Here is a 60,948-nt window from a genome sequence, read left to right as displayed (position 1 = left end):
CCATCCTATTGGAGATTGCCGGATAGTAATAGCGGTCTGATTGGTGGAGTGGCGGAGGGGGGGTGGGAGAGCGGGCTGAAAGGACCCATCCTATTGGAGATTGACGGGTAGGAACCGCCGTCTGATTGGTGGAGTGGAGTGGGTGGGAGCGTGCTGAACTGACATATCCTATTGGTGGATTGGTGACGTAAGGCGGGTAGCATCAGCGGTCTGATTGGTCAAGTGGTAGGGGGGGCTGGGAGCGGGCTGAACGGACGCATTCTATTGGTAGGGCGCTGACGTAAGCCGGGTAGCAACAGGGGTCTGATTGGCGGAGCGGAGGCGAGGGGGAGGGAGGTGTTGATTTTCGAAATAAAGGCGGCGGGTGGAGCTGGCGGCCTCGGCGCTTCCGGCTTGATGAGGCGGCGCCGGCCGTGGGGTCCGCGGACGATCAGGACAGTAGTAGTAGTAGTGGTGGTGGTCAGCGAACGCGGGCCCCGCTGAAGCCCGCCTTTTATTAGAAAAACAACCCTCCTCGACTTTACTCGCCGCCGCCGCCGCCGCCATTTTAATCCCTCACCTTTTTATTTATTGGCCGAGTTTTATTTGTTTGTTTTTGTGGCCATGAGCGGAGTCGGTGCCGGGCCCGGGCCCCCCGCTCCCGGCTCGGCCTCGGCCTCGGCGGGTCTCGACAAGGAGGTGACGGCGGTCGCCAGGCCCGGCGGCTGCGGCAGCGCCAGCGCCAGCGCCAGCGGTTGCTTCGCCGCTCTGCACAAGGCCAGGCCGTGCAAAGCGCTCTTCTCCGGGGCCGCGCTAGGCGCCATCGGCATCGCCTCGTCCCGCCAAGCGCCCGTGCTCAGCCCCGTTACCAACCTGGCCCTCAACATGGTCAACCTGCTCGGCCTGGGCAGGTGAGGTGCAGGCCGGAGGGGGGTGGAGGGGAGACAGGTGGAGGGGAGAGAGGTGGAGGGTGTGTGAGGGGAGAGTGTGTGAGGGGAGAGAGGGTGAGGGGAGAGAGGTGGAGCAGAGTGAGGGGGAGAGGTGGAGCAGGGTGTGAGGGGAGAGAGGTGGAAGGTGTGGGGGGAGAGAAGTAGAGGGTGTGGGGGGAGAGAGGTGGAGAGTGTGTGAGGGGAGAGTGGGTGAGGGGAGAGAGGTGGAGCAGGGTGTGAGGGGAGAGAGGTGGAAGGTGTGGGGAGAGAGAAGTAGAGGGTGTGGGGGGAGAGAGGTGGAGAGTGTGTGAGGGGAGAGTGTGTGAGGGGAGAGTGTGTGAGGGGAGAGTGGGTGAGGGGAGAGTGGGTGAGGGGAGAGTGGGTGAGGGGAGAGTGGGTGAGGGGAGAGTGGGTGAGGGGAGAGTGGGTGAGGGGAGAGTGGGTGAGGGGAGAGTGGGTGAGGGGAGAGAGGTGGAGCAGGGTGTGAGGGGGAGAGGTGGAGCAGGGTGTGAGGGGAGAGAGGTGGAAGGTGTGGGGGGAGAGAAGTAGAGGGTGTGGGGGGAGAGAGGTGGAGAGTGGGTGAGGGGAGAGTGGGTGAGGGGAGAGAGGTGGAGCAGAGTGAGGTGGAGCAGAGTGAGGGGAGAGAGGTGGAGCAGAGTGTGAGGGGAGAGAGGTGGAGCAGAGTGTGAGGGGAGAGAGGTGGAGCAGAGTGAGGGGGGAGCGGAGGTGGAGCAGGGTGTGAGGGAGAGGTGGAGCAGGGTGTGAGGGGAGAGGTGGAGCAGGGTGTGAGGGGAGAGGTGGAAGGTGTGAGGGGAGAGAGGTGGAGGGGGAGAGAGGTGGAGGGTGTGGGGGGAGAGAGGTGGAGGGTGTGGGGGGAGAGAGGTGGAGGGTGTGAGGGGAGAGAGGTGGAGGGTGAGGGGAAAGAGGTAGAGGGTGTGAGGTGGAGCAGGGGGTGAGGGGGGAGAGGTGGAGCAGGGGGTGAGGGGAGAGGTGAGAGGTGGAGGGTGTGAGGGGATAGAGGTGGAGGGTGTGAGGGGGTAGAGGTGGTGCAGAGTGAGGTGTGAGGGGAGAGGTGGAGGGTGTGAGGGGAGAGAGGTGGAGGATGTGAGGAGAGGTGGAGGGTGTGGGGGGGGAGAGAGGTGGAGGATGTGGGGAGAGAGGTGGAGGGTGTGAGGAGAGAGGTGGAGGGTGTGAGGGGAGAGAGGTGGAGGGTGTGAGGGGAGAGAGGTGGAGGGTGTGACTATGAATAAAAAAGTTGTAATTTTAAATAGAAATAAAAATTGAGTATAATTTGAGAAGCTTGAATAATATCTCTTCCCATTTTGTAAATCCTGAATTAAGCTACTTTATTTTTTTCTGTGTTGCATTCCCTATAGTGATACCCCGAAACGCAGAACAAATGGGACCCCGCTACTGATTAAGACGCTCTCCTCTGATTCTGATGCAGGTAGGTGTGAGGAGGGAGGTATTGCTCAGAATAATACTTTGTTTCTAGTTCAATTCCTTGGGTTTAGCCATAAATTATTGGAGCAAATGGCTGTAGGTTGTTTGTCTTGTTAAAGAGCAGGTTTGGGAAATGCAATCATTCTTTTTTCAGATTCTCTCCTGTTTGTTAATCCTCTAACGTTTGGGTGGCTATTTTTTCCAAGGTCAAATCAATTGCGTTTGGGGCAGGTGCTAACTGTCTGGGATTTTCATTTGCTAAAGAAACTTAACAATCAGTAATATTTCTGTTAAAAAGAGTTTGGTTTCCTGTAGAGTGTCAATGGGGAAACAAGTATGCGTGCTACTGTGCAAACCAATCCAGAGCTGTGGTAGGCCGAGTTGATAATCCTCTTCCTCACCGAATGGCATGAACTGCTGTAGGTTTGCATTTCCTGGTGTGGCCGTGAAGGTAAAGGGGATGAGGTGATGATTTTAAATGCCCCAACAGCCATGCAGAAAAATTGTAATATGCCACTGGGAAATCCATCAGTGGTGTTAGTTTTGTTGTCATGTGTACTGAGGCACAGTGAAAAGCTTTTTTTTTCCTGCTCTCCAAACAGATCAGATATACTATACGTATTCATTCGAGTCAAAAGTGATGGATAGAGCAACGGGAAAGATGCAGTGTGTAGAATAAAGTTCTACGCATTGTAGCACATTAATTCCATAGACAAAGTCCAATGTCCATAATGGGGTAGAGGTGAATCAGACAGTGCCCTAGCTTATGAAAGGACTATTCAGAAGCCTGGTAAACCAAGGGGAAGAAGCTGTTCTTGTGTACTTTCAAGCTTCTACACTTGCTCAATGGGAGCAGGGAGAAAATGAAATGACTGGGGTGCGACAAGTCTTTGATTATGTTGGCTGCTTTACCGGGGCAGCATGGTACAGATGGGGTCATAGAAACATAGAAAATATGTGCAGGAGGAGGCCATTTGGCCCTTTGAACCAGCACCGCCCATTGTGATTATGGCTGATCATCCACAATCAGTAACCCGTGCCTGCCTTCTCCCCATATCCCTTGATTCTGCTAGCCCCTAGAGCTCTATCTAACTCTCTTTTAAATTCATCCTGTGAATTGGCCTCCACTGCCTTCTGTGGCAGAGATTTCCACAAATTCACAACTCTCTGGGTGAAAAAGTTTCTTCTCGTCTCAGATTTAAATGGCCTCCCCTTTAGTCTAAGACTGTGGCCCCTGGTTCTGGACTCCCCCAACATTGGGGACATTTTTCCTGCATTTAGCTTGTCCAGTCCTTTTTATAATTTTATGTCTCTATAAGATCCCCTCTCCTAAACTCCAGTGAATACAAGCCTAGTCTTTACAATCTTTCTTCATATGATAGTCCCGCCATCCCAGGGATCAATCAGTGGGAATCAATGGTGGGATGTTTGGCCGGTGTGATGGTCTGGGCTACATCTTAAATTCCCTCGGTGCAGTTTGAAGGCAGGTAACTCTACTCTACTTGAGTCCCGCCATCCCAGCAGCATGTAGAATTTGGAAAATTGAAGGGGAGTCCATTACAGGTTTGCCATTTCCTTCGATCTGATCTATTTTCACGGTGCATTATATCATGAAAGCTGGTCAAGGATGCCTGATACTCCTCTCTCCTGCCTTGTCGGAGACCATACAAGCTCTGAATCCTGAACCAATAGCCTTTCACACCCACTTCTGACGGGGTGCCATGTACTCTTAAACCTACCTCATTCAGTTAATCCCTTCAACTTTAAATTTTTCTGTACTACTTCAGATTGTGCTACAATTTTGCTGTTTTGCACTGTTTGTCATAGTCATGGCCCATATCTCTCTAAACTACCCCTATCCAAGTACCATTCTGAATGTTTCTAAATGTTGATACGGTGGCTGTGTCAAATACCACCTCTGGCAGCTTGTTCCATATACCTATTACCCTCTGTGGAAACAGTGACCTCAAGTTCCTATAAAATCTTTCTCCTCTCGCCTTAAACATATGTACCCTGCTTCTTGCTCCCCCTATTCTTGGGAAAAGACACTGCATTTACTCTATTTCCTTCATGTTCTTGTACACCTCTATAAGATCACCCCTATCTTCCTGTGCTCCAAGGAATAAAGTTCTGACTTGCCCAACCCCTCCCTATAGCTTAGGCTCTTGCCCTGAACATCCTCGTAAATCTTTGCACTCCAGCTAAACAACATCCAACCCATAGCAGGGTGACTTCATGTGAATCAGGAATTTCATTTCTCCCTGGTTTATAAACTAATAAGCATCTGGAACAAATGAGATGAATAAATAGATTTTTCAACTGGAATTTTGGGCCACATATGTGAGGAAAGATGTGCTGGAGAGGGTCCAGAGGAGGTTTACGAGAATGATCCCAGGAATGAGTGGGTTAACATGTGATGAGCATTTGACAGCATTAGGCCTCTACTTGGTGGAGTTTAGAAGGATGGGGGGGGGGAAACGGACCTCATTGAAACTTACTGAATAGTTACTAATAAGGCCTGTATAGATTGGATGTGGAGAGGATGTTTTCACTAGTGAGAGAGTCTAGCACTGGAGGTCATAGCCTCAGAATTAAAGGACGTTCCTTCAGGAAGAAGGCTGTGGATGCATTGGATATTTTTAAGGCAGAGATAGCTAGATTCTTGATTGGTACGGGTGTCAGGGGTTATGGGGAGAAGACAGGTGAATGGCGTTTAGAGGGAAAGATAGATCAGCCATGATTAAATGGCAGAGTAGGTGACGGGTTGAATGGCCTAATTCTGCTCCTATCACGTATGAACATGATTTTGCAGCCTTCTGAATACCCAAACTGACAGTTAGGCATCAATGTAATTGCTCTAATTAAAAGAAACAGTTGTGACGGTTTAAGTTTGACTGTAATGGAAAGTTGTATGTTGCACCCCCAATCTTGCTCAAGAATGACACAGTGGCGCAGCAGTAGAGTTGTCCCTCACAGCGCTGGAGACCCGGGTTCGATCCTGATCACGGTTGCCTTCTTTGCGGTGTTTGTATCTTCTCCCTATGACAGTGGGCTTCCTCCCACATTCTAAAGATGTATAGATGGAATTATCTGCCTCAGAAGGCAGTGGAGGCCAATTCTCTGGATGCTTTCAAGAAAGAGTTAGATAGAGCTCTTAATGATAGCGGAGTCAGGGATATGGGGAGAAGGCAGGAATAGGGTACTAATTGTGCATGATCAGCCATGATCACTGGCTCAAAGGGCTGAATGGCCTACTCGTGCACCTATTGTCTATTTGTAGGTTAATTGGGTTTGTAAATTGCCCCAAATGTATAGGATCCAAAGTGGGTTAACAGAATTGTCGTGTGGGTGATCGATGGTCGGCGTGGGCTGAAGGGCTGTTTCCACACTATCTCTAAACTCCAAAACTTGATTCTACAAGGATCAAAAGAATTAGACGGTAGAGATTGCAACTGTGGTCTCGGGTGAATGTACAAGTAGCTTATGAGCTGTTATTCAGCTGTTAACTTGCTCCCAAGAGTATGGGACATGAGCTGCAATCAATGGTGTGCACTATCCTGAATAATTTACTTCCTCTTTTTACAGTAACTTTGCTGTCATTCTTTAGTTTTGCCTGATTAATACGCTCAAAAAGGCAATTTTTTAAAGGGGATTCAGTAAAGATGCAAACTAATTTTGGGTTGAGACAGATGGCTTGGGGACAAATCTTTGGCATTGTAAAGGCCTATCGCATTTGATCTTTGCTTGTATTCAAGGGAAGGCTTTTATTAAACTGTGTAATAACAAAGAACTGCAGGTGCTAGTTTACCAAAGTGCTGGAGTGACTCAGCAGGCCAGGCAGAATCCCTGGACAACATGGGTCTGATGGTTTCCGACCTGTTCTTCAGAGATGCTGCCCGACCCGAGTTATTTCTATCCAAATGCACCGTTATTACCTCTTTAATAATTGACTCCAGCATTGGAAAATGATCACCAATGTGTCCACTATTTCTAGAGCCACCTCCCTGAGGACCTTGGGATGCAGACCATCAGGCCCAGGGGAATTATCATCCTTCAGTCCTATTAGTCTACCCAATACTATTTCTCGCCTAATGAAAATTTCTCTACCCCCCTAGATCCTCTATCCTTCAGTACATCTGGGAGATTGTTTGTGTCTTCCTTAGTGAAGACAGATCCGAAGTACCTGTTCAACTCTTTTGCCATTTCCTTGTTACTCATAATAATTTCACCCTTGTCTGCCTTCAAGGGACCCACATTTGACTTTGCTACTCTTTTTCTCTTAACATATCTAAAGAAGCTTTTACTGTCCTTTATATTCTTGGCCAGCTTCCCCTTGTACTTCATCTTTTCAGCCCGTATTGCCTGTTTTGTTACCTTCTGTTGTCCTATGAAAGTTTCCCAATCCTCTGGCTTCCGGCTACTCTTTGCTGTGTTGTACATCTTTTCTTTTAGTTTTATTCATCTTTTCTTTTAGTTTTATTCCATCCCTAAACTTCCCTTGTCAGCCACGGTTGCCTCCTACTCCCCTTAGAATCTTTCTTCCTTTTTGGAATGAAATGATCCTGCATCTTCCGTATTATGCCCAGAAATTCCTGCCATTGCTGTTCCACCGTCAATCCTGCTAGGATCCCTTTCCAGTTGACCTTGGCCAGCTCCTCTCTCATGCCTTCATAGACCCCTATGTTCAACTGCAACACTGCCACTTCTGATTTAACCTTCTCCTTCTCAAATTGCAGATTAAAACTAATCATATGATTATTAATTTGCCATGGAAATTAATATCCATTACCAACTCAGCCAAACTTGCCAAAGAAGTTGTGGAAATTTAAGATAGACACAAAATGCTGAAATAACTCAGTGGGTCAGGCAGCATCTCTGGAGAAAAGGAATAGGTGACGTTTTGGGTCAAGACCCTTCTTCAGAATTGTGATTGTCCTTGGAGTCTTCTAAAATGTCCGAACATGAAGGCTGATGCGTACCTGTCAAAGGGCCAATTGTTCAATTGTGCTTTTATTGTCACATGTACCTACATACAGGGATGTTCCTTTTTACATCCGAATAAGTAAAAATCTTGCTATGTACGGGCATAATCATGCTTGAGTACGAGTGGAAATAATCAATTACATTGCAGTGGTACAGTGGAGTTCCTGCCTCAGTGCCAGAGACCCAGATTTGATCCTGACTACGGGTGCTGCCTTCATGGAGTTTGTGCGTTCTCCCTGTGACCACTTGGGTTTCATCCAGGTGCCCCGGTTTCCTTCCACACTCCAAAGATGTGCTGGTTTGTAGGTTAATCGGCTTCGGTATTGTAAATTGTCCCTTGTGTGGGGATGGTCAGAGGGTTATAAGTAAGAGAGCAGAATTAGGCCATTTGGCCCATCAAGTGCTCCGCCATTCAATCAAGGCTGATATATTTCTCCATCCTGACCCCATTCTCCTGCCTTCTCCCCATAAACCCCTAACACCCAGATGGTGCTAGTGAAGGATGATCGCTGTTCGGCAAGGACTCGGTCGGCTATTTCTGCACTGTATTTCTAAAGTCTAAAGACCATCGAAATAGTATATGAGTCACTATGTTTCTGCTGCAATCTTGTTTGATTCTAGTCTAAAGTTATTAAAAATGCCGGATCTTGCCTTGGCAATAAAGGCCCCTTTATCCTTGGATCAACATCTCACTGTAAATACAAAGGGAATGACTGCTCTTTGATGCTTGTCTACACAGGGCTTTGTATGGATTCACCAAGCCCGATGGATGAAAAGGAAATCGATGAAACGTAAGACACCTATATAACGCCAGTGATTATTGTGTGCTCAGACTTTACAATTTTGAATATGTATAATTCCGGTGAAGATGTTGCTTTATAACTCCAGTTGCATCCTGTGAGTGTTTGTGTGCGTGCGAGACTGAGTTGCTAATGGATGTTGCTGCTTTCAATCGTGGCTTGGGCCTAAATTCCACTAAATTAAAGACCTGTCCTCTCGTGGGCCGTCAGCATTTGTCAGTATCATATATCATATCATATATATACAGCCGGAAACAGGCCTTTTCGGCCCACCAAGTCCGTGCCGCCCAGCGATCCCCATACATTAACACTATCCTACACCCACTAGGGACAATTTTTACATTTTACCCAGCCAATTAACCTACATACCTGTACGTCTTTGGAGTGTGGGAGGAAACCGAAGATCTCGGAGAAAACCCACGCAGGTCACGGGGAGAACGTACAAACTCCTTACAGTGCAGCACCCGTAGTCAGGATCGAACCTGAGTCTCTGGCGCTGCATTCGCTGTAAAGCAGCAACTCTACCGCTGCGCTACCGTGCTGACTGTGCTGCTATTTCTATTCCCTATTCTGACCTTTGTCTGTGGTCTCTTGTACTGATATAATGAGGTCCTGAGCAAGCTTGAACAACAGAAGAAAAGATACAAAACCACTGACTCAGTCTGAAGAAGGGTCTCGACCCGAAACGTCGCCCATTCCTTCTCTCCTGAGATGCTGCCTGACCTGCTGAGTTACTCCAGCATTTTATGAATAAACTCGCACAACTATCTTGACTACACCTCTTCCCATTCTACTTCCTGTAAAGACTCTATCCCCTACTCCCAATTCCTCCGTCTACACTGCATCTGCGCCCAAGATGAGGTGTTCCATACCAGGACATCTGAGATGTCTTCATTCTTTAGGAAATGAGGGTTCCCTTCTATCATAGATGAGGCCCTCACTTGTGCCTTCTCGGTACCCCGCTGCTCTGCCCTTGCTCCCCCCCTCCGAGTCGTAGCAGGTACAGAGTCCCCTTAATCCTTGCCTTTCACCCCATCAGCCGTTGCATACACCATATAATCCTCCGAAATTTCTGCCACCTCCAACGGGATCCCACCAGTATTCACATTTTACCATCTCCATCCCTTTCCACTTTCCGCAGAGACCGTTCCCTCCGCAACACCCTGGTTAACTCATCCCTTCCCACCCAAACCACCCTCTCCCCAGGTACCTTCACCTGCAACCACTGGAGATGCAACACCTGTCCCTATACCTCCTCCCATGACACTGTCTAGGGACCGACAGTCCTTTCAGGTTAGGCAGAGGTTCACTTGCACGTCCTCCAACCTCATCTACTGTATCTGTTGTTTCAGATGTGGACTCGTACATCGGCGAGACCAAACGTAGACTGGGCGATCGTTTCGCTGAACACCTTCGCTCAGTCCGCTGTACTTACCTGATCTCCCGGTTGCTAAACACTTTAATTCTCCTTCCCATTCCCACACAGACCTTTCTGCCCTCAATTCTCTAACTTCAGGTAGCCCTGGCATTCCCCCTCTCTATCCCTCTCCCACTCAAGTTGCACTAGTTTACCATTTTCACCTAACAACCAGTTAACAATGGCCTGTTTCCTTTATTACTTGTTTGCATATCTTTCATTCATTGTTCTTTATCGCCTATACATCATCTACATTATCTACATCGCTTATATCTCTCGTTTCCCTTATCCCTAACCAGTCTGAAGAAAGGTCTCGACCTAAAATGTCACCCATTCCTCCTCTCCAGAAATGCTATCTGTCCCACTGAGTTACTCCAGCTTTTTGTGTCTATCTTCTGTTTAAACAAGCATCTGCATGCAGTTCCTTCCTGCACAGAAAATATACTGTGCTGGATTAATACAGTGGCATCTCTGGAAGACATGGATCAGCGACGTTTTGGGTCAGAACCCTCCTTCAAACTGATTGTAGTTGGGAGAAAGGTGGAACTGCTAGGTGGATCTGGGGGGGGGGGGTTGATTGCTTAACTGGTGCACAAAGGCCAGAGATGAAAAGACAAAGTGAGGTAAGGTGTGAGGAGGGGAAGGGAAGAATTGGATGTGCATCCAGGTCTGGTACAAGGAAAGGGGAGGGTGGAGGAAGAGAAGGTGTTCTGGAGCCTGGTATGATTTGACCACAGCATAGGTTCTCTGTGATTTGGGATATCCTGGTGACCCGATTAGCACTGTCATTTTCGGGGAGGTAAGGGTTGCTATGGATAAAGATCTATTATACTTTGTCACGGAAGCTGCCAATAACAGTTTGGTCTTTTTAATTGTCTATTGGATTAGTTGATAACAGCTGCGGCCACATATGTCTTAACCAAGGATGTCTTAAAATCTAGTCTGTGTTTTTGGGTAACAGCTGTGCCACATATCTCCCTGAAATGTCTATGGATTTGAAGCTTTTATTGGCGAGTTTCTTTTTACCAAGTAGTGCCTTGCTAGCCAAACCACACTTGAAAGAAGCCGGTAAATCTTGGCAGGGGCTCATAAACCTGTCATGTGGGGTTTGGGTACAATTGTCCAGTCCAAAGGAGATCATTGATTGCAGCGACCTTTGCTTCGAGAAGCTTTGTCCTCAGTTATGCATGAAATGCTGGACGTTAACAGAATGACCTGTTGGGTGCAACCTGTAATTGCCTTCTGTTCCGACTTTACTGTCCAGCCTTTAAATACTCGTGCCATGGAAAAAATGTTGCAGCCCTCTGCAGATGCATAGCACACCGCTGCTTTGTTTCCCCTCTGAAGTCGTGCACAACGCTGACTTGGAAATGCACAATCGTTCCTTCATATCTGGGTTTAAATTCTGTCATGCTCTCCAGAAGCACTGCGTGTCTTCATTGGAAAGGCTGCAGCTGTTCAAAGTGGCAACTGACTACCACCTCCTTGGGGGAACATAGACTCTAATACTGGACTATACTGAAAAATAAGGACTATAATACTCAATTCAAAAAATGACTGCTTTATTTATTTTTTTTAATCATTGTTTTCTCTTAAAATTCTTAGCAATCTGCAGTAGCTGCAATTGTTGCTTGTGGGGAATCTAGCATTGAGTGGCAACGGCAATCGTGTGCTATTTGGGTTTTTGTGACTCCAAACTTAAATTGCCTGAGAAACTGTTCAATATTCTGCAGCTCAAATCTCTTCACCCTCCCATAGCAGTTTGCTTGAACTCGAGGTATCGCTGTTCCTTTTGTTCAGATGCCTCCCATCGTTCTAGCTATTCTGCTTTTTAAGCTTATTCTCCATTTTATCCAGATCCCTTTGTTGTGGCCTTTGTGAATTTGGTTACTTAATGCAATGGAATCGACATGGATGTGTTGCACTAACACTACTTTGGAATGTGTCTATTTGTGAACTTTACATTTCAATTGCTATATAATATAACTGTTTTAAAAGCCAGCCTCTTGTTTGCAGTAACATGGGGGGGGGGGGGGGGGGTGGGGGTATGTACAGTTAGTTCCCTGCCTAAAGACCAGGCAAAACATGTTTGGAATTTGCACTTCACTGAACATTTTGCAAAATGTCAGAATCCTTCAAGTCTAGAAGTCTAGTATCTTCAGTGTTAATGGAGTAAACTTCTAAGACCTCCAGTTAATTGTGGGTGGGCGCTACTCCATCTGATAATTCACCGACTAACCTGCTGGGTAGGGTAAGTAGCATGTGTCGAGGAAAGAGCCTGCCCTTTCTGCCTGACCAGCTCCGCTCTGTGTTTGCTTTGTTATGCCACGCTTGTGTCTTCCTGATTGTGGCAATGATTAAATGGCGACAGCTGTGGGGTCTCTGGGTTGCATACGGTGACTGGGACAACTCTCAGTGGCGGACAAAGGGCTGCATTTGCATACAGGTGGTATGCAGGGAGTTGGGAGTCCATCACTATGGAGATGGTAATGGCAATGTTGAACCCTTTCTGAGCTTTGGACGCTTGGAGTCCTTTGTATTACTTTCTGCACAGACTGCCTGTGTTTATGGCGGCACTTTAGGACTCGCATGCTGTTTGTGGGGCAGATGTGATATCGTTTAACAATTGTGCTCAAGGTACAGCATTGAATGTACATTCTGCACCCAGCCAGCATAGTATTTTATCCAGCAACAGTAATGTGGGCTGGTAAAGACGACCAATTACTCCTCTGGTCAGTGTAATCCTAAAATTGTATACGTTCCCAATTATCTGCAAGGATATCTGTAATTTAAGTAGTTAAACCACAGATCTCATTGCCTTTAGCTCTTCCTGGAGCCTTCAAACACTAGCTTCAATTTGGGTATTTGTACTGGGATTAGGGATGCCTGCCACTCTATCGTCTGCACTTCTGACTGACAAATACTTGCTTTTCCAATTCATTTTCTTTCTTTCAATCTCTTTGGTGTTAGTCATTAAATTTTGATTTCTTGTCCTACTACAGGTTTGAAAGAGCAGTATTGGAATCTTGTAAAGTAGTCAAGTAAGTCTATCCATGCCGGTTGACTTTTCTGGTTTTGATTTGCATGCACCCGTCCATTTAATGCATCTTTAAACAACCTGAAGAAGGGTCCTGGCCTGAAATGTCTCCTATTGGTGTTCTCCAGATAAATTGTTTGACCTGCTGAATTACTCCAGCACAGTCTTTCTTCTGTGAATCCGCATCTGCAGTTTTTTCGTATCCACTTTAAATACCACCTACTCTCTGGTGACGTGATCTTTCTTGTTCTGCTTGATTATTTTAATAGCCCATTTGAATTGTGGCGTTTATCTAAAAAAGCTGTTAACTTACCTGACATTTGAGCAGGAGTTCTGTGATAATATTTAATTTATTTTCTCCTTGTCTCCTATTTAACCCTTTTTCCTATTTGGTCATTAAACATTGAGCAGAATATTCAAACCACTTCTATCCACCCACCACCCTTTTTTTTAATTAAAAAAAGTTACCCGTCTGGTTCCTATTAAATCTTTCCTCCCTTGCCTAAACCTATGTCATCTGGTTCTCGTGTTCCCCTACTCTGGGCAAGAGACTCTGTGTGTTTGTCCGATCTATTCCTCATATGACTTTGTACCTTGAGTCATTTGAGCATGTATTCAAGAGTGGAACATTACTAATCTCGTGGTGAGAGACAGAACCCAAGTGGCTTCTTGCCTATTCTGACAGTGCTTTTTGAACAATAACAGATCTTCATTTCCTGTTTTTCAGCAAGGGCCCCATAAGACGAATGAACTCCCTTCCGGTGAGTCACCTCTGTGGTTTTTAGTACCGTAGTGCAGGCCTAGGTTTCCTGATATTTTAAGGGATTGATATCTTTCTGAGCTGCATAATATTAGCATTGAGATGGAGGCTCCCATTATATTTTGCGCTTGCACTGCATCTTGGTGTGTTGGCGGGTGACACATTCATGAGCTGGTCATGCTGTAGTCTAGTGGTCAATAAAACAATTCAAGGTGCCTTCATTTTTCAGTGGTAGGTGCCTGGGACATGCTGCCAGGGGTGTTAGTGTAAGCAGATAAGATTGAGGCTTTTAGATAGGCACATGGGTATGGAGGGAATAGAGAGGTGGTTCACATGCAGGCAGAGGAGATTAGCTTAATGGCGTCATGTTTGGCACAGACCTTGTCTGTCAAAGTCTGTTCTTGTGCTGTACTTTGTGCTCGTTAGTTTATCGTCTCGCAATCGTGAGGAAGCTTAATGCCCAGATGACTTCCGAGCAGTAATTCGCTGACCCTAACACCATGTGTTTAGGTCACCATGTTACGGGAAAGGTGTTCTCAAGCTGGAAAGGGTGCAGAGAAGGTTTACGAGGATGTTGCCAGGAGATGAGGGCCTGAGCTACAGGAGTGGTTGAGCAGGCAAGGATTCTATTCCTTGCATGAGGGGTGATCTTATAGAGGTGTACAAAATCATGAGGGTAATAGGTCTGGTAGATGCACAGCCTCTTGCTCAGAGTAGGGGAATTGAGAACCGGAGGTCATGAGTTTAAGGTGAGGGGGGGGAAAGATTTAATCGGTGCCCGAGTGGTAACTTTTTTTACAGAAAGGTTGTGGGTGTATGGAACGCGTACCGGAGGAGTTGAGCAGGTATTATAGCAATGTTTAAGAAACATTTGGACTGATACATGGATAGGACGGGTTTAGAGGGGTATGGTCCAAACGCAGGTGAGACTAGTGTAGATGGTTGACGTAGACAGGCTGAGCCGAAGGGCGTGATTCCACACTGTATGACTCTGACCATTATTATTTCTGATGCTTGGTATATATTTGTGGAGTCATTAACTTTGCTGAAAAGAATGCCTCCTGAATGCAGCTTTATCCAGGGCGTGACAAAGGTTCTTGGATAGTATTGAAGGTTTGGTAAATTTTAGACCAATTGTGTTGCATTGGCCGAGAACAATAAGTCTTGAGTTCCCTGGCCCTCAACACTGCATTGTTGAACAGAAAAAGCAGTTGCCCCGAGTCAGTCAACCATCCAGCTGCAGATTTGGTGAGTGTCAGTTTTGAAAGGAAGCTGATATAGTAGGCTGAACAAGTTGTACTTGATTACTAGGTCTTGTAGAATTCATCATTCAGTGTGGTGACCTAGCCAAGAGGAATGATTTAAGAGACCCAGGGGGCAACGTTTTCAGAGGGTGGTACGTTTCATTAATACGAGCTGCCAGAGGAAGTGGTTGAGGCAGCTACTATAATATTTTGAAAGACACTTCACGGGCGGCCCAGTGGTAGAGTTGCTGTACTACAGAACCAGAGACCCCCGCTCGATCCTAACTATGGGTGTTGTCGTTATGGAGTTTGTACATTCTTCCTGTGATCATGTGGGTTTTCTGCAGGTGCTCCGGTTTCTTCCCACACTCCAAAGATGTACAGGTTTGGAGGTTTATTGGCTGGTAAAATGATAAATTATAGCAAGTGTGTAGGATAGTGCTAGTGTACAGGGTGATCGCTGGTCGGCGCAGACTCGGTGAGCCAAAGGGCCTGTTTCCACGCTGTAACCCGTCTAAATGTCTATAGGTAAAAAAGTAGTAAAGGTTTAGAGGGATATGGATTAAATGCAAACAAATGGAATGAGCGTAGATGGGGCATTGTGGTCGGCATTGGGCTAATGGGCCTGTTTCTGGGCTGCATGACTGTTTTGGATGTAGTGCACTGAGATCAGTGCCAATGCTTAACAATTAGTGTCATTTTGAGCTGGCTCTTTGAAGCTAGACTTGTGTGGTCTTTGTGCATCAATTCTTCAGCTGTGTAGAGTCAGAACAATGACTTGCCACTGAGCCATCTGTTTTTTATCTTACAGATCAATCTTCTGGGATCAAGTCCTGCACTAAAGCCCATCCAGCGACACTCTCCAGATTCTGAAGTGTTTTTCCAAGAAGATGGCAGTCTCCGCTCGAGTAAAGGAAACAAAGAAAATGTAAGTGCATCTGTACATCAAAGAAGTCTGGGCTCGATTCGGGTGGGAAAATCAGTTGAGACATATCTTTAGTCTGCTGCTAAATACCTGGAACATTTGGAACTTGCAAATTGAACCATCGTATCTTCACCATTCCTGTAAACCATTTTGGTAACTACTTTTGATTTTAACCAACCGGCTCACACATTGGCCTCAATGTTGAGTTAGGTTAATTGGCTTTGGTAAAATTGTAAATTGCCTCTTGGGTGTGAGGGAGTGCTAATGTGTGGGAATTGCTGCTTGGTGGGCTGAACGGCCTGTTTCTGCACTATTGAGTCCAAAGCCATTCAATCATGGCTTCCTGTGGTGTTGGTTTCCCTTCTCTCTGGGTTGCTTCCACATCCCCCAAGTGTGTGTGTGTGTGTTAGTAGGTTAATTGGCCACTGTTAACTGCACACATTGTGTAGATGTGTGCTGACAATCTGGTAATGCTGGAGAATAAAATTGGGCTAATGTAAAATTGGGCTCTTGATGGTCAGTGCAGAATTGGCGAGTTGTAGGCTCTGATTAGTGCTATGGCTCTGGCTCCAAATCCTAATCTGTTCATTTCCATTGAAATCTGCCCTTTTCTGAGTTTATTTCCACCTTGGGAGTGATCAATATATTTTTTTTGTGGCTGTTCTAAATCTTGATGTTTCCCAGGTGCTGCTCTCATGAAACTTGTTCCTCCATTCCGGGTCCGGTAGAGCTATCATCTCTCGATCAGAAAAATGCTGATCGTGAAAATATTTTGAGCAAACATCGGAACCTCTGGTGCAAATCTCTGCAAACTTGCTCATTCTTTCCACCGCTGGGCAGCCTATACAATGGCACCAGCAATGCAGCTATGCACTCCATATTTCTTAACCCAAAATGGATCTGGCCTGGGTTGTTCCTTGACATCCTCTTTCCAGAACTGCAATAGTCTCCTTGATATTATCACTTGCATATGTTTTGATCACTTGAATTCACAGGTTATTAAATGGGTATATATACCCATAGAATCCATCTGTTGTGGGACGATGTAGAGCTAATGTACAGGTCCTTGATGGTCAGCGTGGACTTTAGGGCCGAAGGGCCTGTTTCCACGCTCTATCTCTAAACTAAAGCTAAATCATGTGTACTTTTTTTATAGCCATTGGTCTCGGCATACAGCAGTAGAATTGGTGCCTTGCAGCACCAGAGACCCAGGTTTGATCCTGATTATGGGTGCTGCCCATATGGAAGATAGACACAAAATGCGGGAGTAACCCGGTGGGTCAGACAGCATCTCTGGAGAAAAGGAATAGGTGATCACTGGTCAGTGCGGACGCGGAGTGTCGAAGGGCCTGTTTCCACGCTGTACCTCTAAACTAAACGCATAGAGTTGTTGCACTTCATTTGCTGTGGTCTCGTCCTCCATTTACCCATTTTATCACCGTTCCACCCTCCCATCCCTTGCATTCTATGGAGTGACCATCTCGAGCAGATAGACTGCAGTGACCTGTTGCTCAAACTTCAAAGCCTGACTGCAGACTGAGTCTCGTTTGTTTGCTTTTTGCCTCTTCGCAGGAAATATTTGAATTCAAAAAGCCAGGTCGGCCAGTTTCTAGAAACCGACTCTTTGGTGGAAGCAGACAAGATCAGCGACCCAGTTCTGCACCTGCATTGATGGCAAGTAATTTAGTGCCCTGTGAATTTAAGACTGTTGAAAAGCAAAACATCCCAGGGTGTTTTATATTGAGCTTCTCCCCAAGCCTGCACATGTAAGGACTGCATTTGGTTGCTCTAGTGGCTATTTGTTGTATTTGCTCTAATCTAGAGACTTTGCACATGTGTCCCCCTGAGCTAGCTTCGCCTTTCAAAATAGTTGACAGCCCTTGAGCGCGACTCTTATTTTCTGCTGTGAGTCTAGTCTGCACACGGCAAGGCCATTGATGCAAAAAATCACTGCAGATGTTGGAATAATGAAATAAAAATAAAATGGGCAGCACAGTGGCGTAGCAGTGGAGCTGCTGTCGGCAAGCTGGCACAGCAGTGGAGTTGCTGCCTTACAGCTCCAGAAACTCTGGTATCGATCCTGACTACGGGTGCCGTCTGTACGGAGTTTGGACGTTCTCCCCGTTACCGATTGGGTTCTCTCCGGGTGCTCCGGTTTCCTCAGACCGTGGGGGCTTTCTCCGGTTTAGATTTTAGATTTAGAGATACAGCGCAGAAACAGGCCCTTCGGCCCACCGGGTCTGCGCCGACCAGTGATCCCTGCACACGGACACTATCCTACACCCACTAGGGACAATTTTTACATTTGCCCAGCCAATTAACCTACATACCTACAGACTCCGCAACAAAACAGGTCTCACAATTCACTCCCAAGCCTACAAAGACAACATACAGCACTATAAAGATGCCCTCTCCCGTGCCCACTCCACCTACTACTCTCAAATAATTCACTCTGGCTTCGGAAACCCAAAAACACTCTTCTCTACAATAAACAAACTCCTCAGCCCCCTGGACACCATCTCCCAATCATTCACAGTTGACAAATGCACCACTTTCCTTTCATTCTTCCAAAGCAAAATAGACAACATCTACAGCACCTTAACCACCAACGCACCTGCTCCCCCTCAAACCACCTGCCCCCCCTTATCCTGTCAGCCCCTGCCTCAGTTCTCCCCAATCTCCACCACCGACCTCTCTGACCTCTTCACAGGAATAAAAACTGCCACCTGCTCTCTGGACCCCATCCCCTCCAGCTTTGTCAAGGCCTGCCTTCCTGCTCTCTCTCCACTTATCACTGCAACAATAAACTCCTCCCTGTCCACTGGCATCGTCCCGCCATCCCTCAAAATCGCTGCTGTCACCCCCATTCTGAAAAAACCTGGTCTAAACCCTGACACCCCAAACAACTTCAGACCAATCTCCAACCTACCCTTTCTGTCCAAAGTTTTGGAACGTGCTGTAGCTTCCCAACTCAAATACCACCTCTCTACCAATAACCTGTATGAAACTTTCCAATCCGGATTCCGCTCAAACCACTGTACTGAAACTGCGCTCCTCAAAATCACAAACGACATTCTCCTCTCCTCCGACGCTGGCAACCTCAACATCCTCATCCTACTTGACCTCAGCGCCGCCTTTGACACCATAAATCACTCCATTCTCCTCACCCGACTTGAAACCTCCCTTAACATCACCGGCACAGCCCTATCCTGGTTCAAATCTTACCTCTCTGACAGACACCAGTTCATCTCCATTAACAACTGTAAATCCCCCACTGCTCCTCTCCCCCAAGGTGTCCCCCAAGGCTCAGTCCTTGGCCCCCTCCTCTTCATCCTCTACCTGTTCCCCCTTGGTCAATTAATCCGCCGTCATGGTCTCAACTTCCACTGCTTCGCCGATGATATCCAGCTCCTCATCTCCACCAAGTCAATCTCCCCCACCACACACTCTACACTGACAAACTGCATCACTGAAATAAAATCTTGGCTTCAATCAAACTTCCTCAAACTCAATTGCAACAAATCTGAAATCATCATCATTGGTCCAAAAACGCTCACCAAATCCACCCAAAACTTCATCCTCAACATTGATGGTCTCCCAGTATCCACCTCACCTCGCATCCGGAATCTTGAAATCATCCTTGATCAAACCCTCTCCTTCGACAAACACATCAAACACATCACAAAGACAGCCTTCTTCCACCTCAAAAACATTGCCCGTCTCCATCCATCCCTCCCCTCCACAGCTGCAGAAACCCTCATCCACGCCTTCATCACCTCCCGTCTGGACTACTGCAACAGCCTCCTCTATGGCGCACCCTCGAAAATCATCAATAAACTTCAATACATTCAAAACTCCGCTGCCCGTCTACTCACACACACACCTCGATCCGTGACCATATCACCCCCGTCCTTTATAAACTCCACTGGCTCCCCATCCCCCAGAGAATGCAGTACAAAATCTTCCTCATAACATACAAAGCCCTCCATAACCTGGCCCCATCCTACCTGACCGACCTCCTCCACAGGCACACTCCCACCTGCACCCTCCGCTCTGCCGCTGCCAATCTCCTATCCCCCCACATCCGGACCAAACTCAGATCCTGGGGGGACAGGGCTTTCTCCATCGCTGCTCCCACCCTATGGAACTCACTACCCCAAACCGTTAGAGACTCCTCCACACTCACCACATTCAAAACATCACTGAAGTCTCACCTGTTCAGTACTGCCTTCAACCACTGAAGGTCACCTCACCTTCTGTCTCCTTTCTCTGTTCATTTATTTATTTACTTATTTATCTATTTATTAATTTCCCTATGTTCTCAAAATCTCTGTAAAGCGTCTTTGAGTATATGAAAAGCGCTATATAAATAAAATGCATTATTATTATTATTATTATACCTGTACGTCTTTGGAGTGTGGGAGGAAACCGAAGATCTCGGAGAAAATCCACGCAGGTCACGGGGAGAACGTACAAACTCCGTACAGACGGCGCCCGTAGTCAGGATCGAACCTGGGTCTCCGGCGCTGCATTCGCTGTAAGGCAGCAACTCTACCGCTGCGCCACCGTGCTCCCACACTCCAAAAAAGTACAGGTTTGTAGGTTAATTGACTTCGATAAAAATTGTAAATTGTCCCTGGAGTGTAGGAAAGTGCTAGTGATCATAGGTCCGAGCGGACTTGGTGGGCCCGAGGCCCTGTTTCCGTGCTGTATCTCTAAAGTAAAGTATCTCTAAAATGCCAGACAGCAGCAGCAGTTCAGGCAGCATCTGTGCAAAGTGAACACTTAGCATTTCAGATCCAGGACCCTCCATGCGGTTCTAATCAAGGGTCTCAAAGGTGCCTGAAACTGCACAGGTGCTACCAGCTGGGTTGAATGATGCTTCAAGCATTTTCCCGGGCGCAGCTTCTCTTCAGTTCTCCTTTCAGCATTGTTGGGCTGCTCCACTCCTCTGTTGGTGTGCTCTTCTGTTTGTCAACCATTCCACCTTGCAGCACTTTCTCAGTCATCTCCTGCAGATGCAATGCCTGGCCTCTTCCCTCCCCACCATCCAGGCGGGCTGAAAATCCCCCCGTTTCACTTGCACTTCCAATACAGTACGCTACATTTGGTGTTGACAACATAGTCTCTGCATTGTAGGGACCAAACACCTACTCTAGTTGGTTGCAGTGGTGACCCTGGTTTCCTGTTTTCTGCTGCTTTAATTCTTCTGACCTTTTGCAATTTTGGAGGCCCAACCATGATTTGAGACATAGCACCTCAACTTCTGAGAACATTGCCACCTTAGTTTATCACTGAATTAAATAGTTGTACTCTGCAGTTTAAGGTGACTTGCTCTCTGCTTGCCTTGCAACGGGCTAATATTTGCACATTGCTTCTCTTCCTGTGAGCTTGTAATACAATGGTTTCACAGCTTCCATTACTTTGTTCTCTTTTTCCAACTATTTCCAATAACTGCAGATGCTGGAATCTTGAGTAAAATACACAATGTGGTAGTAACTCAGCTGGTTAGGCAGCATCTCTGGAGTGCCTGGCCTGGCGATGTTTCAGGTTGGGACCCTCCTTCAGTCTGAGTATGCATTTTGTTATTTGTTTCCAGCAAGCATCAATGTACAAAGTTCAATTTTCCTTCCTACTTTCCTATTGACTGACTTAGTACAAGTTGTGAGTTTATATAGTGCCATTTTAGTCCCTCATTGGGAGAGGAATATACGAGTCGAGGGGGGGTTTTAGTTATTTGGAAATCCAGTCACTAGTTTTGATTTTGAAGATGAGGAGTTGGGGGAAGTTTTGTCCTTGTTTCTAACTTGGTGAGTGATTCACGTAGCAGTTTAAATTGGGGAACCTGTTCATGGCATAATTGATGAAACGTTCTCACGCCTTCCTGAGACAATCAAAATCAATTATTTTCTAAGTGTTACAAATGTCTCACAACTTTTTGTCCATTATTCTAAATTTGTAGGAAAAGTAAAGGATTGAGTTGTTCTGTATTTTAAATCTATTTTCAGAATTATTTATCTCGTTCTCATAAATAACAATTTTTGTATCCAGGTTCCATCTCCTCTGGTTCCAACTTCCTGTTCCACTTGGAGAAGATGGATGGTTGATGTTTTGGATCGGGGGCCTTCCTGACCTGAAATGCCCACACCCGAAATGTCACCTGTCCATGTTCTCCAGGGATGCCGAGTTAAGCTAGCAAGTCTGTTTTTTGTAAACCTGCATCTGCAGTTCCTAGTTTCTACAGCTACTGCAGTGACTCAGTTCTACTTGAGTGACTCTGTGCTGAAGTAACTCAGCAACTTGGGCAGTATTCCCAGACACCATGGGTAGGTGATGTTTAGCACATCAACGTCCCCTATCCATGTTCTCCAAGTAGAACAGGAATGTACAGAACAACTAAATTATTTATTTTTTCTACAAATTTAGAGTAACGGGCAAAAAGTTGAGACATTCGTAACATTTAGAAAATAATTGATTGATCCACGTATCCATGATGCTGCCTGACCCGTTGAGTTACTCCAGTATTTTGTCTTTCCTTGATAAACCAGCATCTGCAGTTCCTTATTTCTATTACTTGAGTGACTATTATGTTCATAGAAACATAAAAAATAGGTGCAGGAGTAGGCCATTCGGCCCTTCGAGCCTGCACCGCCATTCAATATGATCATCCAACTCAGTATCCCGTACCTGCCTTCTCTCCATACCCTCGATCCCTTTAGCCACAAAGGCCACATCTAACTCCCTCTTAAATATAGCCAATGAACTGGCCTCAACTACCTTCTGTGGCAGAGAATTCCACAGATTCACCACTCTCTGTGTGAAAAAAAACGTTCTCATCTCGGCCCTAAAAGACTTCCCCCTTATCCTTAAACTGTGACCCAGTCCCTTTCCTCTTGTCAAGAGGTTGATTAAAAAAAATTGTTCTTCCTCTTCATTTGATTCAATGATGCTTTGTCACACGTACCCAGGTGCAATGACATTCATTGTTTTTGTATACAATCTGGTAAAATCATACAGCAGACTTGGCCTAGGCACTACACAGTCACCTGTTACTGCTGAAAGTATCTTGTTCGCCGTAAGTGGAACTGTTGTTGTTTGCGGATTTTGATCATCAGCCAGAGCTATGCGGGGGTTAAGACTGTTCTTTTTTTCCTGTAGCTCTTGTCTAATGTGGGCAGTGACTCTGATATTGACAGTCCCATCTCTCTGCGCCGATCCTCGCTGACCTCGTTTGGTGATGAAGAAGATGATGGATTTTTGGAGCTGCTTGATGAAGATGTTGAGGTAAAGACCATCAGTGGCTGGACCCGTACTTGTGTGCTAGTAATGTACTGTGAGCCTTTAGATATGCAGTTGGGTGCCTCAATATAAAGTAGCTAGGTTACAGGTATACAATCTAATGATGCGTCTTTGAATCCAGTTGTGTTGATTACATTTAGTTTTTGATTATCGGCTGAATATTCTTAACAAGTAATGAGCATCAAATTTTGCAACTGACTGGATCTGGTGCCTGCCATATTTGTTAATTTGCTTGACTGGTGAATTATGAGACTGGTGTTTGTCGTCAGCTCATGACCTTTCAGTCTTTCAAGAAAGCAAGACTTAAATGTACCCAGTTCCAATTTTGATCTGTTTTTGAAGCAAGCGTGATCTTGTCCCTTTTCTCTTGGCAGAATGAAACCGATGTGCCTTCCGGCATGGCGAGTTTGCTGAACGCCCCAATCGTGACCAGAGAAGAATTCCCACAGGCTGCGAGTCGGGTGAGTCTTGCAGAGCTGGTAACTCAAATGTTGTGATGCTTCGAAAGACGCGACTACTTTTGGGAGAAAATAAACTAATGCCGTTTTTGTTTCAAATACAAGGGCACGCCAAATAGACTGTCCCGTGATATCAACTTCAAGTCACCCGAGTCGGCCCTTGAAATAAGACCCATCCTGAAGCGACAGGATCGACCCAAAGACGAAGAGACGCCCGTGAAGAATAAGCGCAGGAGGAGCCTTGCTGGCACGACTGTGGGGGCTGCAGGTGAAGATAGAGCGGTAAGGAACCGATAACTGAGCTGTAGTGTGAATGGGCAATTTGAGTGCCTCTTGTTCAGTAGAAGTGAGGTATTTAAAGCTTGTATGCCTTTGTGGCTGGTGCAGTTGTTACTGTGAAGATCCAATTTGTGAATTGGTCATTTTGATCTTCATGAGTTCGAGACCCGAAGTCTTTGTCATTCAATCACCGCTGATCTATCTTTCCCTTTCTCCTGACACCCGTACCAATTAAGAATCGGTCGATCTGCACCGTATAACCTAATGACATGGCGTCCACAACCATCTGTGGCAATGAATTCCACAGATTCACCATCCTCTGGCTAAAGAAAAATAGTCGGATTTTCTCCATTACTTCTAATTCCAGCAAACATTTTTGGTGTCAGGGTGGCATAGTGGCTCAGCAGTACGTTGACTTGCTGCCCCATAGATCCTGGGTTCAGTCCTGATTGAGTGCTGTCTGCATGGAGCTTGTATGTTCTCCCTGTGACCACGTGGGTTTTCGCTGGGTGCTGCAGTTTCCTACCATATTCCAAAGTTGTGCATGTTTGTGATTTAATTGGCTTCTGTAAATTGCACCTGTGTTTACGGTAGGGCTAGTGTATGAGTGATCACTGGTCGTCACGGACTCGGTTGACTGAAGGGCCTGTTTCCACACTTTTTCTAAACAAAACAGCCCTTCAACTCACCAAGTCTGCAATGACCCTTGTGCACCTATTTACATGAACACCTCTTTGTTTTCATTCCTGTCAATGCCTATACCATGGAGGCAATTTACAGCAACTAACTAACCTACCAACCTGCACTACTTTGGGATGTGGGTGAAGACCAGAGTGCCCAGAGGAAGCCCCTGCATTCATGGTACTCTCCACACCATCAGGACCGCAAATTGGGATTGAGCTTGCATTGCTGAAATGGATGCAGCAGCTCTACTAGCTGTGCCACGCTGATGTCCCCACCTGAAGGATGTTACGTGGATCGTGCTTGGTCCAGCCTATCTCCAGATCTACATCTGCCCCATGGCTGCACCTGGAGTGATGAGAATTCTCTGGGTTTGCATGCAGAATCTGTGTTCTTTTTTCTTGCTGCTTCTTACTCATGAGTTGGTGACCATTTTCTCATTGCTATTACGGGATTAAACCTAGTTCATTCTTTAAATGTGAAATGGTCATTGTCAGGGTATTTGGGGAAAAGTACATTTGTCTGTTTAGAGCCAAATTGTTTTGTGATTTGGTTAGCTTGATCAGGTAAAAGGACACAAAGTGCTGGAGTAACTCAGTGGGTCAGGCAGCATCTCTAAACATCAGGCACCGACCTGAAATGTCATAGGTTCATGTCTTAGGAGCAGAATTATCCTGCAGCATTCTCCTGCCTTCCCCATGATCTTTGATGCCCTTCCAAATCAAGAATCCGTCAATCTTCGCATTAAAAATACACAATCTATCTACATTCTTCAGAGATGCTGCCTGACCTAAATTACTCCAGCATTTTGTCCTTTTTTTGGTATACTAGCATCTACATTTCCTTATTTCTACATCTTGATATAATGGTAACCTGGGCACTCTGTCAATTCCTAAGTTGACACTCTTATCTTTTCTAGAATCAGCGCACTCTATTGCGATCCAAGTCTTTCTGCGACACCAAAATTGAAAAAGTACTTGCAATTGATGACGGCAGACGCATGATTGGAGACTTCTCGAAGGTATCAAACTTGTTATTAATCTTCCTGTGTCCTGGTGTTTGAGTGCAGTAGGTAACGCCTGTGGTGCCTGTTGAATTGGGTGGCCTTCCCTGACTGTTGTTGCCGACCATGCTCAACGTACTTGCCTTGACTAAACTGACATAAGTCTTTCATCTGGTTCTGAGTATACTCTGAACTGATTTAATTTCGTCAATTTAGAGATACAGCATGGACACAGGCCCTTCGGCCCACCGTGTCCGCACCGACCAGCGATCGCCCTGTACGCTTGCACTATCCGTAGTGTGTAGGATAGTGTTGGTGTACGGGGTGATCACTGGCCAGCATGGACTCGGTGGGCCGAAGGTCCTGTTTCTGTGCTGTATCTCTAAAATCTTGAGATCCCTCGTTCTTCCAAGCTGTTGAGTATACCGTTCCCGCTTTACTAGAATGCTCCTCCATCCCAGGAGCCAGCCTGAATCTTAGTGCTTCTGGTATGGCAAATACATACTTTTGAGCAAGGAAGCTAAAACTCTAGGTGTGGTCTCACCAAGGCCTATACAATTGCAGCAGAACATCTTCTGCACTCAAATTACCATCCTAATTTGTTTCTCCTGCAAAGTCCCTTTGGTGACTTGTATAGATGTATTCAGTTCCTGGGAACATCAATCTGTCCCTTATACTTCCATTTTGTTCACCAGAGTACGGCTTTACGAATTAGTCTGGTCTATATGTGGCTAGTTCCCCTTTTTACAGTTAGTAATTTGTGGTTTACAAGTCATTCTGTTGCACTGAACCAACATGTATGCATGATTAGATTTGCTAATGCTATGTTAAATGTCAGTGAGCTTGTAGTGCAGCATTTGACATTTTGGACTGCCCTAAATGGTATGTTTTCTCAAGAATTTCAAACCACCAAATGTACTATTGCGATATCAATCTACTCAGCACCAAGCAGCATCTGTGAAGGCGGGAGGGAGACAAATGGTCAACATTTTGGGTTGAAAACCTGTATCGGGACTATTGCAGTTTTTGCTTTAGAAACTTTCAGGTTCAAATTTGCTTAAGCCTGCTGTGAATGGGGTAGTAGCATACAGTGTACATTACTGACTAGTGAAAGAATGTGAACAAAGGTAGTACCATTTCCTCATGCTTCAATGGTGCTAAGTAAATGCGCTGTGCTATTGCATTAGTTACGGATTGGTAGGCGCCCTTGAGTATTTTGGCCAAGTACACTAGTTGAGCTGCCGACTTCAGTGGACTTAAACTGATCAATGGTTTAAAGGAAATAAGCCCACTGACTCCCACAGCTATCTTGACTACACTTCTTCCCACCCTGTCTCCTGCAAAAAGTCTATCCCCTACTCCCAATTCCTCCGCCTACGCTGCATCTGCGCCCAGGATGAAGTGTTTCACACTCGGGTATCAGAGATATCCTCATTCTTTAGGAAACGGGGCTTCCCCTTTTCCATTATAGATGAGGCTCTCACAAGGGCCTCTTCTATATCCCGCAGCTCCGCTCTTGCTCCCCCTCTCCCCATTCGTAACAAGGATAGAGTCCCCCTTGTCCTCTCCTTCCACCCCATCAGCCAGCTTATACAACAAATCATCCTCCAACATTTCTGTCACCTCCAACGGGATCCCACTACTGGCCACACCTTCCCATCTCCTCCCCTTTCTGCTTGCCACAGACCATTCCCTCTGTAACTCCCTGGTCCACTCGTCCCTTCCTACCCAAACCACCCCTTCCCCAGGAACTTTCCCCTGCAACCGCACGAGATGCAACACCTGTCCCTTTACCTCCCCCCTCGACTCCATCCAAGGACCCAAACAGTCTTTCCAAGTGAGACAGAGGTTCACCTGCACCTCCTCCAACCTCATCTATTGTATCCGCTGTTCCAGATGTCAGCTTCTCTACATCGAGACCAAACGCAGGGTCGGTGATCGTTTCGCTCAACACCTTCGCTCAGTCCGCCTTAACCAACCTGATCTCCCGGTGGCTGAGCACGGCAACTCCCACTCCCAGTCTGAACTTTCTGTCATGGGCCTCCAGTGTCATAGTGAGACCCACCGCAAATTGGAGGAACAGCACCTCGTATTTCGCTTGGGCAGCTTGCAGCCCAGCGGTGTGAACATTGACTTCTCTAACTTTAGATTGTCCCTCACTTCCCCTCCCCTTTCCCAGTTCTCCCACTGTCTTCCTGTCTCCACCTATATCCTTTCTTTGGCCCGTCCCCCTGACATCAGTCTGAAGAAAGGTCTCGACCCGAAACGTCACCCATTCCTTCTCTCCAGAGATGCTGCCTGACCCGCTGAGTTACTCCAGCATTTTGTGATACCTTGGAATGGTTCAGAGGTGTTTTGTGGTCACGTGTGCACTGCACGGTGCAATTTTTGCATCGATCACACATGCACGAGTTGCCATGTTTTGGTGTCATTTGCAAAAAGTCCAAAGTCCACACGCTCTCTGTACTGGAGCGGCTCCTGAACCAGGCGAGACCCGTGCTGCTGCAGGGCCTCCTCCATCTGGCCATCGGGTCTCCTGGGTGGGTTCCCAACTCTACAGGACCCTTGGGTCCCGGGATGATTAAAATGTACCAGGATCATTTTAATTGGAGAGAAAGACACCAGGTGCTGCAATAACTTGGTGGGTCTGGCAGTATCTCTGGAGAATGTACAGAGTGTTTCGAGTCAGCACCTTTCAGACTGATTGTGAGGTGGGGGGAAATGAGAAAGTTAGATGAGAAGTGGGGACAGGACAAAGCCTGACAAGTGACTTAATTGGATAGCTGCACATTTTGAGCTAATCCAGAATTGAGTGTTTCATTGTTGTATGGCTCTGAAACAAAACTATGGAATTCTTTCTTGCAGCGGTGCAATTGGTTTGTAAAGATAGTATTCAGTGGATAATATAACAAACAAAAATACAATTAAAAAATAAACCCAAAATAGTGCAAAACAAACCCATGTCCCTAGTGCAACCCAGGCAGTTTAGTTGGAATATTCACAGGCATGTTCAGAATTTTGTGTCTAAATTTTAATTTTGGCTTGTTGTCTAGAATCGCCAATTGTTCTAATTTCAAAGACCAGTCTAGTTGTGGCATATGTTCAGCTTTTGTTGGATTGTGTAAATTGGCCACGCTGGTTTCAATTAACCACATTAGGGAATCGTTGGTTATTACTTTGTCTTGAGTACGAGTGGTGTTAAATAAATATTCAGCTATACGTCCTTGTATTTCCTGTGTAGCTGGATACCACTGTTACCTGACAAATCTCACACCACCTCTCTGTATTTGAAATCTATTGCTGTTGGTGAATGGGTCAGAATCCTGGACCTTGCTACACAAGGTACTGGGAGCACCTTCGCAACAACTGAAATCTCCGAAGCCAGCATCTTGAAGCTGGACAAGTGTCTTGCCTACGATGCTTGTTTCCTATAGATTTTGAGAAAGCAGTTTCTGCAAACATGTTATTTAAAAAACAAAACATTCTAGACTTTAGAGATACGGTGTGGAAACAGGCCCTTTGGCCCACTGTGTATTCGTCAACCAATGATCACCCCGTACACTAGCACTATCTTGCACACTGGGGCCAATTTACAATTTTACCAAAGCCAATTAACCTCCAAAACAGTCCACCTTTGGAGTGTGGGAGGAAACCAGAGCACCCGGTGAAAACCCACACTGTCACAGGGAGAATGTACATGCTCCATACAGACAGCACCCGTAATTGGGATCGAACCTGGACCTCAGGCCCTGTAAGGCAGAAGTCACCTGATTAGTGTGTTTTTTTTGGTATATCTAAATTTGGATGTGATGGATTATGCTATTTTGGATTCGGATAGATGGACAGGCGGCAGTTGTTTGGAGGCCCAATGTGTACCCACAATGGCTGTAATTGTGCATTGTACAGATCTGTTAATATAATGTATCCCTTTTCTCTATTTGTGGCTTTTTGTCTTTCCAGCCGTACATATTGCCCACAGTTGAAGGACGGCACCAAGAATTGCAATATATAATGCCAGAAATGGTAAGCTGGAATGGCCCCTCGTAACCTTCTCTGGAGAGTTTTCTCTTTCATTGTAACTACCACTTGCTGCTGGTTTAGGAATATGCTTTCCTGAGATTAAACAATCTCGTTTTTATTTCAAGTTTGTAAAGATAAAAGGAATGCAATACTTTCTCTGGGAGTCCTCTATTAAAATCTTTGGACCTGGCTTATGCTGTGAAGAAATATGCTTCAGAACATCTATATTTCTCCTTGTAGGAAGACCCCTTTCCAAGTGCTCTTGGCTCTTGTTCCATCGATGTCTCAGAACCTAGGCAGTCTGTAGTGGGGGTGGTGTGGTTGTTCGATATATGAATTCATTGCATCAGTGGTGAATACTGATGCTGAGCGATGAAGGTAATGTGAACATGGAACAGTAACAGGAATCACATAAAGCAGTAAAACAGGAACAGGCCCTTCAGTCCACAATGTCTATGCTGAATATGATGCCAAGGCCAACTCTTATCTCCCTGCAATTAAGCCATATCCCTCCATTCCTTGTTTATCCATGTGCTTCCTAAAGTCTCAAGACCGCTATCGTATCTGCCTCCACCACACGCCTGGCATTGTATTCCAGGCACTCGCCACCTTGTTTAGAAAAAAAATTGCCCCACTCATCTTTTAAACTTTGCTCCTCTCACCTTAAATCTATGCCCTCTCATCTTTGATATTTCCACCCTGTGAAAATTTTCTGACTGTCATATTTATGCCTCCCATAAATGTGTATACTTCTCTGGTTGCCCCTCAACCTATGGCGTTCCAGAGAGAAGAGTCCAAGACATCCAGCCTCTCAGTGTAGCTAAACCCCTAATCCAGGCATAGTTCTGTTCGATCTCTGCAAGCTTTTCAACCCCTTCACCTCCAGATTAGTTTCCCACTATCAGGGATAGTTTCTTCCCAGCTAGTATTGGGCAACAGAACCATTCTACTACCAACGAGAGGTCCTGACCTCCCACCTACCATATTGGAGACCCTTGGGCTATCTTTAATCGGACTTTATTGGACTTTATTATCGTGCAATACATTCCCTGTATCTGCACACTGTTATCGATTTAATTTTAATCATGTATAGTCTTTCTGCTGACTGGATAGAATGCAACAAAAACGCTTTTCACTGTACCTCAGTACACATGACAATTAAACTAAATTCAGTATCCTGCCTGCATTGTGCCAACCAGAACTTCAAAGCTCAGTTCATTGTCAATTGTACCAATTAAGGTACAATTTCACTGAAACTCAAATGACCAAACAGCCAAACTAAAAAAAAAAAGCAACAAGAAACACAACTACATAAAAGTTAACGTAAACATCCACCACAGCAGATTACTCACTGTGATGGAAGTCTAATCTTCCTCTTTATTCTCCCGCGGCCGGGGAGGTCAAAGCCCCTGCCGTCGGGGCGATCGAAGTCACTGCGGCTTAGAGCTCCCGAAGTCTCTCTAACCAGGGATCGGGAGCTCCTTGATGTTAATGTCCGCAGGCTCCCGCGGTTGGACTTCCAAAGTCTGTCTCCAGCAGAGGCTGCCAGCTCCTTAATGTTAGGCCACAGTGCGGACGGAGATATGATACGGGAAAAAAATCGTATCTCCGTCGAGGTAAGAGATTTAAAAAAGTTTCCTCCACCCCCCCCACATAAAACAAGTTAAAGAACACTAAAACATTCATTTAGTACATACTAAAAAGCAACAAAGGAAAGGAGGAGACAGATTGTTGGCAAGGCGGCCATTGCGGGCGCCACCGGTGGTATTACTACATGCATTACTCCAAATGTGGCCTAACCAAATTCCTGTAATCTTGTTCTTGCTGCCTTCAGGTGATTCAGTTGGTAACTGGAAAATTCGATGGATTTGTTGAGCGTTTCTTGCTGTGTGACTGCCGATACCCTTATGAATATGACGGGGGCCATATTAAAGTAAGTTCAACAATCATAGAGGCGGCATGGTGGTGCAGCGGTAGAGTTGTTTCTTTACTGGGCCAGGACTAGGGTTTGATCCTGACTAAGGGTACTGTCTGTATGGAGTTTGTACGTTCTCCCCGTGGTCTGCATGGGTTTTCTCCGGGTGCTCGCGTTTCCTCCCACACTCTGAAGACACACAGGCTTGTAGGTTAATTGGCTTCTATAAATTTTCCCAAGTGTGTAGGATAGTGTTAGTGTGCGGGGATCGCTGGTCGGTGCAGATGCAATGGGCCGAAAGGCCTGTTTCTGCACTCTTATCTCCAAACAAGCATTGACATTGCTGCAAGCTCCAACATCCGGACTCAGCAACGATTCATGACTGCACCTGTTTCTGTCTAACAAGCATTATCATGCAGTGCCATTTACAACAGATGCCTGCAAACTGATATCCAAATGGAATTCCTATCCTCTTTCCCACTGAACAAGGGACCAGTTCTAACTGCCCATCTGATTATTGGCTTCAAATCTGCCTTGATTTTCTGCTCTAAACCCTAGAAACAGAAACATCGAAAAATAGGTGCAGGAGTAAGCCATCTGGCCCTTGGAGCCAGCACCACCATTCAATATGATCATGGCTGATCATCTAAAATCAGTACCCTGTTCCTGCTTTTTCCCCCTATATCCCTTGAATCCTTTAGCCCTAAGAACTAAATCTAACTCTCTCTTGAAAACATCTCTATATATCAAGGTTTCAAGGTCAGTTTATTGTCACATATACCAATTGAGGTACAGTGGAATTTGAATTAGCATACAGCCATACTAAGTGAAAAGCATCAAGACACCCAACCACATAAAAGTCAACATAAACATCCATCATGGTAGATTCCCCACATTCCTCACAATGATGGAAGGCAATAAAGGTCAACCTTCTTCCTCTTTGTTCTCCCGCGGTCGGGGCAGTCAAACCATCCGCAGTCGTGGCGATCAAAGCCCCCGCAGCCGACGATCGAAGCCCCCGTCAGGCCGGTTGAAACTCTCTGCTGAATGGAGCTCCTGAGTCGGCCTCTTCTTACCAGAGACCGCGGGCTTCACGACATTAAAGTCCACAGGCCCCGAGGTTTGAGCTTCGATCCCCGGCAAAGGGATCACGCAAGTTCCGCAATGGTAAGTCCCGCAGGCTCCCCACGGCTGGAGCTCCGGGGATCTCCAGGAAAGGTCGCCAACTCCGCGATGTTAGGCCGCCGTGTGGACGGAGATACGATACGGGAAAAAATTGCGTCTCCGTCGAGGTAAGAGATTGAAAAAAAGTTTCCCCTGCCCACATAAAACAAACCAAGGAACACTAAAACATACTTTTTAACACATACTAAAAATAACAAAAAAGAAGAAAGGACAGACAGACTGCAGACGAGGCAGCCAGTTGGTGGTGCCACCCGGTGTATGGTCTCCCTAATGGCAACTTATGCAAGGAGTCTTTGAATTTAAACTTGGTTCAAACAGATTAATTGTCTTTTTTTTTTTAACATAAAGATGTTGGTCTTCAAACTTTAACAGATGGTCTATACTTGGGACTGTAATTGCATGTTTCTTTGCCTTGTTAGTATGGTTCATGAATCTATAATGATCCCTTGGATGTGCACTCTGCCATTTAATATTCACCAAATATGTTGAATTGTTGGCCAGCCCTGCTTGGAAAGGAACAGCACAGGAACAAGCCCTTTGACCCACAATATCTGTGCCGATCATGCTTCCAAGGTTAAACTAGTCTCTGCACCAGATCTATATCCCTTCATTCCATAAATATCCTAGCACTTAAACAAACCCCTCAACCCAATTCTTCCATGCTGACCAAGATGTGGAGAAATTTCTTTAGTCAGGGAGTGGAATTCATTGCCACAGAAGGCTGTGGAGGCCATGTCGATGGATATTTTAAGGTGGAGATTGGTAGGTTCTTAATTAGTAAGGGTGTCGAGGGTTATGAGGAGAAAGCAGGAGATTTGGGTTGAGAGAAAGATAGATCAGCCATGATTCATTAGCCATCATCAGTCTGAAGAAGGGTCTCGACCCGAAACGTCACCCATTCCTTCTCCCCTGAGATGCTGCCTGACCTGCTGAGTTACTCCAGCATTTTGTGAATAAATACCTTCGATTTGTACCAACATCTGCAGTTATTTTCTTACACTACTCTGATCAGCCATGATTGAATGGCGGAGTAGACTCGATGGGCGCATGGCTTAATTCTGTTCCTACAACATATGAACATATGAAGATGTGCCATCTAAGCTAATCCCATTTGTCTGTTTTTGGTCCATATCCTTCTAAATCGTTCCCACCAATGTACCTGTCCAAATGGCTCTTAATTGTTACAGCACCTGCCTCAACTACCTCCTCTGGCAGCTCTTTCTATATACAAACCATTCTCTGGAAAACATTGCCCCTCGGGTTCCTATTACATCTTTCCCCTCATCTTAAGCCAATGCCTTCTAGTTCTTCATACCGTTCCCCAGGAAAAAGACTCTGCATTCACCCTATCTATTCCCCTTATGATTTTATACGCCTCTATAAGATCACACCTTTTAAAACTTCACTGTGCCCTTTAGTGCTTCATGCCATTCTTCCTCTAGCAGGGTGACCAAAACTGACTGAATGATACGTTATTGTCACATGTGTCAAGTCGCATTCTTTGCTTTTGCATACCCAAGGTATGGAACTGTTGCCTGCGGGTTTCCTGCAAGTATTGTTCCATTACTGATATTGTAAATATCATAGATCATTGGGTACTGGGAATAGTTACGTTCTTGTTTAGAGATGCAGTGTGAAAACAGGCCCTTTGCCCCACCTAGTCTGTGCTGACCAGCGATTCCTGCACACTAACACTACCCCACACACTAGTGACAATATACAATTTTACCAAGCCGATTAGCCTACAAACCTGTTCGTCTTTGAAGTCTGGGAGGAAACTGAAGATCCCGGGGAAAACCTATGTGGTCACGGGGAGAACATACAAATTCTGTGCAGTGCAGGCAGCACCCATAGTCGAGATCAAACCTGGATCTCTAGCTCTAAGGCAGCAACTCCACCGCTGCACCACCATGCCGCCCTTCAAAGAACTGCAGAAGTTCCACACGGTATCTTGCCGCATCTCGAACATCTGGGGTTGAGGAATACAGGATGCCTGCTTGCTGCGGCTAGAAATGGTGGTATAGGGGTGGAGCTACTGCCTTACAACGCTAGAGACCTGGGTTCGATCCTGACTACGGGTGCTATGTGTAAGGAGTTTGTACGTTCTCCGCGTGATTTGCATGGGTTTTCTCCAAGATCACCGGTTTTCCCCCACACCAAAGACTTGTATCTTTGTAGATTAATTGGCTTGGTACAATGTAAAATAATCCCCCTAGTGTGTGTAGGTTTGTGTGTGGGGGATTGCTGGTCGGTGTGGTCTCGTGGGTCGATGGTGCCTGTATCTCTAAAACGAAACAATCCCTTGGCGGTTGAAACTTTGAATTTTTTTTCTTGGCCTTTCTTAAGGGTGCCCTTAATTTACACATGGAGAATGAAATAGAGGAACTTCTGAAGAAACCTATTGTTCCAGTAGATGAGGCGAAACGAGTGATTGTTATTTTCCACTGCGAGTTCTCGTCTGAGCGGGGCCCAAGAATGTAAGTCGTGGCTTTACCTGAGGAACTTGTGGTAGCAAAATAAATTGGCTATTTGATGTACCCTAACTTTGGATGTTAAAAGATAGACAAACAGCATTCATTTCCCAAAACCTTTATGTAATTATGGATTTATTTTTCCCCATTTGTGATTTTCTTTTGAGCCCTTAAAGTTGTAAGAGGCAGCCTGGGACATAAATTAATGATGAACTGAATTTAAACTTTGCTGGTTTTGGGTTCCTATCGGCTTTTGGTCTTGGTTTTCATTTGCAATGTCAGAAAGCAGTAAACATTTGCATGTTGCAACGTTGCAGAAAATGGTTCTGAAGCTGGTTGACTCAACTTGTGGGAGGTGAGAATATACATTTGTGGGTTCTGCTAAAAGCACTGTTTTGGCAAGTTATAGTGTTACTGCAGGGTGGTGGGTTTGAGTAAAGGACTAAAGTGCACTTTAATATTTGGAGAATGTTCTGGTTTTTGCTTGTTGATCGAATCTCAGGAGCCATGAAAAAGCACTTACAACCTTTTTTTTGTCATGGGCAACTTCTGGTGTAGTAAGTGTCAGCAATACTGTTTGACGCCCAGGTATATGGGCCTTCTGCTTCCAGGATGGAGCCTAACTGAGGTGACTATTTGCATGCGAGCCACAGAAGCTGATCTGCAATCGCTCCACACTCTTAAATCTATTCCTACAGCAACATTTATTCCCTTATGTATCTATACACTGTAAATGACTCGATTGTAATCATGTATTGTCTTTCTGCTTGATAGCATTCAACAAAAAGCTTATCTCGGTACATGTGACAATGAACTAAACTGAACTTGAGCAACGGTTGATGTCACTGTTGACAGAGCTTGACAGGATTGAGAAAGGGAAGCTTTCTGCCTGAACTATATAGAGACACAGAGCTTGGCCATATGGAATTAAAATTTCTTAATGGGGTGTAGAAATATTTGGAGCTGCTCATTTCCAGAGTGGTGCACCAGGTAGAGCTGCTGCCTCACCGAGCCGGAGACCCAGGTTCGATCCTGACCTCGGGTGCTGTCTGGAGTTTGCACATTCTCCCTGTGACCGGTTTCCTCCGGGTGCTCCGGTTTCCCCCCAAGTCCTACAGGTGTGTTGGTTAATTGTCCTCTGTAAATCGCCACGTATGTGCAGGGAGTGAATGAGAAAGTGGGATAACGTGGAACATTAGGGCCCCATATCTGAGGAAGGATGTGCTGGCATGGGAGAGGGTCCAGAGGAGGTTTACTTGAATGATCCCGGGAATGAGTGGGTTAACATAGGATGAGCATTTAAAGGCACAGGGCCTCTACTCGCTGGAGTATAGAAGGATAAGGGAGTACCTCATTGAAACTTAGCGAATATGAGAGTTCTGGATAGAGTGGATGTGGAAAGGATGCTTCTACCAGTGGGAGAGCCTGGGACACGGGGTCATAGTCTCAGATTTAAAGGACGTTCCTTGAGGGAGATGAGGAGGAATTTCTTTAGTCAGAGGATGGTGAATCTGGAATTGTTTGCCACAGAAGGCTGTGGAGGCTAAGTCAATGGATATTTTTAATGCAAAGATAGATTCTTGGTTAGTCCGGGTGTCAAGGGTTATGGAGAGAAGGCAGGAGAATGGGGTTAAGTCAAGTCAAGTCAATTTTATTTGTATAGCACATTTAAAAACAACCCTCGTTGACCAAAGTTCTGCACATCTGATTAGGAAAAAAAAAAGAAACATACAGTGGCAGGCAGCCAAACACAACGGCGCGGCCATCGGGAAAGATAGATCAGCCATGATTGAATGGCAAAGTAGACTTGATCAGCCAAATGGCCTAATTCTGCTTCTATCACTTATTAACTTATGAAGAACTCAATGGGAACAGGTGGTTGTAGTGGGGCCGAAGAGCCTGTTTCAATCAGTTAATTTTCATCTATATTGAGGGGAAGATTAAAGCAATTAGGATGTGATATTAACCAAGTCTGCTTTTATAGGTGCCGTTTTCTCAGAGAAAAAGACCGTGAGATAAATGGTACAGACTACCCAAAACTGCACTACCCAGAGCTCTATGTCCTGAAAGGGGGCTACAAGGAATTCTTTCCAAAATTTAAAGTAAGAATCATGATTTTTGTTTGTTAAGCACTTCTACAAAAAAATAAAGAGCGTTGCTTCAATAGAAATTAACTTTATAGACCATGTTTTCCAAGTATGGAGGATTATCGGAGCTACCTTCCAAAAGCTAAGGCAACTGGCAGTGTTTTGCATTTAAGATAGGTGTTTTTGGTTGGTTCTGCATCTATGGAAAGTAATCCTAGATAATCAGCAGCACAATGACACGGGTGGTAGAGCTACTCCCTCACAGCGCCAGAGATCCGGGTTCAATCCTGACATTGGGTGCTGTCGAGTTTGTGCTTTCTCCGTGTGACCATGTGGGTACTTGGGTTTTCTCCCACATCCCAATAGCGTCTGGGTTTGTAGGTTAATTCATCTTTGTTAAATTGTCCCTAATGTGTAGCGATAACAAAACTTGTCCCGTTTGGCTCGTATCCATCCAAACTTTTCCTATCTACGCACATGTCCAAATGCCCTTTTAAATCTGGTTATTGATCTTTTCTAAACTACCTCCTCTGGCAGCTTGTTCTATGTACTCGCCACTCTCTCAAAGTTGCCCCTTGGATTCCTATTAAATCTTTCCCCCCTTCACCCTAAACCTATATCTGCTTCTTGATTCCCCTACTCTGGGTAAAATACTCGTTTTCATCTGCCTTCATGATTTTGTACACCACTATAAGATCACTCCTCGTCCTCCTGTGCTCCAACGAATAAAGTCCTAGTCTGCCTAACCTCTCCCTACAGCTCAGGCCCTCAAGTCCTGGCAATCTCTGTGTACATCTTCTCTGCACTCTTTCCATCTCAATGACATCATTCCTCTAGCTGGGTGACCAAAACTCAACCCAACTCCAAATACAACCTCACCAATGTCTTGTACACTGTAACATAACATCCCAACTTCTATACCGAATACCCTAACTGATGAGGGCCATTGTACTGAAAGCCGTCATGATCACCTTATCATATCATATCATATCATATATATACAGCCGGAAACAGGCCTTTTCGGCCCACCAAGTCCGTGCCGCCCAGCGATCCCCGTACATTAACACTATCCTACACCCACTAGGGACAATATTTACATTTACCCAGCCAATTAACCTACATACCTGTACGTCTTTGGAGTGTGGGAGGAAACCGAAGATCTCGGAGAAAACCCACGCAGGTCACGGGGAGAACGTACAAACTCCTTACAGTGCAGCACCCGTAGTCAGGATCGAACCTGAGTCTCCGGCGCTGCATTCGCTGTAAAGCAGCAACTCTACCGCTGCGCTACCGTGCCGCCCTATCTATCTATCTGTGATGTCACTATCAGGAAACTATTTCCATACACTCTGAGATCCCTCTATTCTACATCTCCAGGGCACAACCATTCACTGAAGGTTATGCCCTGGTTTCACTTCACAGAATGACCCACTTCGCAGTTATCCTCATTAAACTCCAATGTACAACCTGTTGTTGTACTTCCTCCTTGCTCCAATTTGGAAGAAGGTACAGAAGCTTAAAAGCGTGCGCCATCAACTCTAGGAACAGCTGCCTCCTGTCTGTTGTTAGGCTTCTGAATGGTCTTTCCCTAAGCTGGAGGTCCTGTCCAATTTGCCCCTCTCCCTTTACGGACATTGGGCTTTGTCCATGGAACTGTTGCGCTAAAATGCTGAGAACGGGTGTCAGAGGTTATGGGGAGGAGGCTGGAGAATTGGGTTATGAGGGCGAGATAGATCAGCCATGATTGAAAGGCACAGCACCCCCTCCTTTCCCTCGCCCTCCAGGCACGGGGCATGCCGGGATGGGCGTCAGTCCTCCCGCTGGTCCTCCGGGAGGGGGAACACATTTATTAAAGTTTATAAGGTAAATTGTTTTTAAAAAGTAACTAAAGTGGGTTTATTCACACCACGGGAATGGTGAGAAGGGTGAGCCTAAAATTGTGGCGCTATCGTGTACCGTTTTGGCTGTGTAGGGCATGGTGAACACAAACACAAACAAACGGAGTGTTTTAGTGGAATACAGATAAATATTCTGCACTCTGTATTCCTCTTTGCTCTACCTATTGTACACGAGTTTGACTTGTTTGTAGATATGTATAGTAATCTGATCTGTTTGGAAAGCATGCAAAACAAAGCTTTTCACTGTATCCTCGGTGCATGTGACAATGATAAATCTAAACACCAATATTTATCTTTGTATTTTAGTTGCATTGCGAGCCTCAGGGTTATCGTCCAATGAATCATGAAGAATTCAAAGATGACCTTCGGAAATTCCGTTTAAAAAGCAGGACGTGGGCTGGGGAACGAAGCAAAAGGGACATGTACAGCCGGCTTAAGAAGTTGTGAAGACCGTCTTATGATAGACGAGGTTTCTTCATTTTGAACTTGCAGGCTAGTCTGTTCTATGCGTCACGCCTGAGCTTTGGTCAGCAGTGGAGACTGCTGTTAATTGGGACGTGCCACCAAGTTTCTTCAATGGTGTCGCATTACACCTTCTGCACACGGAGTTAGTGACGTGGGCAGGGACCACAGTATTACAAACGAGTCCTGTGCGGTATGAAAGTTTGTTATCTTAACAATAGCATGTTGGCATAAAACTGGCAATTAATGGAAAGTGTGCAAATTTGCCTGAAGAATAGGTTGCCATAATGAGTTTCCAGTTGTCTGTTTTATACCCAGCATGCTCCTGTGACTTGGGCATGTTAGTCCTGTCACCAGATAATTGGTTAATGGTGCTGTTGCAGACCTGTGGGCTAATTACATGAATAATGATGGAAAAATGGGGGAAAGAAGTGGTCTTTGGCACCCATTGTGATCTTTGATCATGTAAATCTGCTCATTGAAGCTGCTGCAACAAATTTGGACCTGTAAGCTTTCTAATTTTTTTTAAAGATTTCAGCATCACTGCTAATTTGCAAATCCATATTCCTTAATTGTGCATAACAACTTTTTATTTGTGACTAGGTTGAAGTAATCAGGCTGATCTTGGAGCTCCTGGTCGATTTGTGACCATCGCACTGACCCATTCTATATTTTTCCAAGTGACTCCTCTTTAATTTGTGTTCCGCGCGCGAGATGACTTTTCTGATCTGCCAAATTGTTTTTAAAATTGCTCTTTAATTGTCATTTTTAACAGCACTTAAAATTTAGTTTAATCCTCTGACATTCCAAACTTAAACTTGAAAATATGTTGATACTCTTAATCTTCCAAACACCTGTTGCAGAAATATCCAGTTTTTTTTATTTAGTCAAAAAGTGTAATAGAATAATTTCTATCGAGGCCACATTTGATACTTGGCAATTCTTTGAAAATTTTATTTTGGTTTAATCAGGTGAATGAGGTTAATGTATGCTGAGGTTTTGTATACCCAATTCCTGGCTTTAACACAGGGTGTGCTAAACAGGTACATGGCAAGTTTTTGGTTAATCCTTGCTGTTTTAGTGCCAGGGTAACCCATGGAACTATTTTAGGATTTTGTTCCTGGATGATTCAAAATCATATTTGCTAAATTTCCATCATTTTCGTACTTTTTGATATTTTAAATGTTTTCGTATACCATGGTGATGAAAAATCAGTGATAAATAGAAGATTAACTTGGAGTGGAAAGAAACCGAGCGATTTGGCTTAATTCAATGTTTTTAACACCAGGAGAATGGTCTGATTGGACTGCCTGTCTCCAGCCATTCTGTTATGGTTTCTGACAACAAGTCTTTAATGCAATGTGTTTTTTAAACATTTCCCTTACTAAATGATAAAGGATCTGGAACACTGATTGCTGCACCCTTTATATAGGAACCCATCTCATTCCTGTGAGATCCTGTAAAACCCATGCTGCTGTTAGGCCTAACGTGCGGGGATGGCTGGTCGGCGCGGACTCGGTGGGCCGAAGGGCCTGTTTCCGCGCTGTATCTCTAAACTAAACTAGCAGGCCTGTATGTTGCGGTGGAGTGCTTGCTTGCCCCTGGCACAGAGGCCTGGTATTTATCAGCAGTAGCAGTTTAAATTTAGCCATTACATACAGTCTAACAGTTGAGTTAATTGTTGACCTTCCACTGCTTTTCAGTTCTGTGCAACACTCTATTTGGATTTGACCCAATGGGGACATCTTACTATTTAGACATTTAAGCACATTTAGTTGTTCATCTACAGACCAGCTTATTCTACCCATAATGTACATTAAGTCCAGTACTTTAACCAGTTACCACAAACTATGCCTCAAAGTATGATTATATTACACCATGTTAAGTTGTCGATTATTTTTATACTGCCTAAGTGATCTTTGTAATCCAAAAGCTTGTGAAAACATTTTTTGTACATTGGTCATTACTGCCTTTGAAGTTGAGAGCAATGCAAATTGTGTGGATCATGGGGTGGGAGTTGGTGTGGTTTGATACTTGTTTTGCATGTGGCTGTAATAAGTGGTTTAATTGTATACTGTGCAAAGATGTACCAACTTTAGCCAAGCTGCCCAAGTGCAGAGGAATAAATGGCTACAGATAAGGAAAAAAAAACTTTCTTGCCCATCAATGACTTAACAGCAAGGAATTTTGAGTATTCGTTGGGTCAGGCAGAATCTATGGAGGGAATAGATGGGGTTGGGACCCTTGTTCATACTTGACTGGAGGGTCCCGACCCGAAACGGTGCCTGTCCAATGATTTACTGGTGCAATTTTTGTACAAATGTTACTTTGGATTAGACCATTCGACCAATGTTAAGGTTTTTCTCTTTGTAACAATTCGAAGCATCCTGCTTCAAAGATTGAACGCTGAGATGTTCCTAATTAAACCCTTTCCCTGGTCCCCAAAAGTCACCTGGAAGGTGGTTATGACCCAAAATTTCTACATTCGCGCTGCCTCCAACTAATGAGGAAATTTAAGCAGCGTGTCTAAACTGTTTTCATCCATTGCTGCGGTGCTTCCAACATTCTGCAAGGATGTCCCCTGGTTCCCGATGTTGGGGGAGCCGAGAACCAGGGTCACAGTTTAAGAAAACTAAGGGGTAGGCCATTTAGGACTGAGATGAGGAAACACTTTCATCCAGAGAGTTGTGAATCTGTGGAAATCTCTGCCGCAGAAGGCAGTGGAGGCCAATTCACTGAATATATTCAAGAAAGAGTTAAATATAGCTCTTGGGGCTAATGGAGTCAAGATACGGGGAGAAAGCTGGAACAGGGTACTGATTTTGGTTGATCATCCATGATCATATTGAATGGAAGTGCTGGCTGAAAGGGCCGAATAGCCTACTCCTGCATCTATTTTCTATGTTTCTAAGTCTTTCCCCGTCACTTTAAAGTTGTGTCCACTGGTTCTTGATTTCCGTACTCTGGGCAAGAGTACGCCAACCTGATCTATTCCTCATGATTTTGTACACCTATAAGACCACCCCTCACCCTGCGCTCCAAGTGTCCTAGCCTGCTTAATCCTTCCCTGTAGCTTGGGCCCCTCGAGTCCTGGCAACATCCTTGTAAATTTTCTTTGCATTCTTTCCAGCTTGACAGCATCTTTCCTATAACATGATACCCAGAACTGAACACAATACTCTAAATGCGGCCTCGCCAACGTCTTGTACAACTGCAACGTGGCCTCCCAAGTTCTAAACTCAATACTCTAATGAAGGCTAACATATCAAAAGCCTTTTTGACCACCCAATCTACCTGTGGTGTCACTTTCAACAAACTAGGTACCTGCACTCCTAGATCCCTCTGCTCTTCAACAATCCCCGGAACACTCCAATTCACTGTGGAGGAATTCGGCGGGGGGGGGGGGGAGTGGGAAAGAGTGTCGTATTTGCTCCCCATGTAATTTTGTATACATCCATAAGGTTACCAGATTGATTCTTGGGATGGGAGGACTTTCATATGAAGAAAGACTGGATAGACTCGGTTTGTACTCGCTGGAATTTAGAAGATTGAGGGGGGATCTTATAGAAACTTACAAAATTCTTAAGGGGTTGGACAGGCTAGATGCAGGAAGATTGTTCCCGATGTTGGGGAAGTCCAGAACAAGGGGTCACAGATTAAGGATAAGGGGGGAGTCTTTTAGGACCGTGAAGAGAAAGTTTTTTTTCACACAGAGTGGTGATTCTGTGGAATTCTCTGCCACAGAAGGTAGTTGAGGCCAGTTCATTGGCCATATTTAAGAGGGAGTTAGATGTGGCCCTTGTGGCTAAAGGGATCAGGGGGTATGGAGAGAAGGCAGGTACGGGATACTGAGTTGGATGATCAGCCATGATCATATTGAATGGCGGTGCAGGCTCGAAGGGCCGAATGGCCTACTCCTGCACCCATTTTCTATGTTTCTACCCCTCGGGCTCTTATGCTCTGTGGAATAAAGTCCTAAACTGTCCAACCCTTCCCTATAACGCTGGCCTTAAATATTCTCAATTTTCTCTGCAAACAGGATCGGCAAAACCTTACACGATACTCCCAAGTGCAGCCTCACCATCTTGTACAATTGTAACATAACATCCCAACTCTTGTATTCAGTTCCCCGTATCGAGTGTACCAAATGCTGTCTTTGTCATCTTGTGATGCCTGTTTGGGAGAGTTATCTACTCCTAGGTCACTGTTCTACAACACTCTACAGTGCCTGTCTCTTCTTTGAAAGCTCAGCTCTGGTATTACTTCCTAAAATGCAGCACCCTGCACATATCTGAATTGAATGAACTTGCCATTCCTCAGCCGGTTGACCAAGATGCTGCTGTAATTGTTGACGACCTCCTTCACTGTCCACAAAGCGCTTATTTCAACCTTCTACATTCTTTTGGATGACTGCTATAAATGAACTACAATGGGCCCAGCACTGATCCCTGTGCTAGACCACTAGCCATGGGCCTCCAGTCTAAAATTAACCTCTAGCCATCACCTTCTGCTTCCCACAATCTTCCTCTGTTCCTGACCATCAAGCCAATTTAACTGACTTATACTTGCTGCCCTTTGCAGCAAAGGTACCAGCTGTGCCAGTACATTGATATTTTCACCATAGAGTGTGGTTTGTTTTCATTTACAATAGACAATGGGTGCAGGCGTAGGCCATTCGGCCCTTCGAGCCAGCACCGCCATTCAATGTGATCATGGCTGATCATTCATAATCAGTACCCCGTTCCTGCCCTCTCCCCATACCCCCTGAGTCCGCTATCATTAAGAGCTCTATCTAACTCTCTTGAAAGCATCCAGAGAATCGGCCTCCACTGCCTTCTGAGGCAGAGAATTCCACAGATTTACAATTCTCTAGTAAAAAAGTGTTTCTTTATCTAGGTTCTAAATGGCCTACCCCTTATTCTTAAACTGTGGCCCCTGGTTCTGGTTCTTTGATTTCTCTCCGGTGATTTGTTTATCTTACGAGAAGCTAGTTGCAGAAGGAGCCCCCATGTTGTTTTTTTTTAATAGATACAGCATGGAAACAGGCCCTTCGGCCCACCGAGGCTGCGCCGCCCAGCGATCCCTGCACATTAACACTATCCTACACACATTAGGGACAATTTTTACATTTACCCAGCCAATTAACCTACATACCTGTACGTCTTTGGAATGTGGGAGGAAACCGAAGATCTCGGAGAAAACCCATGCAGGTTACGGGGAGAACGTACAAACTCCATACAGACGGCGCCTATAGTCAGGATCGAACCCGAGTCTCCGACGCTGCATTCGCTGTGAGGCAGCAACTCTACCGCTGCGCCACCGTGCCGCCCACCTACAGAGCAAGGTGCCCCACCCTACTGGGTGTGAACCTCCTGTCACCGGATCAGTTGATAACACTATGTAATAGAAGTCTGACAAGACTTGAGAAAGAACTCTTTAAAAAAAATTAAAATAAAAAAAACCCAACTCAACCTCTTGTCTACAGGTTTGATGGTGTTAAGATTGGTGTGGAGTGAGCAAAGAACCTGATTAGCAAGGGCATCATTGGTCATGGTGGGGGGGGGGGGGGGAGCGGAGGCAAGACCTCTTCAGCAAAGAGACCTTGTCTGTTACCCCCACCCCCACTGATTATCTTCTCTCCCACTTCCAACAGCCTTTTTCATCTTGGCCTTCTTACCCCCATTAAAGTTTTCATTTCTGAATGCTGACGTGACACCTACCACCTTCGAGCGTCAAGAGTGTTTTATTGTCAAATGCCCCAAAAGAGAACTTGTTTGTATCTAACTTGCATCGATGTCTTAACTCCCTTCACCCACTCAAACCTTGCTCCCCGCCCCGAAATGCACAGTTATGCCATAAGACAAAGGAGCAGAATTAGGCCTATCGGCCCATCAAGTGTGCTCTGCCATTCAATCATGGCTGGTCTATTCTTCCTCTCTCAACCCCAGTCTCCTGCCTGTGCCCCATGACCAATGATGCCCTTGCTGGTCAAGATCTCTGCTCCCTCCACACCATTCTCAACGCCATCAAACCTGTAGACAAGACCGATGCTGTTGGGGTTTGGCGGACTGACCTACCTTACAGAGACCAGATGGCTGCTCAAACATCTCTTTCCCCCCCCCACTCCAACGGTGTGGAGGGGGGACCATTGGGACTACATTAAACACTTTGTAACTTTGTCGGCGTCCTATACATGACGACTGCATAATTTGTTTATGATATGCAAAGCAAAGAATTTCACTTGTGACATGTTACATTTCACTTGTGACATGTTACATGTCACCTCTTCTCTCCCTGTCTCTTGTCAGGATGCCACCCTGCAAAGCCCTTCTCAAGAGGTGGCTTTCCACTCTAGGACAAATGATACAAATAGAAATTCCCTGGTAGAAATTCAGTCTGAAGAAGGGTCTCGACCCGAAACGTCACCCATTCCTTCTCTCCCGAGATGCTGCCTGACCTGAGTTACTCCAGCATTTTGTGAATAAAAACCTTCGATTTGTACCAGCATCTGCAGTTATCCTCTTGTACTACTTGAAATTCCCTGGCAGTCCCATTGTATCCACCTGCTCTTGCCTTGCTGAACTAATCTCTTCATAACTCGACTCTTGACCACCATTTCAACAGCTTCCAATTCTTGGTTTGTATACACTGGAATTTAGAAGGATGAGAGGGGATCTTATCAAAACGTATAAGATTATTAAGGGGTTGGACACGTTAGAGGCAGGAAACATGTTCCCAATGTTGGGGGAGTCCAAAACAAGGGGCTACAGTTTAAGAATAAGGGGTAGGCCATTTAGAACAGAGATGAGGAAAAACTTTTTTAGTCAGAGTTATGAATCAGGAATTCTCTGCCTCAGAGGGCAGTGGAGGCCAATTCTCTGAATACATTCAAGAGAGAGCTAGATAGAGCTCTTAAGGATAGCGGAGTCAGGGGGAACGGGGAGAAAGCAGGAACGGGGTACTGATTGAGAATGATCAGCCATGATCACATTGAATGGCGGTGCTGGCTCGAAGGGCCGAATGGCCTACTCCTGCACCTATTGTCTTGGGCCCCATAACACCTCATCTTTAGCACAATGTTTCCATTCCCTGTATACTTCCAATGTCACAAGGAAGGTCCATTTGTTCTAGATTATAGATCAGTTTAGTACCGAGGTCCAGTGAAGAGCTTTTGTGTGCCAACCAGTCAGCTGAAAGACAATACATGATTACAATTGAGCCATTTACAGTCAATCGATGCATGAGAAGAGAATAACGTTTAGCGCAAGGTAAAGTCAGCAAAGTGATCAAAGAGGTAGATAGTAGTTCAGGACGGCTCTCTGGTTGTGGTAGGATTATTCAGTTGCTTGATAACAGCTGGGAAGAAAGTGTCCCCAAATCTGGAGGTGTGCATTTTCACACTTCCATATCATTTCCTGATGGGAGAGGGAGTGACCAGGGTTCCTTGATTATGCTACTGGCCTTGCCGAAGCAACGCAAGGTGGAAATTGAGTCAATAGAAGGGTGGTTGGTTTGTGTGGTGGTCTGGGCTGCATCCACAATTCGCAGAAGCATAGACATAGAAAATAGGTGCAGGAGTCGGCCATTCGGCCCTTCGAGCCTGCACCGCCATTAAATATGAACATGGCTGATCATCTAGAATCAGTGCCCTGTTCCTGTTTTTTCCTCATCTCCCTTGATTCTGTTAGCCCTAAGAGCTAAATCTAACTCTCTTGAAAACATCCAGCGAATTTGCCTCCTCTGCCAGAGAATTCCACAGATTTGCAACTCTGAGTGAAAAAGTTTTTCCTCATCTCAGTCCTAAATGGCCTACGCCTTATTCTTAAACTGTGATGCTCCCTGGTTCTGGACTCCCCCAACCATTTTCCTGCATCTAGCAGTCTAATCCTGTAAGAATTTTATGTTTCCATAAGATCCCCTCTCATTCTTCTAAAGTCCAGTGAATATAAGCCCAGTCTAAGCCCAGCCCCTCTGCTAACACTTCTCCTTCACCTGGAGGAACTTGTTTTCATTCTTTTGATTTCCTCCCACTTCCTCCAAATCAAATGTGGAGCCGTGTACACTTTGCATGGGCCCTAGCTATGCTTGTTTCTTTAGTGGCTACATGGAGGATTCTTGGTTCCAAAGTCTACTCTGGCACCACTCCACAACTCTCCGCTACATAAACTGCATTGGTGCTGCATTGTCACTAACTTCCACCCTGTACTTGAATTCATTTTTACTTAATTCATTCACTTGAATCATTTTCAATATCTCCCCTTTCTTCATTACTCCATCTTCATCTTGCGGAAACAAGCTAGCCATTCATATATATATATATATATATATATATGAACGAATGAATAAGTTTATTGGCCAAGTTTGTGCATATACAAGGAATGTGCCTGGGTGCTCTGCTCACAAATGACAACATAAACATACAGTTAACAATTAAGAATAAAGCATAAACACATCAAAACAATAAGGATACAACATTACAGTCTAAACATGTGGGTGAAAATAAACCAGGACAAAAAAGAAAAATATTGTGATGTTTGGTGGACTGGGGTGGGAGAGACAATGCGTTGCGGGATAGACTGGTCATGGGCTGCAGGCACGCATTCATACAGCAGGCGATTCTCAAGGAATCGGACGCCTCATTGAAGAATGTGCTACGGTGTGCTAAGATGGCCGAGCTGCCAAGTAAAGAACTGCACAAAATGGCCGGCGATACAGCGTCGAAGCTCCCTCAAGAGGTGCATACAGTTCGTCAGACTCGTCCGCAACGCCAGAAACCATTTGATCGACCCAGAGCAAATCCGGAGTAGAAGGGGCAGTTTCAGAAGGGCAGTTTCAGAAGAGCCGTTCCCCTGTGGGGGGAGGAGCGAAACCCTGCTACCGATGCGGCTCGACTGCTCATCATCACCGTGAGTGCCCGTATATCCAGTCCGTTTGTTATGCCTGTAACCGAAAAGGTCAACTCCAGGCAGTGTGTCGATCCGTAGGAAAGCGGGGAAAGGGCAAGAAAGCACAAAACACAGTCGACCAAATCGTGGAGACCATTTCTATTGAAGTGGTCGGTGTGTCCCCGAACACCGACAAGCCGAGGATTTCGCTGCAGGTCTCGAACGTTGATCTACAGTTTCAGGTAGACACTGGTGCGGCTGTGTCGCTAGTGAGTCAGGACATCTGGGAGAGGATCGGATCGCCGAAACTGAAAACGGCCAACAGGCCATTCCCACGAAAGTCAAATGTACTGTCGCTGTTTCCTGTAATGGTATGATACAGATGTTGCCGCTGATCGTCGTTGACAAAGAAGGTACATCCCTGTGCGCCATCGACTGGATCCGTGCTTTCAAGCTTGACATGAAGCGCCTTGATCTACGATGGATCAACTATGGCATTGTCATCTACCATAGACTACACACCATGTGCCGAATCCGCCGGAAAAGATCTCTGCATGGCCCGTCCCCGACCAACCATGGCAGCGAATCCACATAGATTTTGCCGGACCGTTCCTGGAGGACATGTGGCCGGTCGTCATGGACGCCCATTCAAAATGGCCACATGTTATCCAAATGAAGAAATATCCGACCACCGAAACAACCACTTCTGTGCTCGACGATTTGTTTGCCATTTCGGGATTGCCCTTAACAATCGTAAGCCACAAAGGACCCCAATTTGCCTCTCAAATGTTCAGTGACTGGTGCAAGCATCGCTCAATTGTGCATCTGACAGCAGCACCTTTTCATCCACCCTTAAATGGTGAGGCAGAGCGGCTCGTCGGTGTTTTCAAGCAAGCCATGAAACGTGCTGTAGAAATTGAAAAGAAATCAAAGCATTTAGCATTGCGATATTTCTTGCAGCGGTATCGAACCGTTCCAAACTGCACTGCCGGTCGAACGCCAGCGGAGATGATGTTCGGACGTCAAGTGCGTTCTCCCCTATCAGTTTTGAACCCGACCCGTAACTCTAACACGCCGCGCACTCAGCCAACGAAGTCGAACAAGCCCAAATTCGACATTGGCGACTGCGTATATTACTGCAATTATACGACCAGGCGAAGCAAACGGTGCGCTGGCAGGATCATGGCTCACATTGGAACCAAAATGTACACCATCCAAGGACAAGAAGGACATTGCTGACGGCATGATCAATTAAGAAGCCGCGTTCCTCCAGCGAAGACTGCGCAGAGCCTGGCCAGAACCAAGCAGCCGGACACCCCGGTGCCGAATCGTTTAGACACTGGAGTGCCTGATTTGCCCTTCCCCTGGCTTGACGAAGTTCCACCAGACGAACACCCCGCTGATCTGCCTGTGGACCCTCGTCAATTGACACGTTGCAATCGTGGAATTCCCCCAAGGCGGTTCATTCAGGAATAGAGTCGTTCAAACTGGAAAGGGGGAGTGTGATGTTTGGGGGAGTGTGATGTTTGGTGGACTGTGTGGGGTGGGAGGATCCGTTGCTCCTCCCGTGCAGCAGGTGGCGCTGCACAGGACAAAGGGAGATTTTTGTACATAGTTATCTTGGCTGTACACAGTGTGGAGTGTGCAGTCAAATTGTGTGGTTGCAGCCATTTTAGTTGTCTTGCTGCCAGCATTGAGTTACTGTAATAAAGACTTCTGTTGTACCTTGAAGACTCGCAAAGTTTCATACAGACATAGAACAAGAACACGATAAATATTTATATACAAATTGTGAAACTGTTTAACTGACTTAGTGGAGGAGGGGAGGGAGTGAGGGCAGTATCTAACATTAGAGGATTCAATGTTCATACTGCTGGGTTGCAAGCTGCCCATGTGAAATCTGAGGTGCTGTTCCTCCAATTTGCATGCGGCCTCACTCTGGTAATGGAGGAGGCCCAGGACAATGTGAGGGTGAGAAAGGGTTAAAATGGTTAGCCCAGTAGGCCTTGGCGGACCGAGCAGAGGTTTTCAGCGAAACACTTAACCCACACTGACTTATCTGCCCTTGGCTTCCTCCAATGACAGTGAAGGCAATTTGAAACTAGAGGAACAGCATCTCGTATTCGGCCTGGATAATCTACAACCCAACAACATTAACATTGAATTCTTCAATTTAAGGTAACCCGTACCTCTTCTGTCCCTTTCTCTCTCCTACCTTATCTAGTCATCTCACATATATTTTTCCATCTATCCCTCCTGCCCTTATTACCTTGTTCTTTTCCCCCTCTCCCCTCACTGTCCACACACATCCCATTGGATCTCCTTCCCCCTCCCCTGCAGCTCACGCCACCCCTTCTATCACCACCTTCCATTCAGTTCAATGCTATACATTCCTTTCCTATCAGATTCCAGAGTCTGTAGATTTTTGTCATCCACTATTCATCTCCCAGTCTCTGGTGCTATCTCCAGCCTTCCCTTCCCCACCTCATTGCCATCTGCCAGTCTACCCCTCATCTATATCCACTAATGCTTGCTAGCTCTTGCCTCGCCCTTCTCCCACCTCTTCACGTTGACCACTTCTCTACTCTTTCAGTCTAGATGAAAGATCTCGACTCAAAATTGACTGTTGATCTCCCACCATTCAATGATGCGTTATTTGTCACACGTGCAAATGCAGTGTGAAATTATTTTCTTGCATACAGTTCAGTAAACCATTGCCATATCTAAGCACATCCCTGATTAGCATAAATAGTTTACTAAGTCTGCATGCAAGTGGCACCATCTTCTGGTGCCATGGGTGCTGCCTGATATGCTGAGTTCCTCTAGCAGTTCTCAAAATATTGACTGTTGATTTTCCTCCATGGATGCTGCCTGACTTGCTGAGTTCCTCCAGCAGTTAGTTGTTCTTTTATTGCTTCAGATTCCAGCATCTGAAGTCTCTTCTGCCTTCATCTTTAAATCTCCACTGGCTGCTGCGGAGGTGTCGGATGACTGGAGGATAGCAAATGTGGTACCTTTAGGGCAGCAGGGGTAAATCAGGTGATTACGGGCCAGTGACTCTTTAGGGGAAGCAAGCTAACTCAGCAGTAGAGTTGCTGTATTGCAGCGCCAAAGACCCAGGATCGATCCTGATCCCGGTGTTTGTCTGTACGGAGATTGTACTTTCTCCCCGTGACCTGCGTGGGATTTCTCTGGGAAGCTCCAGTTTCCTCCCACGCTCCAAAGACGAACAGGGTTGTGGACTAATTAGATTGGTATAAATGTAAATTGGCCCTAGTGTGTTTATATAAGATAGCTTTGGTGTGCGGGGATCGCTTGTCGGTGCGGACACGGTGGGCCGAAGGCCCTGTGTCTGCACTGTATTTCTAAGCTAAACTCTAATGGTGATGGTAAGGAACTTAGATTATGTTTCAAGTTCCTTCATGTAAATATTACCAACCATCCTTAACGGATCAAATCGCATTGGAGCGACAGCAGGAAACGCACAACAACGCCTCCCCTTCCTCAGGAGATTGAAGAAATTTGGCATGTCTCCAATGACTTTGACAGATGCACCACAGAAAGCAGACTAGTTGCATCACAGCCTGCCCAAGACTGAAAGAAACTGAAAGTGGGTTAGCATATAATAATAATAATAATAATAATACATTTTATTTGTCATATGTAGGTTGGCACAGGGTCAACGGTACAATGAAATGTATTTGACAAGACAACGGGTCACCTCAGCAGTAATTTTCCAAGGATAAATAAGATTTAAAAAATGACATTAGTAAGGTAAAAAGACAATATCAAAAATAATCAACATATATGATGTGAAATGTGTTTGAGTTCAGAAGCCTGATGGCCTGATGGTAGAAACTGTTCTTAAGTCTGGTAGTACGCACAGCCATACTCCTGTATCGTCTGCCTGACGGGAACAAGGAGAACAGCCTGCGTGCTGGGTGGCTGTGGTCCTTGATGATGCTGCACCGCAGGTACCGCCGGTAGAAAATGTCCTGAATGGCCGGGAGACAGTTGCCAGTGATGTGCTGTGCCGTCTTCACCACTCTTTGTAGTGATTTGTGGCTGTGGGCAGAACAGTTCCCGTACCAGACTGTAATGCAGCCCGTCGGCAGGCTCTCGATGGTGCATCTGTAAAAGTTTGTGAGGATGTTGGCATTTATGCCAAACTTCCTCAGTCTTCTCAGGAAAAAGAGCCGCTGGTGGGCCTTCTTTGTTATTGTGTCCGTGTGCAGTGTCCAGGAAAGGTCCTCGGTGATGTGCACACCGAGGAACTTAAAGCTGCTGACCCTTTGAACCTCAGCATCACCGATGTGGATGGGGAGGTGTCCACTCCCCCGCTGTCTCCTGTAGTCCATGATCATCTCTTTAGTTTTGCTGACATTGAGAGAGAGGTTATTTTCCTGGCATCAGCTGTTTAGTGCCTTTACCTCCTCTCTGTAGGCTGTCTCATTGTTGTCTGTGATGAGGTCCAAGATGGTCGTGTCGTCAGCAAACTTTAGGATGCTGTGTGAGCTGTGCTTAGCAGTACAGTTGTGCATGAACAGGGAGTACAGGAGTGGACTGAGCACACAGCCCTGTGGTGTGCCTGTGTTGAGGATCAGTGAGGAAGAGGTGTGGCTGCCAATTCTCACCACCTGGGGCCTGCCCGTCAGGAAATCGAATATCCATCCGCAGATGGAGGTCTCCAGTCCAAGATCAACGAGTTTGGGGACGAGTTTTGAGGGAATAATAGTGTTGAATGCCTAGCTGTAGTCAACAAAGAGTATTCTAACATATGTGAGTGTTTGATAGTACTGGGCCTCTACTCGCTGGAGTTTAGAAGGTTGAGGGGGAGAACCTCATTGAAATCTACAGAATAATGAAAGGCATAGGGTGGATATGGAAAGGATGTTTCCACTGGTGGGAGAGTCTAGGACCAGAGGACACAGCCTCCGAATTAAAGGATGCTCTATTAGACAGAGTGAGGAGGAACTTCTTTAGTCAGAGGGTAATTAATCTGTGGAACTCATTGCCACAGAGGGTTGTGGAGGCCAAGTCAGTGGATATTTTTAAGGCGGAGACAGTAAAATTCTTGATTGGAACCGGTCGGTGTCAAGGGTTATGGGGAGAAGGCAGGAAAAAGGAGGCAGAGATCAGCCATGATTGAATGGTGGAGTACTCCTATTCCTTATGATCCTGGTAATCCCCAGGGTGCAGCAGGACCTCTTCCGTCACTTGCCCGGGTTTGGCCCGCCAACCCACATCCCTCTTTTCGCTCGGTCGCCTTGGCATCCCGCGGGCTGCCGCAAATGAAGTCCCGGCAGGCTGTCCCTTTCCAGCAACCTCCTACAAACTATCAGGCTTTTGAAAAGTCTTACTCAACCACAATCCTTCCTCACCAATGGAACACTATGGATCCCATCTTGCGCTATCATGCACCTTTCTTAACAGTGTGTTTTTGCACCTATGTTTTTTTGTATTCTTTTTCTTTTCACTGTCTTTCAGAATGTATGTGCAATTGAATGTTAAATTTATATAATTAATGCTTTTCTTTGCTGTCTTGAGTCTATGTCCCTGCAAGGTTTTCATTCCACCCGCACCTCTCCGCAATGTAACTTGACTTAACCTAAAAGTGAGGAATATGTTTCACAACTTCAAGCACGTAACAGACACACGTTTCTTAGCGCAGCGGTAGAGTTGCTGCTTTACAGCGAATGCAGCGCCGGAGACTCAGGTTCGATCCTGACTACGGGTGCTGCACTGTAAGGAGTTTGTACGTTCTCCCCGTGACCTGCGTGGGTTTTCTCCGAGATCTTTGGTTTCCTCCCACACTCCAAAGACGTACAGGTATGTAGGTTAATTGGCTGGGTAAATGTAAAAATTGTCCCTAGTGGGTGTAGGATAGCGTTAATGTACGGGGATCACTGGGCGGCACGGACTTGGAGGGCTGAAAAGGCCTGTTTCCGGCTGTATATATATGATATGATATGATATGATATTTTTAATCGCTAATTCACAGGATTAACATGTATGTAAGGTGCAAACTGTCTGTCCAAGAATAAGGTGGACAAATAAGGGACAACCACGTTGGTGGGAATCTGCAGTCACAGTTGGGCAAACATTTTGGTCCCTAAAAATGTATTTAATTGAACTTCCAAATAGATCACCCTATCCTTCTCTCCAGAGCTGCTAACTCTCCTGCTGAGTTACTCCAGCATTTTTGTGTCTCCTATCTTCGGTTTGAACCAGCATCTGCAGTTCCTTCTTACACATTCCAAATAGATCCGACATTTGTGACAGCTGTGTGACATTTGATAAATATTCTTCTTGTGCAGGGCATGCACAGCCTAAAGTTGTAGGTCAAGGGTAGGCATCCAGGTCAGGGCAGCATCGGTTGCTGGGTGATTTGATCAATAAGGGAGCGCCTGGAAACTGCGCATAAGTGGTTTGCAAAAAGTTTGGGGGAAGGTGGGGATCGAACCGTTATCACACAGGAGATGCACCTGCGCCATCTGCCCAAAACAAAAAGCGCCCGCCCAGCGCGGCACCCCCTGGGTAATGTAGTCCGTGTGGCCCAAAGATACTAGAGGAGCAAGATGGACCACTCCGTTGAAATCACCTCTACTGAAGTGCAGTACGCAAAGGAGCGGAACGGCCGCCATTTTAGCAGGCAAAAACCCGCCGTTAGCTATGCCTCTCGCAGTGTAATCAGCGTCCTCGCGAGAGGTCGGTTCCTTCGGGTCAGGTGGCGGCGGCGGCGGTGGCCGTTGGCAGTTTGCCGTTGCCATGGTGCGCGGCTTCGTGCTGCTGGCGCTGGGACGCGCGCGGAGCCGAGTCCTCTACTCGCGGCTGTTCGCGCCCGAAACCGAGCCCCAACCCCAACCCGAGGAGCCCCGACCCGAAGCCGAGCCCGAGGAGCCGCCGGCCGAGGCCGAAGAGCGGCTGCCCTCAGACAAGGCCGGCCCTGGACCTGGTGGTGGCCTCGGCCCGCAGCGCTTCCGGCTGCGGGGAAAGGAGCAGCTGACGGCCGTGGCCAGGTGAGGGGGAGGAGGAGGGTTTATGTGTTAGGGGAGGGGGTGGGGTGGTGGCTGAGAGCGTTATGGTGGTGGTGGGGGGGGGGGGGGGGAAGTGAGGGTATGAGGGAGGGTGGGCTGAGGGTTGAGAGGTGGTGAGGGAGGGAGGGTTGAGTGTGAGGTGATGGAGGAGGGTGGGCTGAGGGTTGAAGTGGTAGAGGGAGGGGAGAGGGGTGGGATGAGGGTATGAGGGAGGGTGGGCTGAGGGTTGAGTATGAGGGTGGTGGAGGGAGGGTTGAGTGTGAGGTGATGAGGGAGGGGGTGGGCTGAGGGTTGAAGTGGTAGAGGGAGGGGAGAGGGGTGGGATGAGGGTATGAGGGAGGGTGGGCTGAGGGTTGAGTATGAGGGTGGTGGAGAGAGGGTTGAGTGTGAGGTGATGAGGGAGGGGGTGGGCTGAGGGTTGAAGTGGTAGAGGGTGGGGAGAGGGGTGGGGTGAGGGTATGAGGGAGAGGATAGTTGAGTGTGAGGGAGGGAGGGATGAGTGTGAGGTGATGGAGGAGGGTGGGCTGAGGGTTGAAGTGGTAGAGGGATGGGAGAGGGGTGGGCGTATGAGGGAGAGGGTGGCTGAGGGTTGTGTGTGAGGTGGTGAGGGAGGGGGGGTGGGGAGGAGGAGGAGGAGATGCGGTAGAAAGGGGTGGTGGGAGGGCAGTGAATGGCTGAGGAATGTGGGGGGGGGGAGGTGAAGAGTGAGAGGGGTGGCTGAGGGTGGATGGGGAGTGGGAGGGGTTGAAGGTGGAGGGAGTTGGTGTAGGTGGGAGGGGTTGAAGGTGGAGGGAGTTGGTGTAGGTAGGAGGGGGGGAGGGGGGAGGCGGGCGTTGGTGAGGGAGGGAGGCTTGTATGAGGGGAGGGGAGTGAGGGTATGAGGGTGGGTGAGGGTATGAGGGAGGGGAGTGAGGGAGGGAGAGGGGTTGGCTGATGGCTGTGTGTGGGAAGGGTGGACTGAGAGACGGAGCGGTAAGGTGAGTGAAGTGGGGTTGGATGTGAAGGGGGGGTGGGTGGAGGGAGGGTTGTGCGAGGAGGTTGGGTGTGAGGGGAGAGGTGGGGTGTGAGGGAAGGACAGGGTGGGGTGGTGTGGGAGAGATAGAGGGTGGAAGGGTGGTGGAATCCTTTATCTGTGTAGTGTAGACGGCCTGATTGGATTCACGTACAGTCTTTGACTGAATAGCATGCAACATAAGCTGTTCACAGTACCTCGGTACATGACAATAATAAATTAAACTAAGTGGCAGTATGACGAACGGGCTACTTTAGGAAGTCAGGGAAAGGGAGTAATGTGGCGTATACATTAGAGAAATCACAGTGCAGGAAGGCGTGATGTAGGGAGAGGTTGAGCGAGCTCCTGTTGAAATGTGCAGCTTGATTTCCTTAGTCCATGGCCGGAGGAGGGCACTGTCATAGTCACACAGCGTGGAAACAGGCGCTTCAGCCCAACTTGCCCACACCGACCAACTCTGGAACATGTCCCATCTACACTAGTCCCACCTGCCTGCGTTTGACCAATATCCCTCGAAACCTGTCCTATCCATGTACCCTTCTAATTGTTTCTTGAACATTGCGATGGTACCTGCCTCAACTACCTCCTCTGGCAGCTACACCTACCACGCTTTGCTTGAAACGGTTACCCCTCAGGTTCCTATTAAATCTTTCCCCCCTCACTTTAAACCCATGTCTTCTGGTTCTCGATTCCCCTACTCTGGGCAATAGACTGTGCATCTACCCAATCTAATGATCAGCCATGATCACATTGAATGGCAGTGCTGGGTCGAAGGGCCGAATGGCCTACTTCTGCACCTATTGTCTATTGTCTAATCCTTTCATGATTTTCCACACCTATATAAGATCGCCCCTCATCCTCCTGCTCAACCTCGCCCTATAGCTCAGGCCCTCGAGTCCTGGCAACATCCTGGTAAATCTTCTCTGCACCTTACAATGGGTGTAAATGGCAGTGAAATGTAGACTGTGTGCAGTCATATAGAGTCGGTGCACTCTGGCTGAAAGCTCTCTGTGCCTTTTAATTGCAGGCAAGTGTCTTCTTCGTGTATTTTGGCTCGACAGGCAGCAGATAAGCCACTCTTTGACTCTGGGGCAGCGGTAGGCGAGGAATCCGTTCGGTCTCAGGAGCCGGATTTGGGCGTGTTCCGGCTCTCTGCCGGCGAGATTTTCAGCGAGGAAACGGTCGTTGTGTGGCTGGGAGTCCTCTCCCTGGGCTTTGCCCTGGTCTGTGACCCTCACGAGAACCTGGCGCTGGCAGAAAACACCCTCCAACTGCTGGTGAAGTACCTCAAGGAGCATCTGAAGTTGCTCGTCCAAAGCAATGACATTATGCTCAAGACCGATCGAATTGAGGCCATCCTGAACACGTTCTTGCCACATGGGCAGCTGATGTTTGTCAACTGCTGTTTCACTCAGAGTCTGGAGAAAGAACTCAATGCTTCCATCTTCAAGTAAGACCAAAGCAATATCTGCTGAAGATGCCCTGGGGTTTTAGAAACAGCCAGAGTGTTTTAGGTTTATTCATAGCCGAAATGTTTTCACCCTGAAATGTTTAGGAAGGAGCTGCAGATGCTGGTTTGTGTTGAAGATACACACAAAATGCTGGAGTAACTCAGCGGGACAGGCAGCATCTTTGGAGAGAAGGATGGGAAGGTATGACGAGTGGGAAACTTTGGGAAGTCAGGGAAAGGGAGTAATGTGGTAGGTACCTCAGAGAAAGCATGTTGGAGGGATGTGGGAAGAGGTCGAAAGAGCTCCTGATGAAATGTGTAGGAAGGAACTGCAGATGCTGGTTTAAACCGAAAACAGACACAAAATGCTGGAGTAACTCAGCGGGACAGGCAGCATCTCTGGAGTGAAGGAATGAGTGCTGTTTCAGGTCGAGACCCTTCTTCAGTATGAGATTTAGGGGAGAGGGAGACCCTAGTCTGAAGAAGGATCTCGAACCAAAATGTCTCCCATTCCTTCTCTCCAGAGACGCTGCCTATCCTGTTGATGCTTGATGGCCCATCGCAATGGGAGGGTGAGCAGTGTTACAGAGTCATTCAGTGTGGAAACAGGCCCTTCGGCTCAACTAGCCCACACCGGCCAACATGTCCCATTTACACTCGTCCCACCTGCCTGCGTTTGACCCACATCCCCCTAAACCTGTCCTATCCATGTACCTGTCTAAACGTTTCTTAAACATTGCGATAGTACCAGCCTCAACTACCTCCTCTGGCAGCTAGTTCCATACACTTACCACACTTTGCTTGAAAAAGTTACCCCTCAGTTTCCTAATAAATCTTTCTCCCCTCATCTTAAACTTGTGTCTTCTGGTTCTCGATTCCCCAACTCTGTGCAAGAGACTGTGCATCCACCCAATCTAATCCTCTCATGATTTTGTACACTTCTGTAAGATCACCCCTCATCTTCCTTTGCTCCAAGGAATAGAGTCCTAGCCTGAACATCCTTTAATTCAGAGGCTATGGCCTCCACAGCCTTCCGTGGCAAAGAATTCCACAGATTCACCACCCTCTGACTAAAGAAATTCCTCCTCCTTCCTAAAGGAACGTCCTTTTATTCTGAGGCTATGATCTCTGGTCCTAGACTCTCCCTCCAGTGGAAACATCCTGTCCACATTCACTATCCACGAGCTTTACAGTTCGATCCCAACCTATTCTATTCTGATCTAACAATCACACAGTCGGACTACAATCATCATGTAGTGATTGGATCCTCAAGTTAAGGGCAAATGCAGCTTTAAGGTGAGAGGGGGAAGGTTTAATGGTTTAAAAGCAAACATAGTTTGGTGTGTAGTAGGTCCATGATGAGCAGCAACCTCAGTACCACTGTGCTGGGTGCTGGTTTTGGCGGGGGGATTAATTGCAGGGGTTGGCTGGGTTTTAATGTGGGACGCTCAATGCCGCTGGTCAGACTCCTCGTTCCTTGATGATAAACTGAGATCCGTATCGGAAGGAACTGCAGATGCTGGTTTAGACCGAAGATAGACACAAAATGCTGGAGTAACTCAGCGGGACAGGCAGCATCTCTGGAGAGAAAGAATGGGTGATGTTTCGGGTCGAGGCACATCTTCATACCGAGATCCCATTTGTCTTGTTAAGTGGAGGTACAAAATCACACGGTATTATCGTGAAATAATAGGGGGCTTGAATTTCAGCGCCGACATGAGATTGCAGATGCTGGGAATCTGGAGCAAACTCAAACTGTTGGATGAGCACAGCAGTGCAGGCAGCTTCCGTGAAGGCAAAAGGATGGTTTCCACTGACTACCTCTTTATCAGAACCTGAAATTCATTCATAAGTTCTGGGAGCAGAATTAGGCCATTCGGTCCACTCCGCCATTCAATCATGGCTGATCTATCTTTCCCTCTCAACCCCATTTTCCTGCCTTCACCCTAAATGATCTGGACTTTATCACATTGTTATGTAATAAGAAGAAACTGCAGATATTGGTGTATACCAAAGCTAACACCCTGACCACCCACTTATTGATCGTGATCAATCTGTCAGAGTTGATCATGCCATCTTGCTTTGCTTCTTTGCCATTATTCATAGATTCATAAGTGTAAAAGGATGTCCCTCGTACGCAGAGTCTTTTACTGAATAGGTTTATTAATTGCACTACACACATTATGCCCTAGCTGTCCGTGGTCATCACCGGAACTAGAGAGCGAGCTGGAGGTGGGGAAGCTACAATTATACAAGAGACCATGGGGAGTGGTTAGTAGTGGTGAGGTCACTATGTTAAAGGAACATGCACTGATCTACATCCTTCCTCTTGGAAACAAGAGCGACCACGGCTCATACGCTAGACTTAAACTATAAGCAGGGAGCAGATAGAATGCAGCACAACACAGACTACTCGTACCCACCGTACCGGACAGGCGGCTTGACCAGTCGCCCAGAGCGGGTGCGCAACCCCCCATCCCCTTCGGTCGAAGGAAGAGCAGGGACGGGTGCGGGTACCGAGGCAGGGGAACCAGGGGAAGGAGGAGAACGGGGCGGCGATACCCGCAAACGCGCAGGCGAAGGAGGGGAAGTGGGCTGGGGCGAGCCGGGCACAGACAGCCGAGACGGCGAAGGTTGGGGCATGCGAGGATGGACGGGAGCAGGAGGCACATCAGGCACCGGGGACTGGACGGGAGGTGAATACGGGACCGCGGGAGGCGGTGCAGGCTCGTTGACCAGCATCAGGTGCTGGCGGGTACGACGGTACACGGTGCCCTCGTAATTAACCAGGTACGACCGTGGAGAGTCAGCATTGCCGACGACCACGGCCAGCCGGTGGTGACCCGAGGCGGACTCCATCCGGACAACCTGGCCAGCGAACAGAGGGGGAAGGGGACGGGACGATTTGTCAAAGGAGCGCTTCTGAATGACTTGCTTTTCGATGATGCGCTCCTTGACAGCGGCAGGGCTGCGAGCCGTTGGTTTCAGGGATTGCTGGGAGACGGGGATGGGGGGTCTAGTGGTGCGGGACATGAGGCGCTGGGCAGGGGAACCGAGCGCGGGGTCCCGGGAGATGTTGCGGAGGTTGAGGAGGGCAAGGTACAAGTCAGAACTGGCAAGCCGACAACGTTCCATCAGTTCCTTCGCGCTGCGGACAGCGCGCTCTGCAAGTCCATTGCTTTGCGGGTACTCGGGGCTGCTGGTGATGTGGCGAAAGTTCCACAGGGTGGCGAAAGCGGCAAACTCCGCGCTGGTAAACTGGCTGCCGTTGTCGGACTGGAGAGATACC

General features: G+C 46.6%; 2 protein-coding genes across 2 annotated transcripts; both read left to right on the top strand.

Moving 5' to 3' along the window:
- The first annotated feature begins 363 nt into the window (after positions 1 to 363).
- On the top strand, positions 364 to 41,414 carry cdc25b (cell division cycle 25B). Its single transcript, XM_078406909.1, has 16 exons — positions 364 to 890; positions 2,285 to 2,355; positions 8,074 to 8,125; positions 12,554 to 12,592; positions 13,316 to 13,349; positions 15,404 to 15,520; positions 17,090 to 17,191; positions 22,676 to 22,801; positions 23,191 to 23,277; positions 23,380 to 23,556; positions 25,154 to 25,255; positions 29,198 to 29,260; positions 31,092 to 31,190; positions 34,704 to 34,834; positions 36,813 to 36,930; positions 39,120 to 41,414. Exons 1-16 carry the CDS (start codon positions 604 to 606, stop codon positions 39,258 to 39,260), a joined length of 1,746 nt encoding a protein of 581 aa, XP_078263035.1. The 5' UTR covers positions 364 to 603; the 3' UTR covers positions 39,261 to 41,414.
- A 13,478-nt stretch (positions 41,415 to 54,892) lies between these two features.
- Positions 54,893 to 60,572, top strand: ap5s1 (adaptor related protein complex 5 subunit sigma 1). Its single transcript, XM_078406772.1, has 2 exons — positions 54,893 to 55,179; positions 57,237 to 60,572. Exons 1-2 carry the CDS (start codon positions 54,929 to 54,931, stop codon positions 57,661 to 57,663), a joined length of 678 nt encoding a protein of 225 aa, XP_078262898.1. The 5' UTR covers positions 54,893 to 54,928; the 3' UTR covers positions 57,664 to 60,572.
- The last annotated feature ends 376 nt before the right edge of the window (positions 60,573 to 60,948 follow it).

The sequence above is a fragment of the Rhinoraja longicauda genome, chromosome 1 (assembly GCF_053455715.1).
Source record: "Rhinoraja longicauda isolate Sanriku21f chromosome 1, sRhiLon1.1, whole genome shotgun sequence".
Taxonomy (NCBI): domain Eukaryota; kingdom Metazoa; phylum Chordata; class Chondrichthyes; order Rajiformes; family Arhynchobatidae; genus Rhinoraja; species Rhinoraja longicauda.
The sequence above is the reverse complement of the archived record's forward strand: the minus strand, read 5'-3'. Positions and strand labels throughout refer to the sequence as shown.

What these genes read in the sequence shown, in the direction of transcription:
- cdc25b (XM_078406909.1), top strand. Translation starts at nt 604, where the DNA reads ATGAGCGGAGTCGGTGCCGGGCCCGGGCCCCCCGCTCCCGGCTCGGCC. An exon ending in GAAAAGGAAATCGATGAAAC is followed by an intron (nt 8,126 to 12,553) that starts GTAAGACACCTA and finishes GTCCTACTACAG; the next exon opens with GTTTGAAAGAGCAGTATTGG. An exon ending in GTTCTGCACCTGCATTGATG is followed by an intron (nt 17,192 to 22,675) that starts GCAAGTAATTTA and finishes TTTTTCCTGTAG; the next exon opens with CTCTTGTCTAATGTGGGCAG.
- ap5s1 (XM_078406772.1), top strand. Translation starts at nt 54,929, where the DNA reads ATGGTGCGCGGCTTCGTGCTGCTGGCGCTGGGACGCGCGCGGAGCCGA. An exon ending in CAGCTGACGGCCGTGGCCAG is followed by an intron (nt 55,180 to 57,236) that starts GTGAGGGGGAGG and finishes TTTTAATTGCAG; the next exon opens with GCAAGTGTCTTCTTCGTGTA.